The following is a 72089-nucleotide window of genomic DNA, read 5'->3' as shown; positions in this document are numbered from 1 at the left end:
CCTAGGTTCATATGGTCGGACCTAGAGTGTCGGGCTCATAGAGGTTGTAGAAGGTCAAGCACAATAGAAAAGATCATGTCCACTAGGATAGGATGTGGAGTCCTGTCTTGAATAATGATGTGAAATGCCATGATGATATGCATGTGCATTAATGATATGCTATGATATGTGGTGTATGTGATGCGGGTTCATGTGTGCCCATATGAACCATATGATGCTAATGTTTATGTGATGTGTACTGTTTTTCAAAAAACAGGATGAGGGGAACTCGTCGATCAGCAAGATTGACTGGAGTGCCACCTGAGGATGAGGGCACGAGCGCCCGTCCTCCAGCATTGCCTAGGGCAATGTCTAGTAGGTCTAGCAGAGACAGAGCAGTAAGAGACCCTAGAAGGTCTTTGGATCTGGGTAGAAGCAGATCAGTTAGAGGGACAGTTCAAGGAGAAGCGTCAGAGGACATGGGGGATGATATGGATGTAGAGCAGAGGAGGGATGGCAGTCTGGGAGTTAGCATGTCGGAAGAGGGAATGGGAGAGTCCCAAGGAGGCACTCAGGCCTCGGGATTTGTTCAGCCACCCCACTACCCACACTTCTCACCACAACCCGGGTATTCGATGGGAGGTACATCGGATTACCCTAGCTTCACCCCTTATCCCACACAGATGCCATACCCACCATACTACCCACCATATTCACAATACCCAATGTATCCACCCCCACCATACTATCCAAATCCAGCAGACCCTACCTCAGAAAATGTTGCACCACCTCCACCACCTACAGAACCAGCAGCCCCAGTTGCTCAGCCATCTAGACCTAGCTCAGCCAGTGGGAGCAAGGTTAAGATGACTGATTACATGAAACTGGGTGCTCCTCAGTATGAAAAAGGGGATGACCCATTTGTGTATCTTGAAAGGGTTAAAGTGATCACAGAGGAGATTGGGGCTGATGACAGTAGAGCCATTCAGATGGCTGGGTTCACGCTTAAGTGCAAGAAGGCACGAGAGTGGTTCAAGAATTATGTGAACCCGAGAGTGGACAACATGTCCTGGGAAGAGTTTGCAAATGAGTTTGCAGGTTGGGCTTTTCCCGATAGTTCAAGGGAGTTGAAGATGATAGAGTTCGAGCAGTTGAGGCAGACGGATGAAATGAGTGTGGAGGAGTACACCGACAGATTCTTAGAGCTGTTGTTTTTTTGCTGGGCAGAGTCTGGACACGGATTCGAAGAGGTCAAGGAGGTATGTCATGAAACTTCATTCCAGGTATTCCTCCTTGATTCAGTCCGTGGACAGGGAGAGCTTCCATGCCATAGTAGATATGGCCAGTGTAACGACCCGAAAATCAGGCCGTCACCGGCGCTAGGATCCAGATCGACTTAAGGCCGCCGGGACCCGTAGCAAGCCAAACCTACGTCCTGTGAACCTGTTTAATCTCATACATGGTCAACAACATACATAAAAATTAAAACTTTTCTTTCATTCATTCATTCAAACATTTCTTTGCCAAGCCTAGCCAGTGCATGCACAACATAACATAAACCTCTCATTGGAATCCTCATCAAATATTCCAATGGGGTAACATAACATAACATAGGCTTGGATTACATAATCATCATAAAAACATTATATCTCATACAAGACCATGTGTACTGGGAATACAACAGACTCTAGTCAAGCACATTATCAAACTTACATTACATTACATCTCATCTTACTTATACATTACCAACAAACCATGTCCACAGCTAAGCTATTACATAAACTTCTCTTACTCTGCTGACTTCTCTATCTACTCTGCACCTGCAAGACTGGGGTTAGGGGAGAGGGGGTGAGCTATAAAGCCCAATGAGCGGAAACTAAAAATATTTGCTTTAATTCCACCCTTTTTAGGTATATTATTATACATTCTATTATTATTATGATTCCTCCATTTTTAGGTATATTATTATACATTCTATTATTATTATGATTCCTCCATTTTTAGGTATATTATTATATAACTTTTTCTTATTCATGCTTTCATGGAATGCAACACATCACAGCTAATCACATAAAGGATGAATTTGTCACCAATAGCCTTCTACATTTCCATTAGTGCCAGAACGTAGAATGGGTCCTGGTCTTTCTCTTACATAGTGCCAGGGACGTAGAATGGGTCTTCCTGGACTTCCATACCGTATCATCATCATATCATGACATAACATACGAGGGCTAATGGATCACTCAACATTCATCCACATCAACATCAATTTATGCAATGCAGCATATTCGTGAGATCTAATGCAAACATCCTGAAATATTGCATGGCATAATGATGCATGGGCAATGCTTTATGATTCATTCATTTATTCATTTATTCATTTACTTTAAAACTTAAGAAGTTGTTCCACTCACCTGGTGACTGAAGCTGTAACAACGAGCTCGGAACGACTATCTCACAACCGGGGGTCTCGGTTCCTCGGGTCCGAACCTACACAGGTGGACTCAAATGAGGCACCAAACAACAAGAACATAACTCTAGACATACCCCCAAAAACCTCCTAAAACATCACCAAAACACTCCTAGGAATCATGCAAGAAAAGGCTGGACAGGGCACTTTCGGCGGCACCTTCGGCGGCCGAAAGTCCCTCCAGAGACGAAAGTCAGGCAGGTTCGGCGGCACCTTCGGCGGCCGAAACTCCCAGACAGAGACGAAACTCATGCATGTTCGGCGGCCAAAAAGTCTCGGACAGAGCCGAAACTCCAATTTTCGGGGGCAAGCTTCGGCAGCCTAAAGCTGCCTCTCAAGCCATGTTCGGCGGCCGAAAGTGCCTTCGGCTGCCGAACCTGGTTTCTGCCAAAGGGCAGAAACTTTGGCTCCCCTATGCACAAATGCCTCCCAACTCTCACATCATGCATATACTTCACCCAAATCATGCATACAAGTTCCTAGGGGCCTCAAAACATCAAATACCCCAACTACAACACTTCAAGCATACTCAAACATCATACATTGATCATAAATCACTTAAAACTTAACATTTGCTTAAAAACTCATACAACCCTATACATGTCATTCTACCCCATAAAATCACTTAAAACTTACTTAAAACACATGAAGAGCTTAAGATCGGCTCTTACCTCTTGAAGATCGAGGGTTGAGGAGATCTAAACTTGGAGATGGGAGAGGTTCCAACTTTTGGTCTCCAAGCTCCAAAACTTGTTCTAAGCTCAAAGATCTTCAAAACCAAAGTTATAAACTTGTAAAGATCATGGAAAAAGGAAGGAAAAACTCAAGATTGGGGAAAGATGGCGGAATGCTCACCTTGGCCGAAATGGGGAGAAAAAGCTCGCCCATTTTCGGCTAAGGGACCCTTTTATAGGTGGCTGGCCAGGCCACGTTCGGGGGCCGAATGTGCCTCCGCATCCATGCAAATGTTCGGCGGCCGAACTTGACTTTCGGCGGCCGAACCTGAACTTCCCTAGCTCATGCTTTCGGGGGCCTAACGTGCCTCCAAAACGCATGCATGTTCGGCGGCCGAACTTGACTTTCGGCGGCCGAACCTGGGTTTTCCTCCAATGCTATTTTCATGCAAAAACTCATTTAGTTTCATACTTTAAAACCATTAAAAACATAAAAACATTTCATAAAACATGTCTTTACCCTTCTAGAAGTTCCCGACAACCGAAATTCCACCGGACGGTAGGAATTCCGATACCGGAGTCTAGCCGGGTATTACATTCTCCCCCCCTTAAGAACATTCGTCCCCGAATGTTCCTCAACTAATACATGCATAACATAGAACATAACATACATACTAAACACATAGAACACATAGATACTAACCTCTAAAAGAGGTGGGGATACTGTTGGAGCATGGACTCCCGTGTCTCCCAGGTACATTCTTCTATATTGTGGTGGTTCCAAAGGACTTTCACCATCGGGATTTCCTTGTTTCTTAGCTTTCTGATCTGGGTGTCTATGATCCGCACTGGCTGCTCCACATAGGTGAGATCCTCTTGGATCTCCACATCAGGCTCACTAAGAACCTTACTCGGATCTGACACAAACTTCCTCAACATGGAAACATGGAAAACCGGATGGATTCTTGCCATTGGAGCAGGTAAGTCCAGCTTGTACGACACATTCCCAATCTTTTGCAAGATTTCAAAGGGTCCGATGTATCGTGGGGCTAGCTTACCTTTCTTCCCGAACCTAACCACTCCTTTCATTGGAGACACCTTAAGCAATACCAGATCCCCCTCCTGAAATTCAACTAGTCTTCTGCGGATGTCTGCATAACTCTTCTGTCTGCTTGCAGCAGTCTTGATTCTTTCTCTGATTATGGGTACCACCCTGCTGGTAATCTCTACTAGCTCAGGCCCTGCCAAGGCCTTCTCTCCAACTTCTTCCCAGCAAACAGGTGATCTGCACTTCCTTCCATACAAAGCTTCATATGGAGCCATCCCGATGCTAGCATGATAGCTGTTATTGTAGGCGAACTCTACTAAAGGTAGATGTTGCCTCCAAGAACCGCCAAAATCTAGCACACACATTCTGAGCATATCTTCTATTGTTTGGATGGTCCTCTCTGACTGTCCATCAGTCTGGGGATGGAAGGCAGTACTGAAGTCTAACCTAGTACCCATGGCATTTTGCAGACTCCGCCAAAATCTGGAAGTGAACTGAGGCCCTCTATCTGACACTATAGACACTGGAACCCCATGCAGCCTGACAATCTCATCTACATACACCTGCGCCAACTTGTCCACAGAGTAGCCACTCCTGACAGGGAGGAAGTGAGCAGATTTGGTGAGTCTGTCCACAATCACCCATATGGAGTCCAATCTGTTGGACGTCGTCGGTAACCCTACTACGAAGTCCATAGCTATGTTTTCCCATTTCCATTCTGGAATCGGTAGCGGGTTAAGCATTCCAGCTGGCTTCTGATGTTCCAGCTTCACCCTCTGACACACTTCGCAGGCTGACACGAACTGCGCCACTTCTTTCTTCATAGCTGGCCACCAATAAACCTTCTTTAGATCTTGATACATCTTGGTGGCTCCGGGGTGAATGCTGTATCTTGCATTATGAGCCTCTCTCATAATGTCTCCTTTTAGTCCTATGTCATATGGTACACATAATCGACTCCCATAGCGGAGGATCCCCTTGTTGTCAAATCTGAACTCATCATTCTGGCCTGACTGAACAGTCCTGGCAATCTTCACTAACTCGGGGTCCTCATGCTGTTTCTGAGCGACTTGCTCAAGGAACACGGGTGTCACTTTCATCTGAGCCACTAAGGCACCTGTACCCGACAACTCTAACTGTAACCCTTCTTCGATGAGCTTGTAGAACTCCTTTACTACTGGTCTTCGTTCTGCTGTGATGTGGGATAGACTGCCGAGTGATTTCCGGCTTAAGGCATCAGCTACAACATTAGCCTTACCCGGATGATACTGGATTTTGCAATCATAGTCACTGAGCAGTTCTACCCATCTTCTCTGCCTCAAATTCAAATCTCTTTGACTCAGGATGTACTGCAGGCTCTTATGATCTGTAAAGATCTCACATTTTACCCCATAGAGGTAGTGCCTCCACATCTTGAGTGCAAAGATTACTGCTGCCATCTCAAGGTCATGTGTGGGGTAATTCATCTCATGCTTCTTTAGCTGTCTAGAAGCATAAGCAATCACCCTCTCATTCTGCATAAGCACACATCCCAGTCCCACACGGGACGCATCACAAAAGACTGTAAAGTCCTCTCCACTAGATGGCAGTGCTAACACTGGTGCTGAAGTCAACCTCCTCTTAAGCTCTTCAAAACTCTCTTCGCACTGGTCGGTCCACAGAAATTTCTGATTCTTCCTGGTTAGTCTGGTCAGAGGAGCTGCTATCTTTGAGAAGTCCTGAACGAACCTCCTGTAGTAACCTGCCAAACCCAAGAAACTTCTGATCTCCGTCACTGAAGTGGGTCTAGGCCAGTTAACCACAGTCTCTGTCTTCTTGGGGTCTACCTCTATCCCATTCTCTGACACTACATGCCCCAAGAACGAAATGCTCCTTAGCCAGAACTCACATTTAGAGAACTTGGCATACAAGCCATGTTCCCTCAAAGTCTGCAAGACCAACCGCAGATGATGGGCATGCTCTTCTGCATTCCTGGAATACACTAAGATATCATCTATGAAGACAATAACGAAGTGATCCAGGTATTGGCTAAATACTCTGTTCATGAGATCCATGAATGCTGCAGGGGCGTTAGTTAACCCGAACGGCATCACAAGAAACTCATAATGCCCATATCTGGTCCTGAATGCCGTCTTCGGCACATCTTCATCTCTGATCCTCAGCTGATGATACCCAGATCTCAGATCTATTTTGGAGAAACAACCTGCTCCTGCTAGCTGGTCGAATAGATCATCGATCCTAGGCAACGGGTACTTGTTCTTGGTAGTAACCTTGTTCAACTGTCTATAGTCGATACAAAGTCTAAGGGATCCATCCTTCTTCTTCACGAACAACACTGGAGCACCCCAAGGTGAGGCACTCGGTCGGATGAAACCCTTGTCTACCAGCTCTTGCAACTGTTCTTTAAGCTCTTTCAGCTCTGCTGGCGCCATCCTGTAGGGAGGGATAGAGATCGGTCTGGTTCCTGGCATCAATTCTATTTCGAACTCTATCTCCCTAGGAGGCGGTAAACCTGGCAGCTCGTCTGGGAAAACATCTAAGAACTCTCTAACCACAGGCACCGAGGCGGGCTCTCTGACATCTCTGTCTAGCTCTCTCACATGAGCTAGATAACCCTGACAACCCCTCCTGAGCAGCCTACGAGCCTGTAGGGCTGATATCAAACCTCTAGGTGTACTCCCCCTGTCTCCTCTAAAGACGACCTCTGACCCATCCTGACATCTGAACTTAACCACCTTGTCTCTGCAATCCAAGGTAGCACCATGGGTAGATAGCCAATCCATCCCTAGAATGACGTCAAAATCTGTCAAGTCTAGAACCACTAGGTCGGCGGATAGGCATCTTCCCTCTATAAAAACTGGACTGTACTGGCAGACTGACTCTGCCACTGACGGGTCACATTTGGGTCCGCTGACCCATAGGGGACACTCTAACCCAGAGACCATCAAACCCAACCTCTCGACCGCTCTCGGAGAAACAAAAGAATGGGATGCACCCGGGTCCATTAAGGCATAAACATCTGAACAACCAATGATGATATTACCTGACACCACGGTGTTGGATGCGTTTGCCTCTTGCTGCGTCATTGTGAAGATCCGTGCTGGAGCTGACGGACCTTCCCCTCTGTAAACTGATGAAGAAGAGGCTGACCCTCTCCCTCGGCCTCTGCCACTAGCCTGTGTTGCGGCTGAAGCTGCTGGCTGTGCTATGCTACCCGAAGTTGTCTGCTGGGGCTGTGCCGTAGGAACTGCTCTCGGACACTCCCAAGACATGTGTCCCTCTTGCCCACACCTATAGCAGGCTGTCGTCCCAAACCGGCATACTCCCCTGTGTAGCTTACCACACCTTGCACACACTGCATTATCAGCACCAGAACTTGAGCCACTTCCTAATCCCAGACCTGATTTGATCTTGCTCCAGAACTTATTTTTCTTTGGTTTCTTAGTGGTATTGCCCCACTTCTTACTAGCTGAACTCAAGAATGAAGGGTCTATCCTTCCCCCACCTGGGGTCTTAGAACCAGAAGGTTGTGCCACTGACTGCTTGACTTTTCCCTCTATTACGGCACTAGCCTCCATTCTCCTGGCCATGTCTATAATGGCATGGAAACTTTCTCTATCAGCTGACTGAATCAAAGAGGAATACCTGGAATTGAGTCTCATGACATACCTCCTCGATTTCTTCGGATCTGTATCCAGATGCTGCCCAGCAAATGGCAACAACTCTAAGAATCTATCGGTGTACTCATCGACACCCATCTCATCTGTCTGCTTCAGCTGTTCGAACTCAATCACCTTCAGCTCCCTGGAACTGTCAGGGAAAGCCCATCCTGCGAACTCATTCGCAAACTCCTCCCATGACAAACTGTCCACCTTTGGTTTCACATAGTTCTTGAACCATTCTCGTGCCTTCTTGCATTTCAGAGTGAAACCAGCCATCTGAATGGCTCTACTGTCATCAGCCCCTATCTCATCTGTAATTGTTTTGACCTTCTCCAGGTACACAAACGGATCATCACCGGTATCAAACTGAGGAGCACCCAACTTCATATAGTCGGTCATCTTAGCCTTGCTCCCTCCAGATGAGGTAGGTTGAGGTCTTTGGTTTTCTGTAACTGTGGTTTCTGCTGGTGGTGGAGGTGCGGCATCCCCTGGGATAGGGTTTGCTGTGCCTGGATGGAAGGATGGAGGTGGGTACATAGGGTACTGTGGATACTGTGGGTAAAAAGGTGGGTATGGCATGTGAGAAGGGTAAGGATTAACACTGGGGTAATCCGATGTACCTCCCATCGAATACCCGGGGTATGGTGAAAAAGGTGGGTACTGGGGTGGTGGAATAAACCCCGAGGCCTGAGTGCCTCCCTGAGACTCACCCATGCCCTCTTCTGGCATGCTCACACCAAGACTACCATCCCTCCTCTGGTCCACATCCATCTCTTCTCCCACATCTACTGACCTGTCTCCTTGAACCGTTCCTCTTACTGATCTGTTTCTACCCAGATCCAGAGATCTTCTAGGATCTCCCACTGCTCTGTCCCTGTGGGACCTACTCGACATTGCCCTTGGCAATGCTGGAGGACGGGCGCTCGTGCCCTCATCCTCCGGTGGTACTCTAGCCAATCTAGCTGATCGACGAGTTCCTCGCATTCTGATTACTGAAAAACAGCACAGCAATCAAAACATTAGCATCCAATGGTTCATGTGGAAACACATGAACCCACATCATATACATAGCATATCTCATGGCATGTCATACTTTCATTCTAGACAGGACTCTACATCCTATCCTAGTGGACATGATTTCCTATTGTGCTTGACTTTCTATCACATCTATGAGCCCGACACTCTAGGTCCGACCATATGAACCTAGGGCTCTGATACCACTCTGTAACGACCCGAAAATCAGGCCGTCACCGGCGCTAGGATCCAGATCGACTTAAGGCCGCCGGGACCCGTAGCAAGCCAAACCTACGTCCTGTGAACCTGTTTAATCTCATACATGGTCAACAACATACATAAAAATTAAAACTTTTCTTTCATTCATTCATTCAAACATTTCTTTGCCAAGCCTAGCCAGTGCATGCACAACATAACATAAACCTCTCATTGGAATCCTCATCAAATATTCCAATGGGGTAACATAACATAACATAGGCTTGGATTACATAATCATCATAAAAACATTATATCTCATACAAGACCATGTGTACTGGGAATACAACAGACTCTAGTCAAGCACATTATCAAACTTACATTACATTACATCTCATCTTACTTATACATTACCAACAAACCATGTCCACAGCTAAGCTATTACATAAACTTCTCTTACTCTGCTGACTTCTCTATCTACTCTGCACCTGCAAGACTGGGGTTAGGGGAGAGGGGGTGAGCTATAAAGCCCAATGAGCGGAAACTAAAAATATTTGCTTTAATTCCACCCTTTTTAGGTATATTATTATACATTCTATTATTATTATGATTCCTCCATTTTTAGGTATATTATTATACATTCTATTATTATTATGATTCCTCCATTTTTAGGTATATTATTATATAACTTTTTCTTATTCATGCTTTCATGGAATGCAACACATCACAGCTAATCACATAAAGGATGAATTTGTCACCAATAGCCTTCTACATTTCCATTAGTGCCAGAACGTAGAATGGGTCCTGGTCTTTCTCTTACATAGTGCCAGGGACGTAGAATGGGTCTTCCTGGACTTCCATACCGTATCATCATCATATCATGACATAACATACGAGGGCTAATGGATCACTCAACATTCATCCACATCAACATCAATTTATGCAATGCAGCATATTCGTGAGATCTAATGCAAACATCCTGAAATATTGCATGGCATAATGATGCATGGGCAATGCTTTATGATTCATTCATTTATTCATTTATTCATTTACTTTAAAACTTAAGAAGTTGTTCCACTCACCTGGTGACTGAAGCTGTAACAACGAGCTCGGAACGACTATCTCACAACCGGGGGTCTCGGTTCCTCGGGTCCGAACCTACACAGGTGGACTCAAATGAGGCACCAAACAACAAGAACATAACTCTAGACATACCCCCAAAAACCTCCTAAAACATCACCAAAACACTCCTAGGAATCATGCAAGAAAAGGCTGGACAGGGCACTTTCGGCGGCACCTTCGGCGGCCGAAAGTCCCTCCAGAGACGAAAGTCAGGCAGGTTCGGCGGCACCTTCGGCGGCCGAAACTCCCAGACAGAGACGAAACTCATGCATGTTCGGCGGCCAAAAAGTCTCGGACAGAGCCGAAACTCCAATTTTCGGGGGCAAGCTTCGGCAGCCTAAAGCTGCCTCTCAAGCCATGTTCGGCGGCCGAAAGTGCCTTCGGCTGCCGAACCTGGTTTCTGCCAAAGGGCAGAAACTTTGGCTCCCCTATGCACAAATGCCTCCCAACTCTCACATCATGCATATACTTCACCCAAATCATGCATACAAGTTCCTAGGGGCCTCAAAACATCAAATACCCCAACTACAACACTTCAAGCATACTCAAACATCATACATTGATCATAAATCACTTAAAACTTAACATTTGCTTAAAAACTCATACAACCCTATACATGTCATTCTACCCCATAAAATCACTTAAAACTTACTTAAAACACATGAAGAGCTTAAGATCGGCTCTTACCTCTTGAAGATCGAGGGTTGAGGAGATCTAAACTTGGAGATGGGAGAGGTTCCAACTTTTGGTCTCCAAGCTCCAAAACTTGTTCTAAGCTCAAAGATCTTCAAAACCAAAGTTATAAACTTGTAAAGATCATGGAAAAAGGAAGGAAAAACTCAAGATTGGGGAAAGATGGCGGAATGCTCACCTTGGCCGAAATGGGGAGAAAAAGCTCGCCCATTTTCGGCTAAGGGACCCTTTTATAGGTGGCTGGCCAGGCCACGTTCGGGGGCCGAATGTGCCTCCGCATCCATGCAAATGTTCGGCGGCCGAACTTGACTTTCGGCGGCCGAACCTGAACTTCCCTAGCTCATGCTTTCGGGGGCCTAACGTGCCTCCAAAACGCATGCATGTTCGGCGGCCGAACTTGACTTTCGGCGGCCGAACCTGGGTTTTCCTCCAATGCTATTTTCATGCAAAAACTCATTTAGTTTCATACTTTAAAACCATTAAAAACATAAAAACATTTCATAAAACATGTCTTTACCCTTCTAGAAGTTCCCGACAACCGAAATTCCACCGGACGGTAGGAATTCCGATACCGGAGTCTAGCCGGGTATTACAGCCAGGAAAATGGAGGCCAGTGCCATCATTCAGGGGACAGTTAAGCAGACAGTGGCACAACCTTCTAGTTCAAAAACTCCGGGTGGGGGAAGGTTAGATCCTTCTACCCTGAGTGCAGCAGCTTCAGGCAGTAAGAGATGGGGTAAGCCCAAGGGTAAGAAGAATAAGTTCTGGAATAAAGTCAAGTCCAGTCTGGGATTTGGGAGTGGCTCAAGCTCTGGTGCGGACAATGCAGTTTGTGCAAAGTGTGGTAGGCCACACAGGGGAGTATGTCGGTTTGGGACGAACGCCTGTTTCAGATGTGGTCAGGAGGGGCATATGGCTCGAGAATGTCCAAGAGTAGTCCCGATGGCTCAGTCCCAGCAGACAGCCTCAGGCAGTGTAGCGCAGCCAGCAGCTCCAGCCATGACTCAGGCCAGTGGCAGAGGCAGAGGGAGAGGAGCAACCTCTTCTTCAGCGGGTTTCAGAGGTGAAGGTCCATCAGCTCCAGCACGGATCTTCACAATGACACAGCAGGAGGCAGATGCATCTAACACCATAGTGGCAGGTAACTTAATCATTAGTTGTTCAGATGTGTATGCCTTGATGGACCCTGGTGCATCTCATTCTTTTATTGCTCCGAGAGCCGTGGGGAGGTTAGGTCTGATGACTTCTGGGTTAGAGTGTCCTCTCTGGGTCAGTGGACCCAAGTGTGATCCATCAGTGGCAGAGTCAGTCTGCCAGTGTAGTCCTGTGATAGTTGAGGGAAGATGCTTGTCCGCCGACCTAGTGGTTCTAGATTTGACAGATTTTGACGCCATTCTAGGGATGGACTGGTTATCTACCCATGGTGCTACCTTGGACTGCAGGGACAAGGTAGTCAGGTTCAGAGGTCAGGATGGGTCTGAGGTTGTCTTCAGAGGAGACAGGAGGGGTACACCTAGAGGTCTGATATCAGCTCTTCAGGCTCGTAGGTTGCTCAGGAGGGGATGTCAGGGGTATTTGGCTCATGTGAGAGAGCTTAGCAGTCAAGTCAGAGAGCCCGCCTCAGTGCTAGTGGTTAGAGAGTTCTTAGATGTGTTCCCAGGCGAGCTGCCAGGTTTACCACCTGCTAGGGAGATAGAGTTCGAGATAGAACCGATGCCTGGAACCCGACCGATCTCTATCCCTCCCTACAGGATGGCGCCAGCAGAATTGAAAGAGTTGAAGGAGCAGTTGCAGGAGCTGGTAGACAAGGGCTTCATCCGACCGAGTACCTCACCCTGGGGTGCTCCAGTTTTGTTCGTGAGAAAGAAGGATGGATCCCTTAGACTTTGTATCGACTACAGGCAGTTGAACGAAGTCACTACCAAGAACAAGTACCCTTTGCCAAGGATCGACGATCTATTCGACCAGCTAGCAGGAGCGGGTTGTTTCTCCAAAATAGATCTGAGATCTGGGTACCACCAGCTGAGGATCAGAGATGAGGATGTGCCAAAGACGGCTTTCAGGACCAGATATGGGCATTTTGAGTTCCTTGTAATGCCGTTCGGGCTAACCAACGCCCCTGCAGCATTCATGGATCTCATGAATAGAGTGTTTAGCCAGTACCTGGATCACTTCGTTATTGTCTTCATAGATGATATCCTAGTGTATTCCAGGAATGCAGAGGAGCATGCCCATCATCTGAGGTTGGTTCTACAGACCTTGAGGGAACATGGCTTGTATGCCAAGTTCTCCAAGTGTGAGTTCTGGCTGAGGAGCATTTCGTTCTTGGGGCATGTAGTGTCAGAGAATGGGATAGAGGTGGACCCCAAGAAGACAGAAACTGTGGCTAACTGGCCTAGACCCACTTCAGTGACGGAGATCAGGAGTTTCTTGGGTTTGGCAGGTTACTACAGGAGGTTCGTTCAGGACTTCTCGAAAATAGCAGCTCCTCTGACCAGACTAACCAGGAAGAATCAGAAGTTTCTGTGGACCGACCAGTGCGAAGAGAGTTTTGAAGAGCTTAAGAAGAGGTTGACTTCAGCGCCAGTTTTAGCTCTGCCATCTAGTGATACGGACTTTACAGTCTTTTGTGACGCATCCCGTGTGGGACTGGGTTGTGTACTAATGCAGAATGAGAAGGTGATTGCTTATGCTTCTAGGTAGCTAAAGAAGCATGAGTTGAATTACCCCACACACGACCTTGAGATGGCAGCAGTAATCTTTGCACTCAAGATGTGGAGGCACTACCTCTATGAGGTAAAATGTGAGATCTTTACAGATCATAAGAGCCTGCAGTACATCCTGAGCCAAAGAGATTTGAACTTGAGACAGAGGAGATGGGTAGAGCTGCTGAGTGACTATGATTGCAAGATTCAGTATCATCCGGGTAAGGCGAATGTCGTGGCAGACGCCCTAAGCCGGAAGTCACTAGGCAGTCTATCCCACATCACGGCAGAGAGAAGACCAGTGGTGAAGGAGTTGTACAAGCTCATTGATGAAGATCTACAGTTGGAGTTGTCTGGTACAGGAGCTTTAGTGGCCCAGATGAGAGTGACACCTGTGTTTCTGGAGCAGGTGGCTCAGAAACAGCATGAGGACCCAGAGTTAGTGAAGATTGCCAGGACTATTCAGTCAGGCAAAGACAGTGAGTTCAGATTTGACAATAAGGGGATCCTCCGCTATGGGAGTCGTTTTTGTGTACCAGATGACATAGGGCTAAAAGGAGACATTATGAGAGAGGCTCATAATGCAAGATACAGCATTCACCCCGGGGCCACCAAGATGTATCAGAATCTGAAAAAGGTTTATTGGTGGCCAACTATGAAGAGAGAAGTGGCACAGTTTGTGTCAGCCTGCGAAGTGTGTCAGAGGGTAAAGCTGGAACATCAGAAGCCGGCTGGAATGCTTAACCCGCTACCTATTCCAGAGTGGAAATGGGAGAATATAGCTATGGACTTCGTAGTGGGGTTACCGGCGACGTCCAACAGATTAGACTCCATATGGGTGATTGTGGACAGACTCACCAAATCTGCTCACTTCATCCCTGTCAGGAGTGGCTATTCTGTGGACAAATTAGCGCAGGTGTATGTTGAAGAGATAGTCAGACTACATGGGGTTCCTGTTTCTATAGTGTCAGATAGAGGACCCCAGTTCACCTCTAGGTTTTGGCGGAGTCTGCAGGATGCCATGGGTACCAGGTTGGATTTTAGCACTGCCTTCCATCCACAGACAGACGGACAGTCAGAGAGGACCATCCAGACCATAGAAGATATGCTAAGAATGTGTGTGCTGGACTTTGGCGGTTCTTGGAGGCAGCATCTACCTTTGGTGGAGTTTGCCTACAATAACAGCCATCATGCTAGCATCGGGATGGCTCCATATGAAGCTTTATATGGGAGGAAGTGCAGGTCACCTGTTTGCTGGGAGGAAGTTGGAGAAAAGGCCTTGGCAGGGCCTGAGCTAGTAGAGATCACCAGCAGGGTGGTACCCTTAATCAGAGAAAGAATCAAGACTGCTGCAAGCAAACAGAAGAGTTATGCAGACATCCGCAGAAGGCAAGTAGAGTTCCAGGAGGGGGATCTGGTATTGCTCAAGGTGTCTCCAATGAAAGGAGTGGTTCGGTTCGGAAAGAAGGGTAAGCTGGCTCCGCGGTACATCGGACCCTTTGAAGTCCTGCAAAGGATTGGGAATGTATCGTACAAGCTGGATTTACCTGCTTCAATGGAGAGAATCCATCCGGTTTTCCATGTTTCTATGTTGAGAAAGTTCGTGTCAGATCCGGGCAAGGTTCTTAGTGAGCCTGATGTGGAGATCCAAGAGGATCTCACCTATGTTGAGCAGCCGGTACGAATTCTGGACACTCAAATCAGGAAGCTGAGAAACAAGGAGATCCCGATGGTGAAAGTCCTTTGGAACCACCACAATATGGAAGAATGCACCTGGGAGACACGACAGTCCATGCTCCAGCAGTACCCTTATCTTTTCTAAGGTTGGTTTCTTATATGTTTCATGTGTTTTATGTGTATAATATGTTGTATGCCTTGCATGTGCTAGTTGAGGAACATTTGGGGACGAATGTTCTTAAGGGGGGGAGAATGTAATACCCGGCTAGACTCCGGTATCGGAATTCCTACCATCTGGTGGAATCTCGGATGTCGGAAGCCTCTAGTAGGGTAAAACCATATTTTTATGAAATGTTTTAATGTGATTTATGTTTTAAGCATGAAAGAAAATGAATTTTTGCATGAAAATAGCATTGGAGGAAAACTCAGGTTCGGCCGCCGAACATGCATGCGTTGCGGGTGTGCTTTAGGCCCCCGAAAGCATAAGTGAGGGAAGTCCAGGTTCGGCCGCCGAACCTCAAGTTCGGCCGCCGAACATGGCATGCATGCGGAGGCACATTCGGCCCCCGAACGTGGTCTGGCCAGCCACTATAAAAGGGTCCCTTAGCCGAAAACGGGCGAGCTTTTTCCCCATTTTCGGCCAAGGTGAGTCTCCGCCGCCCCTCACCCATCTTGGCGTCTTTCCTCTAAATCTTTCAAGATTTTCATTTGTTTTAACTTTGTTTTGAAGATTAAAGCTTTTGAGCAAAGTTTTGGAGCTTGGAGGTTCAAGAACCCAATCTCTCCTAACTTCGAGTTTAGGTCGTCTCTCTCTCGATCTTCAAGAGGTAAGAGCCGATCTTAAGCTCATTGCATGTTTTAAGTAAGTTTTAAGTAGATCTATGGGATAGAATGCATGTTTAGGTTATGGTTATGTTTATGGGTATAAATGTATGTTCTTGAACAATGTGGATGCTTGATGTGTTGTAGATGGGGTTTATGATGGTTTGAGACCCCTAGGAACATGTATGCTTGTGTTTGTGTGTTGTAGAATAGGTTTGATGCATGTTGGAAAGGTTTGGAGGCGAAATGTGCAAGGGGAGCCGAGTTTCTGCCCTTTGGCAGAAACCAGGTTCGGCAGCCGAAGGATTTTCGGCCGCCGAACATGGCTGGGGAGGCAGCCTTTCGGCTGCCGAAGCTTGCCCCCGAAAGGGAGACTTTCGTCTCTGTCTGGCAGTTTCAGCCGCCGAAAGTGCCGCCGAACATGCATGAGTTTCGTCTCTGTCTGGGAGTTTCGGCCGCCGAAGGTGCCGCCGAACCTACCTGACTTTCAGCTCTGGAGGGACTTTCGGCCGCCGAACCTGCCGCCAAAAGTGCCCTGTCCAGGCCTCCTTTGCATGATTTTGTATGGTTGTTTCATGATGTTTTAGGGGGTTTTTGGGGAGTAGTTTATAGTTATGTTCAGGTGTGTTTGGTCCCTCATTTGAGTCCACCTGTGTAGGTTTGGACCCGAGGAACCGAGGACCCCAGCAGTGAGTTCAGCTGCTTCGGTGTTGTCAGAGTCAGCCAGAGGTGAGTGGAACTAAACTTAATCTTTTAAATTAAATGTTTTATCATGTTTCATGCATCATGATTATGCAATAGGATGATTGCATTAGTTTCACGAATATGCCGCATTGCATCGATTGTTGTTGATGTGGGTGAATGTTGGATGACCCAATTAGTCCATGACAGGAAGACTAGGACCCCATTCTACGGCCTGGCACAGAGTAAGGAAAGACCAGGACCCCATTCTATGGCCTGGCACGGTAATGGGACTCGAAGACCAGGAGCCCAGAGGAGGCCCTAGGATAATGGTAAGTAATGTATGTATGACAGGAAGACCAGGACCCCATGCTACGGCCTGACACAGAGTTAGCTTGGACTAATTGGTGACAAGTTCACCCAACCCTTATGTGAATTGTCTGTGTTATGATGCATTTCATTGGAGCATAGTATTAATATGTTTTATAGTTCTACTCACTGGGCTTTTAGCTCACCCCTCTCCCTTTTAACCCCAGGCTTGCAGGTACAGGATAGAAGAGGAGGTCGGTTAGAGTAAAGCTTGTTGTGTAATAAATAGAATGTGGACATGACAAATCGTAGTATGATGTAATGTAAAAGTACAGTATAGTTATGTAAGGATGTTTATGGATGTTAGAGGTGTGCTTGACCATAGATGGTTGTTATCCCTTTTATTACATGATCTTAGAGATTTTATGATGTTTATGTAAACCAACTCAACATATGTTATGTCACCCATTTGGGGGCACTGATGAGATCCCACAGAGGGATCAATGTTTATGATTTATGTTATATACAGTGCATGCACAGGTTGAGTATGGTTGATGTATATGGAAAGAAAAGTTTTAATTTTTATGTATGTTGTTGATCATGTATGGGATTATGCAGGTTTACAGGTTAGATGTCAGGCTTGCTACGGGTCTCGGCGGCCTTAAGCTGATCTGGATCCTAGCGCCGGTAGCGGTCCGATTTTCGGGTCGTTACAATTGTGTTTGGCCCTAATGTATGGTTAATCCCTTTTGGTACATGATCTTTATGTAAATGTTTTAATGATATGTTATGTGATCCAAGCTTGATGTATGAGATGTTGTCCCAACTGGAGCATTTGATGAGGGCTCCAGCATGGGGTTTTTATGTTTACAGTTATGAGGCATGCACAGGTCAAGCTTGGTATATGAAAAAGTTTAAGTTTTTATGAAAATGTATGATCATGTAGGGGATTTTATCAGGTACACAGGATGCATAATAGGCTTGCTATGGGTTCCGGCGACCTTAAGTCGATCTGAATCCTAATGTCAGTAGCGGTCCGGTTTCTGAGTCGTTACAACCTGGTTCTACAAGTATGGTTCCAAACAAAGGTTAAGGTTTAGTAAATCTACATCACACATGCATCATGTACACTTATGCATACTTGTAATATTGCATTAACCTTTACAGACTTGATTGCATAAGAGTTAGAAAGATATGTCGAAAGGAAGGAATATTTAAGAGATGGAGGACTTGTGGAAAGCTTTTCAAGAGCTGCATTCTAGGAGAATGAGGGTTAGAGATCATGCATGAAAGTTGTTGATGGAGAATATAGAAATTGATGCTTAGTTCCTTATACTCAAAAGAATATTAGAAAAGGCAATGAACTCAGTTGCATATCCTAACAAGGAAACTTTACAAGCCCACAAGCCAACTAAGAACAGTGAGTTCACTAAGCTAACCATTCTAATGGAAGAGGAGTTCCTATATTTGAAGGAGAAAGGTCTGTTGCAACCTTAACCCCTGGGCTACTTACAAACCCTTTGCCAGCCAATTTCAACTTCAACTTGTTCTGCCAGTTTCATCAAAGAGTTAGGCATGATACAACAACGACTATAGATTGAAGCAAGGAATTCAAGATCTCCTTGATGGTGGGAACCTCATCCTACTCAAAGATGGAAAAGATAAGTTTAAGCACATCTTCCTTCTCTTATGAGAGATATTCAACTGAATAAATTGGAACTCTGTAAAAGCTTATGATGGGTGCATAAGGAAGACAATAATTTTGAACAATTTGAAGCGCATTGGAATTGTCATAGTATTTAAATGTTCAATCCACAAAGCTCTAAATTATGAGAGATCAAGTTATTATCGATTAATTCAAGACTTACGAGATGAGAATTATATTTGAAAAGTATGGAAGAATAAGAAAACAAGTCATACTCTCTTCAATACATGTGGACGTGCAACACAAGTTCAGGTCGCATAATACATATATGGTTAAAATGCACTTAGGTCCATTTTATTATTTTGATATTTTATTGGACTTGTTTTAAATTAATTAGACCTATTTTAGAAGCCAAATTTATCTAACTCATTTATGGAGAGTAGTTCTCCTAATCTATCCTAGGAAAAGGACATTTATTGTAATACATGTTTAGGAAAATTTGATCATTCGACCAATAACTCTTCTTATATTAGAATTAATCCTCTTACTACTAGGAATACCATTTAGAAGGCTATAAAAACACCTCTAAGTGATAGCCATGTCCCACTCTTGATTATGAACAATTACTTTTTTTAGTTAATAAAGTTCTAGTGAGAATTTTATTTAACTTTGTGTTTCATCAGGAATTGACACTTATCGAGGTTAATAACTTTATGGTGATTCCATTCTTATTTTTCTTATTTGATTATCTATGTTCTTTTTATTCATTATTCAATGATGTAATAAAACACTTTAGGAATTAATCTTAAAGTGTGACTTGATATTATTGTGTATTGGAGTTTTAGATTATATTGTTAATATATTATTTTACATCAATTGGTATCTGAGGATAGACTATAAATAAATTCTAATTTATCTATCTTTATTATTATCTTTTTTAATTTTCATTTCATAATCATAATTGTTGTTATATTAGTTTCGTTGAGTTAATTTCTTTTCTTATTTCAGTACCTTATTTATCATATGATTTGCTATGTTTGCTTCTCAATTTTGTGTTATCACAAGTGCTAGTATTTTAAATTTTTTTTTTTTAAATCAAGTCTAAAACTTCATAGAAAAAAGCCAAAAAGTTTGCTTCTTAAAACTTCGTGTTTGAGGTTAAAAGTAAGAAAATAGTTCATTTTACAATTTGTTTAAGATATTATATTTTTAAGAAAATTGTTTGTTTGAGTTGTCGATAGTATCACACGCAAAAACCTATTAGTTTTGAGTGGTTTTTGTTGATTAGAGCTTTCAAATATTGGATAATAGATTATATTCAATTTTAGCTTCCATCAGTGAAGTGTGAAATTCATTTTATTTTCAAATTAGCATTTTTCTTTGGGAGATTTATAATTTAGTCCTTGGGTATTGCCATTATTAACAAGTCAGTCCCCGTATTTTTAAAAACCTATTAAAACATCCTTATATTTTCTTTCCGTCAACGAAATAGTCCTTCCGTCATCTTTTCCGTTAAAATTAGATAAAGTAGGAGAGAGAAAATTTTTAAAATCCAATTTTATCCTCAAATAAAATCCTTTATTTAGTCCTTGGATATTGTTATTATTAATAAGTTAGTTCTTATATTTTCAAAAATCTATTAAAATATTTTTATCTTTTTCCATATCTATTAAAACGTCTTTATCATTATTTTTCATCAATAAAATAGTTTTTATCTTTTCTCATATCTATTAAAACGTCCTTATCGTTTCTTTCCATCAACGAAATAGTCATTTCTCATCGTTTCTTTCCGTCAACAAAATCGTTCCTCCCTATATTTTTAGAAATCTATTAAAATATCCTTATCGTTTATGTTTGTCAACAAAATAGTCCCTATCTTTTTTCACATCTATTAAAATGTCCTTATCGTTTCTTTTTGTCAACAAAATAGTCCCTATCTTTTCTTTTCTCCTCCTCCTCCTCCTCCTCCTCCTCCTCAAAAGAAGAAAAAGAAGAAGAAGAAGAAGGAGAAGAAGAAGAAGGAGAAGAAGAAGAAGAAGAAGAGAAAGAAGAAAAAGAAGAAAAAGAAGGAGAAGAAGGAGAAGAAGGAGAAGAAGGAGAAGAAGAAGAAGAGAAAGAAGAAAAAGAAGAAAAAAAAGAAGAAAAAGAAGAAGGAGAAGAAGAAGAAGAGAAAGAAGAAAAAGAAGAAAAAGAAGCAAAAGAAGAAGAAGGAGGAGAAGAAGGAGGAGAAGAAAGAGAAGAAGAAGAAGCAGAAGCAGAAGAAGAAGCAGAAAAAGGAGGAAGAATTGATGAAGAAGAAAAGGAAGGAGGAGGAGGAAGAAAATAATGGGGGGCAATTTAGTCTTTTACTATATTTTTAACGGCAAAAATAGACGGAAGGACTATTTTGTTGACGGAGAGAAAAGATAAGGACGTTTTAATAGGTTTCTAAAAATACAGGGACTGATTTGTTAATAATGGCAATACTCAGGGGCTAAATTGTAAATCTCCCTTTTTTTTTTAATCTTTGTCATTTTTGCTTCATTTTATTTGTTGGCATTTTATACACATAGGGAACATAGTTACTGCAGTTACTCATTAAGTTACATCTTTAGCATACTTTTGCCTTCGTGTGTTAATACTATATTCTAGATTTTGCTATTATGGTTCTTTTTTTTTTTTACTTTTTAGGCCATTATTGTTTAAATTCTGTTGTTGCAATTTTATTAGTCTTATTTCATGTGTTGATTTTGAAGTGCAACACTCATAAGTTGAACAATTGAGAGGTAAAAGACTTCAGCAGTGAGTTTATAATAGGGTGAAAGCCTACTTGTGAGCAAAACACGAGCGTAAATACCTTTTCGAGAGAAACACGTGAAGGAGAATATGGTGGTCAACTTTTATTTTCTTGTATTTGTGTTTTTAAATTCTTTTCAGGATACAAATCAAAGAATTAAGCGAAGGTGGCAGGAGACTAAATGAATCCTTTAAAAATTATATGGAAAAATTTGATAACTTTATGAAGATCTTGGAAAGAACCCTCCAAAAAGAGATCGTGAGAATCACCAATGATGATATTGATCAATTTGAAAATAGTCAAGAAGTGATTGTGAATTTGAAAATTCTCGTATAGAAGAAAGCCAGCAAGATGAGATAGAATGCATTTTAGTATATAAGTTTCAAGAACTCCAAGTTGTCAATGTAATGATTGAAATGGACAATCAATGTAAAGATGAGTATGTGTAACATGTTATTTTAATAATTCTTGTTTTAAAATTAATTTAGTGGTATTTAAATTACTTTAGATCTTTACTTCAGATTTTCTTACTAAACTCTAAAATTAATTTAAAATAATAAAATTATAATCTAATATATATCCTTAATTAAAAAAAATATAATCTTATTATATTTTTATATATCTTTTAAGATTTCTTTAACTAACTAAAATTAATTTAAAACATACAATTATCATCTATTTTAAAAATTAAATTTTAAATAATAAAATTATCAACTATTTAAATAATTAAATTAATAAATTTATAAATAATTTAAAGATTTAAGAGTATTATGGATTTTATTATTCCCCTCTTTTCACTTTTTTATATATAGTATAAATAAATTGATAAAAGTGAATCTAAAAGTTTTTAATTTATAAGTAATGCTTTTATAAAAATAAGTACTAGTTATTAACTATTATTACCATAAAATAATAAAATCATAATAGAAATTATTTACTATTATTAAAATTTATAATAAAAATTGTTTTTATTATGAGCATTAATAATTTTTATAATAGAAACGGTTTTTAAATGTGATTATTATAATAAAATTTTATTTAGTACAATAATAGAATAGTAATTAAGTGCAAGTAAGACTAAGTATTCTAAATATATATAAACTCTGAATAATATAAATATAAAAACTAAAGAAATTAATTTTAAATAGCCAATTAATTTATTTTTTTACTAAAAGCCACATAAACACTTACGTAACCTAACTCTAATTCAATCGAACTAAAATATTAAAAGAATCAAATTGAACCAAACTGCTACGATTAGTATAAAAATATTTAGAGAATTTTTGATTTCCGGTTAGAATTCTAGAAAATATCGGTTTTTATTCGATTTTTTCACTAAAAAATCAAATAGAACCGAAATGTCACGGTGTATCATTTTCCCCTAAACTTAACACTTCTTTGTTCTGAACTCGTCCACCATCCCCTTCTTCTTTTTTGATAATTTACTCATCTCTTCCTCCTCTCTCATGATTTACTATCCTAAACTCCTAAACCCTCTTCTTTCTTCCTCGCAGGTTTGGCCACAACTCTCTTCTCTCCTTCCTCTTTCTGCATATGCTCGATGCATTTCATTATGCAACTTTTTGCAACCGAATCTTTTTTTCTTTTGTCCTCCGACCTTTTGCATGTCATGGAGAATCAAGATAGTTATGGAGACACAAGTCTTATAGTAACTCTTCTCTTACCCTAGTTCTTTCTAGATGTGATTGATGAGGCTCAATATCTTCATCTAGCTACTTGTATTTTGATGAGTAATTGCTTTTGCATCTATTTTATTGTAATGAATTTGATGGGTATTTTTTTTATTGTATTTGCATTGATTTTTTTCTTTTGTAGTTTTTGTTGTATTTCAATTAAATTTGATAGTTAGGTTTGATTTTTTATTTACATCCTTTAGGTATATCAAACCGATTTCTTGTTTAATTGAATTCAATGTTTGAATCTAAAAACCTTGTTTGCTGGTATTTTACTTGCATATTGATTTTTATTTTTTCCATTTTCCTCTTAGAAATTTATTTGCTTTAAGATTTTAAAATTAATTCATACATAATTTGAGGCGGAGAGAATTTAGTATTAAAAAATTTGGAGATCTCCATCTCAAAATCCATATTTTTTAATAAAATTAAATCGAATTGAATTACATCGATTCGATTTGATTGTTTTTAACATTTTAATTCGATTTAATTAGAATTAAATTATATAAGTACTTATATAATTTTTAAGTAAAAATAAAAAAAATTAAATTAAATACTACATGAAATATTATGTGACTGGTTTTATATTTGATCAAAATTAAATTAAATAATTATTATAATTACAATAAAATTGAAAGTTATAAATTTGTGGTTCAAAATTAAAAATTTTGACCATAATCATAAAAAATTGTGAAGTTATATTTTTTTCTGTCCAATAAATTTTATTTAATTTATAATTTAATTAATTTATATATTCATTATTAACTTTTATACATAATACAATACTATAAAATAGTTGTGTTATTAAAAATTTGAGAGGGTAATTCTAATTATTAATACAAAATTGCAGAATATTACATTTAATTTTATATGATTTTTGAAGTTTTTTAATATCGTTGTTAATTTAGTATTTAAATTCATTATACTGTTTAAGTTATTAACATTATATTTCTAATGTTAAAATATAATTACAATATAATTATATCACTAAAAATTTAATAAAATTATAGATGATAAAATATTTAATAAAAATTAAACTAATAAAATTTTAATTAATTAAAATTATTAAATATTTGATTTTATATTTTATTATTTATAATGATACTAATAATTCATTTCAAATTCATTTATTATTAAATAATAAAAATAATAATAATTAATAATAATAAAAATAAATTTTACTTTAATATTTAAATTTTAATATAATTAACGAATTAATCTCTATATTATTAAAATCAAATACTTAAAATTTTTTATAATCCGTCAAACTAAATTAGAAGTCACTCGGTCAATTTTTATGGTTAAAAGTGTGGATATATTTTTATTACATTTTTAAATGGTTAAATTACACTTAAATTTTTAAATTTTAACATAATTAATAAATTAATTCTTATATTTTTAAAAGTATACACTTAAATCTTTCTATAATCGGTTCATTATCATTTATTATAATTTAAATATTTTGATATTTTATTTTTATTTAAAAAGACACTTAAGTTTTCATTAATTTTTATCTATAATATCTCATTTAACTAGTTTTAATACTTTTTATTTTTCAATTTTTATTCATTAAAATAAATAAAAATTTATAATTTTAAATTTTTAAAAATATTTTTAATTTTAACTATTTTTAAATAGTATAAAGTAATTTTTTAAATACATTGTAAATTTTTATAAAAAATATTTTAACAAAAAATTATATTTTCAAAAGAAATTTAACAATAAATTGTTTTTGAATTAATGTCTATTATAAATAAAAAAAATAGTAATTTTGGATGGATTAAATATAAAAATTTAAGATTTTAATTTTAAAAATATAAGAGTGATTTATTAATTATGTTAAAATATAAAAATTAAAGTGTAGTTTATATAATATAAAATTATTTATTTAGTTAAAATTTAAGTGTATATGGAATTATTTTAAATATTTAAAATATATATTTTTTAAATTATAAATAAAAATATTTTTAATTAGGTGAATACCGTTTAAATTTAAAAATATAAAAATTAATATGTTAATTATATTAAAATTTAAGGATTAAAACATAATTTATTTTAATAATAATAATAATATAAAACTGGAATCGCAGAAAATTGAGTTCGTGAAAATCGAAGAATAGGAGATTTAATTTCCGTTTCAGATCTTAAGCGGATCTGTAGCAGAACCCAACACTCCAGTACAAAACAAGCGCCGATTTATTACCGTCAACCTAAAGGGGCGCGTGCGAATGTCTCTCACTATATTTCTGTCAAGGACTCTGGAAATTGTGTAAGAGAGACCGGCGGAAAGTCAGTGACCGACGACGGGGGCTTAAAGTTTTTTTTCTGTCTCTGTCTCAATGAATCAAAGGAAGCTTCTTCTCAATGAGAGAGTGGAGGTGGTTTCTTCCATTCAACTTTGATCTTTTGCTTTATTAGATTCGTCTGTCATTTCTTCAAATTTAAATTTCAATAGCTTCTTCTTAAGTTTAGCGTTTATTTACAGTAGAAAAAGCATAAACGTGGGAAAATTTAGAAACAACTGTAATAATAATAATATTATTATTTTTGTGTTTAAATTCTCATTTCCGTCTGTTTGGTTGAAAACATATCTTCTGCTGGTTTTAACTTGATTCTAGGTGGGATAGTGCATTTTTCTTTTTGGATCTTATGGTTGTGGAAATTTGTTTTAGATATGTGATTATATATTTCACGTTCATGTTCCATAAATTTGTCAATGGATTGGTTTCAGGTTAGGCAATTTGAGGAAGGACTGCGAGGCTCTTGGCATCCTGGGGTGGTGGTTGGTGTCTCCGAATTAAGCCGTTCTGTTGAATATGATGAACTCTTGAGTGAAACAGGTGACTCGAAGCTCATCGAGTCCATCCCTGTCACGGAGGCAATTGAAGGTCTTCATTCTCGTCGTCATGTTTCATCAACATATCGTGGGCATATTCGACCTTCACCCCCAGCATCTGATAAAAAGTTATCTTTTGGGGTCTGTGTAGATGTCCTGTTCGAGGATGCATGGTGGGAAGGTGTAGTCTTTGATTGTCATGATGATGCAAATGAGCGGTTAGTGTTTTTTCCTGATGAGGGTGATGAGCGAAAATTTAGTGCAAATCACATGCGTTTGTCTCGAGATTGGGATGAATTCTTGGGTATTTGGCATGACCGTGGTATTTGGATTTTGGTGCAGTTGGCCATGGAGCTTGAGGGAGATATTCCTTTATCTAATTGTGTTAAGAAGGTTTGGTCATACTTGCGTTTAAACTATGGGTTCAACAAAATGATCTCAGAGTGGACTTGCGGCGCTCGAAATGTTTGGAATAAGTACTTCATGGATGCTGTTCATGAAACTGCAATTGAATCAAGTCGGCAGGTTCTTCATGATCTGAATCTGGCTCATGTAATGGAGAAAAAACGAAATACAGGAAAAGTCTCTGAACATGTTAAGATAAAGTCAGGATTATATGTTGCTTCTCTCAGGGAAAGAAATTATGGTGCTTTAAACATTTCTGGTTCAAGTCAAGAAACAGAAGAGAAATGCTTTCCTCATGAATGGGCCCGTAAAAGGAGGACTTTGAAGTCAAGATCGAGGGCTATGAAATGGTCAGCAATAAGTATTACTAAAAAAGATAGTTTTCAGTCTGATAATTTCTGCAGTAGAACACGGGTAGTAGATATTTTATCCTCCACTATGAATGATACTGTGAGAGGTACATCTGATAAAATATCTGATAGTGCTTTTGTTCGGGATGAAGGGGCAAATACTGATTCCCTGCCTACAAAAAATAAGCAGTCTGGTAAAGTGAACTTAGATGCAGAGAAGAAAAAATCTCTTAAGGTTAAGCAATGTGTGGTGGAAAAAGAAAAGATTATCCATGTTAAGGTGAATGGGTCATTTAGGAGAAGGGAAAATTTGACAAAGTCGAGACAAGTTACAAGAAATCTAGCTATTAATCTTACCAATTGCAGTCGAAAGCTGCGGAAGAGGAAGCCTTCTGTTACTGTCAGGAAGAAGAGAAAATGTTCATCATTAAAGGCAATGGAATTTCAGCGTGCCAATTCAAAATTAAAGACTCTATCTAAGGTGAAAGAGAAGGTATTAGATTCTAGACCAGCTAAGAATGATTTATCCATGGATCAATGCCATGCTCTGCCTATCAAGAATCATAGGAAGAATGTTACTCCTAAAAGAAAAAGGTCTCATCCTAGGAAGAGTAAAAGGAGGCGGCTATTTTGTGACATTGGTGACACCATATGTAGCTTTTGTCACTGTGGGGGAGATCTTATTCGCTGCAACAAGTGCCCATCTTCATATCATTTCAGTTGCCTTGACCTCAAGGTGCCAGTTTTTTTCCTGATGATACTTACTTTTTTCTTCCATGAATTTTTTATACGCCTCTAAGCTATGCTGTAGACACACCGTAGGCAGAATCAAGTAGCATAAATAGGTCTAGACAAATTCCTTTTCCTCTGTGTTCCACTTGCTGATAATTCGGTAATACAAACTTAGATTTAATTATCTTACTATTTGCTTGTTTTGGTATTTAGTCTTCTTTTGTAACATTAACTAGTTCAAACTTTGCTTTCTTCGAGTCTTATTTGCTGTTTGGCCAATTTCAGGATGTTCCTCATGGAAAATGGCTTTGTCCGTCTTGCTGCTGTGGGCTATGTGGCAAAGGTGACAATTCACTGTTCACTAATTCTTGTCTGCAGTGTGCCCGCACATGTGAGCTTGCTTACCAACCCCTGGAGTTGCTATTTCCTGTTTATATTTCTTCCCTCTTTTTGCTTTGAATTTGGACGATTGAAACTTGGGTTTGTTTCTTGTAGATCATGTTTGCTGCCTGAGTAAAGCTGGATGTCTTCTTCCTGTGGACTATCCATCGCAGGATTTTTGCAGCAAGTCTTGCTATGAGGTATGCCACATTCATTTTGTTTAGTTCCGTGAAGAAAAAAATAATATTATCAATCAGAAGTTAAAAGTTCAAATGCATTTAAAAGAACTTCGTAAAAGTCAACAGGGGTTGAGCTAAAAGGTTTTTTGAGGGGGCTGATGCTTACCAAACATAATTTTATTTTCTGAAATCAAATTATATATTAATTATTGATTGATTCTTCATTCATTAAATTGCTAGGAGTATATTCTTTTAGAAGAGAGAAAGAAAATCAAAATTAAACATGTTAAAACTTATTAAATGAAATTATAAATCTATCAGTAATGAAATGAACTTATGTATCTCATGTACTGATAATTTATATTGTACAATCAGTTAAAAATGTAATTTCATTTAATAAATTAGATCGTACGATAGTAAAAGATAATATTTATCGATAATCATACTTATGAGAATAAATTAAAAACATATTATTTAAACTTATCTTAAACAATAAAACAATCTAAACTCATCTTAAACAACTAATGTTAAAACAATCTTGAAGACCATCTGTTATCTCTTAAAGTCCTATATGATGAAAGTTAGAAATTTTGGAATTCTTTAAGAGGAAACAAAATTTAAAACTATATTTTTGAGTTTCTTATTGTTGTCCTGCATATACTGTGCGTGCCGAGTGCATTAATTAAATATATTTTACCTAAACTATTTGTGTGTAGGATATGTAGAGGTTGATATCACAAGGAATGAAGTAAATACAAAGCAAGAAATTAGATATTGTTAAATTTGGTCCAGATCTAATTCACCCTAAAAGTTAGCTCAAGGTTTAGTTCAAGAGGGGGGAGGGCCTAAGATTCTCACAAGGGGTACTTTACTCCTATCCCAAACCGATATGAGATTCAACACACCCTTTACGTGCAGTATTGTAGTGGAGCGTGACATATTTATGGGAGGTCCAACATCTGTGGAGAGGTTCTGATATCATGTTAAATCTCAACCAGGCCTAACTCATCCAAAATTTAGCTAAGGTGAGGATTGCCTTTGTGCCTCTATCACCTCTCTTCCAAAACGACGTGGTATTCAACAGATATTATCAAATGTAATGTGACAACTTAAATCACACAATCCATACAATCACTAGAGTGATTAAACTATATGAAATTAACCAACACAAAAAGACACAAACTAATCTAACTAAATATGCAATAATAAGTAGGAGAAGGTTTGTTGTAGAATCACTAAAATTTCCTAAATTCAAGAGCTAAGAATGCAAGAGTGCTTGTGTAGTACTAATGAATTATTATTCTTAAAAACAACTACATTTCAAAGAGTTCAGTAGAAAGGGCATATCTACCATGTAAGCTGAAATCAATCATTGACTAAAGATGCAAATTCATTTTATTGAGTAAATTGGTTTAAGAAGTTAAGAACTTACAAACAATTCATTTTGTATTAGATTAATCAGGAAGTGCTCTACAATTAATCTTTTACATCACACTTAATCTAAGATTAGCACGACTTATCATCGAGTTCAATGGCAGCAATAGCAACTAAAGATATATCCTGATTCAAGGTACCAAACGCATTCAACATGGTTCGTTCAACCTAGACTCTCATCTTTATAGTGACCTAACTCATTGTGTGCTACTTATATTCAGATTATTAAAGCAATTGCAACTTAGCAATATGTTATCATGCATAATCAATTAGTTGGCCACCTAACTAATCATACATTCAACATTTCCAAGATGAACAAAAGATTAAGTGATACTCAATAGAGACAAATTTGGATTTATTAAGAACAAATGAAAGTCTGATGGTTACATGTTCCATGGCTTCAACCATTTGCCTAATGAATTAGAAAACTACTCACTCATGACTAAAAACACTAAGCATAAACAAATTAAGAAACGAAGAGTAAGAAGCATGCTGCCCCTAAATTCATCAATCTTGGTAGAGATGAACCAATAATGCCACGCGACTCCTAAGGACAGGAAGAGCTCTAACACACCAAAGGAAGAAGAATAAATCACCATCACTGCTTCACAAAGCAAGCTGCTCCATTTGATGAGAAAGGGAAATTTGGTCACTAAGTAAAAGAGAAAAGAATAGTCTTTCATTTGATTTAGGAGCCTTTTTATAGAGGGAATTAGCTTAGGTTAAAGTACCTACAGATTTATTTTATAGTCTAATCCTTAGCAAATCTAGGTAAGATAGGACTCTTTTGGCTAAAACTCTTCTAAAAGTACAGCCACATATACACCATGTTTGGGGAACTCTAGACATGTTTTTTAACTCATTTTAAATACTTAGTAATCCATTCACCCCCACCAAATAAGGCCCACATGCTTGCCACCTTAATTCATAACATAGAAGCCCAAAAAGTCGTATATTACCGAGAGATGCAGTCACCATTTAAATCATATCCATCTTTGCTAATTCTTCACACATCAGCTTAAAACATGTGAAATAAGGCTCTTGCAAGCCCATTAGGTTAGATTCAACCTCTAGATAATAGATCACAAATAAGCCCAAAGTCAAACAAGACTATCCATAAAAGCCTCAATTTCGTCCAAAACACCAATGTGTTTTGGTGCCAAATCTGCTCTTGTTGCACCATTAGCCTCTAAATGGCTTGAATAAGACTCCTTTGCACCTGTTTTGTCATTGGCCAACTCCTCTTCAAATTCGACTCGCACATGGTCCATATGTGCTCAAATCACTTACTTTTTCCCCTTCTTCATATTCATTTATCCCTTCCTTCAACACTTTAAATTTCACAAGGACATCAATTATGCACTTTATAGCTCATCCTCATACCCTCAACACAATCCAAACTTATCGAGCATAGCCTTTATATGTTTCAAATGTTTTAATAATCCTATGGTTAGGGTAGAAGAACTTGTTTTACAAGTCAATGCTTGTAATATGTGATGCGAGCACAAGAAGGATAAGATTTTTTAACAAGTTGTGCATCAAATTTTTATTATTCTTCGAGAAATCAAGTTATCTTAGGTAAATTCAAGACATTTAGGATGAGAATTATGTTTGGGAAGTATGGAATGATGATCAAGGCCAATGCGCAATAAAATGCAAAGGAAACATGCACGAAAGCTTGTTCACAATACATTTGCGATGCCATTTGCAACACCTTTTGCGACGAAAAATGAGTGATGCGTAAGAAAATCCCATATGCTTGACTGTTTCTCTGGCGTGTTTCGAGCATCAAAACAGGCGTCGTTAAAGGCGTCACAATTAAGTAGCAACGTTTTCTCCTATTTCAATTAAGATTCGTTTTAAGTTTCTTTTTCAACTAGGATTTCTTTTTCTACTCCAACTAGAATTAGGAGATTTTTAGCTATAAATAGCTTTTATTCTGTATATAAGTTGAATAAGTTAAAACATTATTCATAATGAGAATTTGATTCTTAGAACTTTGGTTCTTCTGCTTTAATTGCAAAGATGGATTTCTTTGTTTACCTCCATGTTTAACAACTTATTAAAATTCAATCTTGTGGCTTTTTAATATGGATTTTATTGCTCTATGATCAGTTAACTTATTAAGAATTTTTTGTTGCATTTTTTAGGTGGAATTATTGATTAATTATCTATATTTTTAGTCACAATTATCTTTGTCTCGTTGTCAAGTTGTGTGACAGCATGACAGGATTTTTTATTACAACTTGATACTGAATGAGCATCCACACAACAAAAAAATAGATTGATATGGATGCTTCAATCATAGGCTCGAATTCTCACAGAAGGAATTGATTTATCTTCTAGCATATTCGAGCTTTCCATTAAAATCACTATATTAAGGGAGCCTAAGTTATAAATCAACATATTTTATCCATGCTCTTACCAAACTTGGTCAATTTGTGCACATAACATGCATAATCTCGTCAATCTATGGAAAGAACCTAAAAGCCAACTAAATTCGAAAAACTTAACTGAAAAGAACTAAAAACATAAAGAATGCAAATAAACACAACAATGACACATAAAACCTTCCCATACACTTAAATCTTACATTGCATAAATAAACACAAAAATAAGATATAAAACTCTCCCCTACGCTTAAATCTTGCATTGTTCCCAATGTAATTTACTCAAAGAAGAGAAAGACAAACAAAACAGAAAAAGTAAAAGAGAATAGTTGTCCAAATATGAATTTGTAGAATCCTTGGGTTGCCTCCTAAGCAGTGCATTTGATTTAAGTTGTTTGGTTGACTCAGCCTTTCAACCCAAATATCCATCACCGATTATCATAGCCACATGCAACCTTAGGATTTGTGATATCTTCTTTATGTCATGGCAAAGTGCCTCTCGCGATGCATCATCATCACTTGTCTCAAACAACTTCAAGAACTCTTGGGAGTTTCAAGTAGGAGTTGAGGCAAAGAAATGTCTAGCAGTAGTAGCAGTTAGTTAAAATTCGACCAATAAACCTTAAGAAAGTGGCATAACAGGACAAAAGACAGGCAATTCTTATATATACTGTTATGAAATGTCAACTAGGGATACCTTCCCTTTTTAGGATTCATAATTGTAGGAATCATTTTATATAAATATTGTACAATTCTGAGTGATATACACAGAAAATTCTATTAACATGGTATAAGAGCAAGTTTCAACTCCTAAATTTTTTTGTAGTTGGAGTTTTGTGTCATTCAAAAGGGTTGCCATTCTAGGTCACCAATGTAGGGGGACTAGCTTGTGTCACCGCCCATCCCATCTGACAGAGTGGCCACCAATCTGCTGTCCTGTGAGATTTGGAGGCTGTCAGTAAGTAATGAAATATACTCATTTGGCCATCAATGTATGAAGCTATTTTGGGTCGAAATGGAAGAAGAACTGGTAGAGTCACTAGAACATTGCCTTTAGATCGATTTGACATGGTTCTTGGAGTACAGTGGCTCAAGGTATTAGCTCCAATCCTATGGGATTTTAAATCCCTTACCATGTGCTTTGGCGTGGAGGGAAGGCAAATTACACTACATGGTTGGCAACATGAACCAGTGCTGCAGACCCACTCTATACAAGAAACAAGGAACAAAAATTAGAGTTACTGTTAATGGAATTCTCAAAAATGTTTAAAGAGCTGAAAAAGTTGCCTCCAATATGAGCATGTGATTATTGGATTTGCCTTTTGCCAGGATCCTTTCCTGTTGTGGTTTGATTGTACCGCTATCCACATTTGCAAAAAGACGAAATTGAAAAATAGTGTGAATCAATGCTCCATTGAGGAACAAACCGGCCTAGTCACTCTCCTTTTTCATCACTTGTGTTACTTGTTAAAAACAAGATAGGTCATGGAGATTTTGTGTTGATTATAGGGAATTGAATGCAAAGACTGTTAAAGACAATTTCTCAATTCTAATGGTGGATGAATTGCTCAACGAGTTATATGGGGCTTAATACTTCACAAAGCTAAATATGCAATAATAAGTAAAAGGGCGAGTGGGGAGGGTAGGGGTTGTTGTAGAATCACTAAAATTTCCCTAATTCAAGAACTGAGAATGCTAGAGTTTATGTCTAATGCTAATGAATTATTAATCTTTAAACAACCAGATTTCAAACAATTTTGTAGAGGGGGAGTATCTACCTTGTAGCATGAAATCAATCCTTGACTGAAGATGAAAGTTCATGTGAGAGAGTAAATTGGTTTAAGAAGCTAACAACTTCCAAATATATCCTTTCATATTAGATTAACCAGGAAGTGCTCTAAAATTAATCCCTTACCATCACATTTAATCTAAGACTAGCGCAGCTTATAATCAAGTTTAATGGCAGCAATACAAATAGAAGATATCCTAATTCGAGAAACAAATGCATTGATAGTTCATTCAATCTAGAAACTCATCTTTATAATGGCATAACTTGTTGTGTGCTACTTATAGTCAGATTTTTCAAATGATTATGTACTCGGATTATCTTAACTTAGCATTATGTTATCATGCATAATCAATTAGTTGTCCTTGTAACTAATCATACATTCAACATTTACAAGATGAACAAAAGATAAGGTGAAAGTGAATAGAAACAAATCTGGATTTATTAAGAACAAATCAAAATCTCATCATAACCAAAGCCCCAACAAGCAAAAGGAAGAAGAATAAATTACCACCAATACTCCACAAAGCAAGCTTGCACCTTTTGACACTAAGGGGAAATATGGTCACTTACTAAAAGAACAGAGAATGGTCCATGGCATTTGATTTGGGAGCCTATTTTATAGAGGGAATTAGGTTAAATTAACTCCAATCCGATTTAGAAGTCCAATCCTTGATAAAAATAAATTTCGGCAGCAAACCTAGATAAGGTTGGAATCTTATGGCTAAAACTTGTCCAAAACTATAGCCACATATACACCTTGTTTTAGGGGGTTTTTTAATGCTAGTAATCCATTCAAGACTACCAAATAAAACCGACATGCTTGCCACTTTAACTCATAACGTAGAAGCCCAAAAACCACATATCCCCAAGACATGCGGCCATCATTATATCAGGTCTGTATTTGCTAATTCTCCATGCATCACCTTAAAACATGGTCAAATATGGCTTTTTAATCCCAGAATGTCAGATTCGACCTCTGGATTGTAGATCACTAATAAGCTCAAACAAGACTATCCACTTTGGGGTCCAAATCTGCGCATCTTGTACCATTAGCTTCAAAATATCTTGAATAAGTCTCCTTTGACCTGTTTTGTCATTGGCTAAGTCCTTTTCAAATTTGAGTCACACATGCTCCATATGTGTTCAAATCACCTATTTTTGCATCATCTTCTCTTATATGCTCTTACAAAAACTTAGTAACATAGAAACACACATTTTAATCAACTAATTAAACAAGAAACTAACTCAAAAGACTAAATATGCATTGACAGACTTATGCCATTTGGAGCAACTATCATATATAATTTGAGAAAAGAAGATAACAAAAGTTTAAATGTTATGTTATTTCAATTAGTTAATTTTGAATATAATATTATATATTATTCTTTTTAAAGAAGAGCTAACATCATGTACATCTTATTTTGTAATATTAAAGTCTTAATTATTTATTTGTTTTTTATTTTTTTCATTAAAAATGATGATAAATAAGTCGATCTAATAATTATTTTTGGGTGGACAAATAACTAAAAGATAAATTCATTTATCCTAGTTGCATGCATATGCATATATGTGTATATACATGCATGCATGCACATACATATACAAAAAATGATGATGAATAAGTCGATCTAATAATTATTTCTGGGTGGACAAATAACTAAAAGATAAATTCATTTATCCCAGCTGCATGCATATACATATCTGTACACATGCACACACACAAATTATATATATATGTAGGTGTGTGTCTGTGCGTGTACAAGTCACTGAAAGATAAATTCATTTATCCCAGCTGCATACATATACATATATGTATCACCTTGTAGGTCATAACTCTGTTATCAAAAGAAGCATATAGGCATGCGCTATTCTGGACAATCAAACGAGGTCATAACTCTGTTACATCTTTTACTGTTCTAGTTATGTGCCCAACTTCATCATCTTTTGGGAATTTCAAACCCCACTTCTGTGGATGGCTTGACCTGGACATTGACAAGATCATCAAAAAATGTTTACAATTTTCCTGGTATACCAAGGAGTAACACTTGCATCAAGTTATCTCATGTTCTCAGGGTTATGCATGAATGTTTCAGACCAGTTAAGGATCCTCATACCAAGAGAGATCTAGTTAGAGATCTTGTTTACAGTTCAGGGTAAGATTTCTTATTGCAGTGAGTTATATTTAAATTTTTGCGGCATTAGCTACTGATGTGATAATCAAAGGCATAAGTCTGATGTTCTTGCTCCTTGGAGTCAATGGATCATGAACTAATTGCTGCTTAATTTATGTGATAATCAGAGGCATAAGTCTGCTTGATGTTCTTGTTCCTTGGAGTCGATGAATAAATTAGGTAATTGTTGCTTAACAATTCCATGAAGCATGAATAGTTATGCATCATACAGATGCCTAGATTCTGGAGCTCTATGCTTAACAAAAAGTTTAACATCATGATAAGCTTGAAATAAAATTGACTAAAAGTATCAAGAAGCTTTCCATTTTGGCTTGAATCTTTTCCCCATGTAGCATGTGGCTCGCTTAATATGTTGGTGTCAAGAGATGGATTCCAAATTTCCAACCATGTCATGTGTTATGGGATCATAAATTAGGATGGAGAGGAGGGGGAGAGCACCTGCTTTTTATAATGTTCTAAGTTGGGGCATATAAGTTAGATTCTTTAACTCTCAGGACAATGTCATTTTAGGTCCCAAAATTTAGTTCTTGGCTCTTGCAACCCCAGTATTTATGGACGATTGCATATTAATACCTCCACTAGTCTCTTTTTAACTTGCCTATTTAAATTCTTACCCTTTTGTCAACAATCTGGCAAATGGGGTGCCTAAAGAAAGTTCTCATTGACAACAACAACAACTTAGCCTTAATCCCAACTTAGTAAGGGTCAGGTATGTGGTTCTTTTGTCACTATCAGCTCTGTTAAACACATTAAAGAAAGTTATCAAAGGGTTGAATATATTTTTGATTCAATTGTTACTTAGAAAACTATTGTTATCTGAATCAATTACTTAGAAAACTATTTTGATCTGAATCAAAGCTAAAGACGAAGCATTAAATCTAAAAAATATATGAGAAGTACACATTGTTCAACTGTTTTGAGCCATCTATAATTCATCTGTGAGTGGGGACAAATCTATATACTATAGTGGGGAAAATATGTATTATTTAGTAGGAGCAAATGATATTTTGGGTGAATGGGGGAATCTGCCCTGCAAAACCCCTTAGATTTGGCATAATATAAAATTTTATCCCTGGGATTTAGAATTGGCCTGTACTTTTTTCCTTGATGTTTTAAAAATTTAATTGCACTTCAGTCCCTGAACTGTTATGTTGTAGAACACTCAAGTCTTGCAAAGCTTACATTTTTTACTATTGGTAGTTTGATTATTAAATTGCTAGTTGCAAAGACGAAACTGTACATTATGGCAAAACTTGAGGGGATTGTAGTAGTTTATACAACTGACCCGAAAGATTGGAGGCTCGGGTGTAATATTTTCATAGTATATTTTATACTTTTTTGATAACAAAATCACTTAGTTTGAGTTCATAAATTAGAGGAATCAATTTTTGAACACAGCTTTGGACAATGCAAACATAAATCAGTATATGTTAGCCAACATATCAGTTTGGTAAACAATTGTTTTGGTGTGAATTATCCAAATTTTGTTTTGATTATTGAGTTTTCCTGTTTATCAATGTTCAGGTCCAAACTTAGAAGGTTGAATTTTCGTGGGTTTTATGCTGCTGTTTTGCACAGAGGTGATGAAATTATATCTGTTGCCACAGTGAGGTACTTGTAGAAAAGCATTGGTGTTTATCCTCTGTTGTTAAGAACTCTCAATCTTAACCCCCAAACTTCCTACAATCACAAACACAATTTTCAACTCAAACCAACACTTCATAAGTATCAAGTGTCGGCATTGAGAAAGGAATAATGGATTGTTTGACCATGTTATTTAGTAATATTTTTTTGGGGTAATGGTATAAAAAAATCTGAACCTTTGCGCGTTTTTGCGTTTTAATTCAAAAGTTTATTTCTTGGCATAGTAAGTTAGGATTTAAAAACATTTGGCAATTCTATCCAAATTTGAAATGTAAGTGGGGGAGCATTTCATTTGGCTTCCAGAATCCATGGACTAAAGGCTGCGGAGATGCCTCTTGTTGCTACGCCTTTCCAATATCGTCGTCGGGGAATGTGTCGACTTCTTGTGCATGAGCTGCTGAAGGTATTTTCCCTAGACACTGCATTCTATTTCTTTCAATTGCCAGTTGTTTGAAATTTTGGTTTATATAATGGATATGATTGAAAATGAGCTGCATCTGCTCCTTCAGTTACTTACCAAATTAGGTGTTGAGAGATTGATCTTGCCGGCAATAGCTCAGTTGAGAAATACATGGGAGACTTCTTTTGGATTTTTAGAAATGCATCATTCAGAAAGGCTACAACTTTCGGGCTATCCCTTTATTGGATTTCAGGGGACCATCATGCTACATAAAGTTCTTAGCAGCTCTGGGCTAGTAAAGGAAACAAACGGTAGAGAGATTTTCCCTGAGAAATAGAAATATCTTCTAAGCAAGTTGCTGCTGCTTTTATTATTCTCTGTTCCCTTCACTGTTTACATTTTACTATAGGTTCTGCTGGAATATCTCAAGCTTGCAAAGAAAGTTCATCTAGTATATCTCTGGTATGGTCTATCTTCTAAGATTTCGTCTTGAACAGAAATTCATTTTAAGCCTGGTGTTATGTTTTCATTGCTATATCTTGTATGAATCAGGTGGTCTTATAATTGTGTCAATATATGATGCCCTACCCTGCTATTTGTTTTCATAATTCTGCTTTGATCATCTTTCCGTATGATCTCAATCTCGCTTTTCGAAAATTTTGATGCATTTGCGAGTAGAATATGCAGCTATATTGTTGAGTTCTTTGTGTTCAAATTGTGAAAATTTTTGGGTTTGGACGGCCATAATTTGGACGGTCATGAACATATTGGTTTTGACAATGCATTGTGTATGAAGTCTTAGTATTAAAGTTGGTGCATGGATATTAAGGCATCTACTACATCCCATCTTATTTGAAATTTTTAAATTTTCTTGTTTCACTTGAATAGGAGCATAATTATGGGGTTAACAGTGAGAGCAGATTCTGTGGCTTATTTTATCGGCACAAGAAGAAAGCAAAAATTTTTGGGAAAGAAAATAAGGTCAATGGCTGCAATGGGAACATGCAAATGTATGCTTAAGTTTACAAGCGGAGGCGTATACTGGGTTGCAGAGAGTGAACAAACATCGGGTAATTATAAGATTTAGAAATCACAATTTAACACATTGTTTGTAGGTGAGTGGTTTCTTTCCAGCTTTTGCTATAGAGATTTATTGACAAATAACAAATGTAATCCATAAGTTGCTTTTTTATAATGGTGCTGAATCTTTGTCAGTTTCTATTTTGTAGATATAGTTGAACGAGAATTTATCACAATAAACTCTGGAATATCAACTTTTGAACTGAAGATTAGTTTCTATGGTTATGTGATGGTATACTTCTCATAATATATATCTAATTGTCTATGTTGAGGGAATGACATTGTTACATGTGAAATGTATGCATATAGGACATATTTGGCTTCTGTTTTTAAAAAAATTGTTGTGTTTCATTGACTAGGAAATTGAATGCTAAAGCTGAAAGTTTGATATTTGATGGCTGCAGTTTCTAGGAACTCTCAGTAAGCATCCTGAGAATTGATAATGAGAAAGAATTGCTTGTGAAGTTTTCTGAGTTTTCTTGTCAAAATTCTGTTTGAAAGAAAAAGAAAAAAATATTATTATAGTTTAGGATGAATGATGTCTGTAATCTCAAGCTTTTCAAATGTTCCTGGTGCTTCTAATAACATGTTATTGCATCACTGCACCTGTCTTTTTTTATTCTAATATATCCTTTATTAGCTGCAGTTCGAAGTAATGGTGAATTGTGTGTTTCATGTCTATGACACTTATATCGGTTGTTTGCATGATATATTACTGGTCCAAATTCGATGTAGCTTGTCATGTGCGTTGCTCAGAACAAAAGCCTGTGAGGCTTTTCCCATTCTTGTTCTGAATAACCAAGTTTTTTCTCTGGCTGCAGTCAAGCATACTACAAAGCTAACAAATAAAAAATTAAAGGAAACATGTCAGTTTGTTTCTTTTGTTGTGAGCTTTTATTGGTTGGATCTTTTCCCATTGATATGAATTAATAGTGCAGTACTTGTTATGTATCGTGGGCAAATTTCATAATTGACAAGTTACAAATTTTAAATTGTGGCTGTAATTTAAAAATTGGCACCTCTCATTTGAAAGCCAAATCTATCTTGGCATGTTTCTAATTTAAAAAATTTTTTTTTTATTTAATTCCGTTAAGTTATTTATGGTTTTATAGGCCTGTGTAAACTTGTTTCTTAACATATGTAGATTGGAGTTCATTTTATATTTTTTGAGGATTATTGGAAAATTATATGTATGCATGAACAATTTATCATTTTCTGCTCCGGGAGTCGAAAGAGTCTGTAGCTGCTATTTAATGCAATCATGAAACAACAATGATTTTGCTGTAATTTGGAGTATTTGGCTAGGGAGTGGGAGAAGAATTTGATAATCAGGAATTAGAGTTTATTAATGCAGCTACTGTGGGATAAAGTAGTTTTTAGGCCTCCTTATGGGTTTCTGCTTCAAGGAGTTCTGGAGTGTTTGTAGATGATATTCAGCTTGATTGAAGGGACTTGGTTGGTTTTGCTTTTCATCGTAAACTATTTTGGTTTCCTGAAAAGTCTCAATCTCCGTTTCTATTACTCTTCTTTCTCAATCTAGAAGATGATCAAATTAGATATTATGGTGACAAATATGTAGAAATATCATAGGTATATAGGTTTAGATTTAATAATCCAAAGATCACAAAAAAGGGCCTATAAGCTTTTTGCAGAAAACTATATTTCGCCCATAGATATTTGTTGTAACCTATTTAGCTTAGTTTTATTTTTCTATTGATCGAGTCCAAATGATCATGGCAATACTCCCTCCTAATAATTTTTGTCCACTTTGCTTTTTCACATGCATGAAAAACGATAATTTTTTTTTTATTAACTTTCTATTTATGCCCATTTTAAATACATTAAATTTTATTAAATATTAAGAGAAATTTTGAGTATTCATTTACAAATAACACTTAATAAGAGGTTATTTTGGAAATAAGATAAAATTAAATAGGGTTATAATAGTTAATTGATATGTTACTGGAACCTTAAAAGGGAAAGCGAATAATAATTTTGGAATAACTAAAAAATAAAAAATAGACAAAAATTATGGGACTGAGGGAGTAATATTTTATTATGATTTGGCTTTGTTATTTACACAATTGCTAGCACATTTACATAATGCATATCAATTATGGCATTGCAATATTTAACAACAAATCAGGGAAAAAATAATGGGCATAACAATTATACAATTTTGGCACCTTATTTCTAAACAAAGCCCATGCTCCATCTCCATTGAATCAGCAACCAGCATCATGATCTCTAGCTGCTATTGTTGGGCCAATGCATCAAGTCATCAACCTTCTTTAGTTGCTCTAGATCACCACCATGACACAAAATTCTAAGAGTAGGGCAAGTCTTTGACGTGTAATTACAATTGCATCATCATCTACAACTTTCCCACTGCAAGAAATTATAATGACAAACATCAATGCCTTCAACAGCTAAATCTCACCGAAATGAGTCTCACCTCTTGACACCAGTAAGCTTCATCAAATTATGCGGCATCCTTTATTAACTTTTGCATAAAAATGGATGGTTAATGTTTCTTTGAATTTCTCTTATCCTTTAAAATCTTAACCTAGTTGTTCACCTGATGAGAAAGATAAAATTGCAAGCTCTATTTTGATGAATTGCTCCAGGATGTTTATGTCAAGGAAAATCAACCTCCATATATTCTTAATTAATATTACATTTCTTGTATCTAGTTCTATTAGTTCTCCAATTATTCATGCGCCTGCAGCCTCCTATTATTCTTGTCTACTCAAGGCAACTAGATACTCCTGACACATATCCTTTACTAGCCCCTTCACCATTTGATCCAATCTCTAGCAATCATGATCCTAGTCTTGATCTCCCTGTTACTCTTTGTAAAGGCAAACGTCAATTCACTTATCCTATTTTCAATTTTGATTCTTATGCGCATTTGTCTTCTTCGTCTAATTCTTTTATTGCCTCTTTATATTCTGTTTTCATTCCTAAAACTGTTTTTGAAACTTTGTCATATCTTGACTGGCATGCTGCTATTGTAGAAGACAAGGTGGCTTTAGATGATAATGGTACTTGGGATTTGGTAAAACTGCCTAAGGAAAGAAATGATTGATAAAACTGCCTAAAGGAAAGAAAGCTATTGATTATAAATGGGTATTTACAATGAAGATGATTTTGGATGGTTTTGTGGCTTGTCTTAAAGCCTGTCTTGTTGCTGAAGGCATGCTCAAACCTACGAAGTTGATTATTATGATATTTTCTCTGGTCGCAAAACTTCTGTTTGCTTGTTCATTTCTCCAGCTGCTACTTATAATTGGCCTTTACACCAACTAGATATCAAGAATGCTTTTACCTATAGCAATCTTTAGAAGAAGTTTATATAGAACAACCAATTGGGTTACTGCTTAGATGAAGTATGGGAAAGTTTGTCGACTTCATAAATCTTTATTTGGTTTAAAATAAAGTCCTTGACTCCTTGTGTATGGTTCGGAAAGTTTAATAGGGTAGTTCAAGTATTTGGGATGCAGAAAAGCAAGTGACAATTCAATATTTTACCGACAGTCTGAGACCGGTGTAATCCTGTTAGGTGTACATATTGATAATATTGCTATTACTGGGAGTGACACTGCAAGCATTTCATCTTTAAAATCTTTTCCCCACACTCTCTTTCAGACAAAATATTTAGATGATAACGGTACTCGGCATCTGGTAAAATTGCCTAAAGGAAAGAAAACTATTGGTTGTAAATAGTTATTTACAGTAAAGATCAGTCTCGATGGTTCTGTGGCTTGTCTTAAAGCCTGTCTTGTTGCTGGAGGCATTCTCAACCTACGGAATTGTTTATTTTGATGCTTTTTCTCTGGTAAACTTGCCTTTATTTGCTTGTTCATTTCTCTAGCTGTTACTTATAATTGGCTTTTACACCAGTTAGATATCTAGAATGCTTTTATCCATAGTGATCTTTAGAAAAAGTTTATATTGAGCAACTGGCTGGGTTTGTTGCTCAGGGAAAGTATGGAAAAATTTGTCGATTTTGTAATTCTTTGTTTGGTTTAAAAAGAGTCCTTGTGCATGATTCGAAAAGTTTAGTAAGGTGGTTCAAGTATTTGGGATGCAGAAAAGCAAGTGACCATTTAGTATTTTATACAGTCTGAGGTTGTTGTAATCCTATTAGGTGTACATATTGATGATATTGCTATCTATGGGAGTGACATTGCAAGTATTTCATCTTTAAAATCTTTGCTCCACACTCTGTTTCAAGCAAAAGATTTGGAGACTGAAGTATTTTTTAGGGACCGAGGTGGGAAGATGTAAAAAGGGTATTTTTCTATATTAAAGAAATATATTCTTAATTCGTTGACAGAGATATGGAAACTTGGAGTGAAGCCATGTGGTGCACCTATGGCCCCTAGTTTACAACAGACAAAATTGGTGAATTGTTTGAAGATCCTAAGAAGTACAGGAGATTGGTGGGAAAATTCCATGTCTTCTCCAATAATTGATCATTGGCAGCCTTAAAACAAGTGCTATTTAAAAGGAGCCCTAGGACGAGGCTTGTTGTATTCAAATTACGATCACTCTAATATTGAATGCTTTTAGTTGTAGATAGGGCAAGATTCAAGATTGATAGAACATCTACTACTGGATATTGTGTTTTTGTTGAAGGAAATCTAGTGTGTTTTTGTTGAAGGAAATCTAGTGTCTTAGAGGAGTAAGAAACAAAATGTGGTTTCTCAATCTAATGTAGAAAGAGTAAAGAGCTATGGCACAATGAGTGTGTGAAGTTATGTGGTTACATCAAATATTAAATGAAGTTGGTCTAAAGTCTTCATTGCTAGATAGGTTATGATGTGACAATTAGGCTGCTCTTCATATTGCTTCTAATCTAATAATGTTCCATAGGCGAACCAAGCATATTGAAATTGATTATTATTTTGTTTGTGACAAGATTAAGTAAAACCTTATCTCCACAGGCAATGTTAAATATGGAAACTCCAACTTGAGGAGAAGTGTTAAAGAAAGTATATTAATGTATATAATTAGCTTAATCTTAGGGATTCACATTCCTAATTAGTTCAGAATCTATTGTATATATATGTATTAGTTCTTTCATGAATAGACACAAATATTTTACTGATAACACATCAGATTGTTTATTTTCACATGCTTGTTTTCTGAAGTGACTTTATAGCTGGTGACTACTTAGTGTCGTTGAAAATGATAATAGTGGCTTATCCAATTGCTATATTAATAGTTCAAATTGTGTCCCCACGTTATTTGAGTTGGTTAAATGATGATTAATATTTCATCATTTGATAGGCAAAAGTACTTGCTTCCGTTTCTTGTTCAGGATGTTGTCAACTTTATTCCTTATGTTCGAGTCTTTTGCTTATTATGTTTCTATTTTCAACTCTTTTGGTGTACAAGGTTTGTCAGAAAGTAATATTTTTTATGCTTCCAAATGCAGAATGTAGATTCTGTGTAAAATTTGTATCCCAAATTTTCAATTATAGCAGTAATGTTTTAAGCGGAATGAATTGAGTAATCATATTCCTATATGGGCAGCTACTGTTTCTTCTACATATGTTAAGTTCAATGAAGTCGTGAAACTCCTTGAGGAAGTCCTACTCAGCTCTTCGATCAGGATTATCTGGTTTTTCTGAAAGACGATTTCTGATTTAGTTGTGCAGGTTTGACCGGAAATGCTATGCTTACTGGCAAGATTAATCCTGTTTCTTGAATTTATGGCAGAACTTTATAAGTTACCTTTTTATTTTCTAATGGACAAGTCAGTGACAAAAGGTGGAGGTATAAGAACATAACTGATGGAGTGATAAAAGAACAAGGCATGGACTCAGAACATGAGGGGACCTCAAATATGTGGATGGTGTGGTAGTCCTAAGGAGTGTACGTGACTGTAACAATTAATCCTTGGAGCGGTTATGGAGAGGTGAAGGAGGACTTTGTGGAAATGACATTCGAAGGTAACTTAAGCCACCTGAAATCAGCGAGAATGATAAAGTGTATACAAGGCCTCAAAACTTAGAGGATCCAATTGTCAAGCTACACAAATATGTCATATAGTAATAAAAAAATGCTTTAGAGTAGAAGAGTAAAGGCAAAGTGAAGGGATTGGCAGTAATCTTATGGTTTGATTCTAAATCTTTACTATTCATTTGCATTTATGATATAGATATAAGTGTAATCTTTAATATTTTATATGCAATTAAAAGTTTATGCAAGAATTGAGATTTGTAAAGAAATTCATATTGGTGCTTAAGTTATAGTTCTCCTTTATATGTTTGTTTTCCTAATTGTTATTTACCTATAGTTACTTTTTGGGAAACATTTCTTTTGGTTGTGGTGGACTTTCCAACAAAGGCAAGTACTTTTATAGTTGGAATGTTTGTGGAGATTTAGAAGATTGAATGATTTTGAAGATTTGTAAGGAGGAGAAACTTGGGAGTTATGTCATTAATTTGCAGGGTGAGAATGTGGAAAGTGTAACAGGGATGAAATTCTTAGCTGGAAATATTTTGAGAGCCCATGAGGGAGTGTAAAGAGTATTAAGCAAGTTTAGCTCTTTTACAGAGGCTCGACTGCAAGAGAAGAATGGAACTTTTGTTACAGGTGGTGTCTTCCTTTGAAAAATTAAATTGCTTAGCCAAGTTGTAGAAGTGATATTCAAGTAGCAATGATGCAAGGAACGTACAAAAACTAATAATTGATAATCTTCGTGAGGGATAACTTGATCTTTCTGAAAAAAACATTTTGATTTGTGATATTTTCAACAAGGTCTTAGAAATTGATGAGTCTGCTGGTAAAGAGATGTGGGTGCAATAGGAATAATCTACTTGGAATTTATCATTGCTTTTAAAATAAGTTAAAAGGTAAAATGCCTAAAATTGGCTCTTAAGCTATGACCTGATAGTTAAATAGGTCCAGGCATTTAGTTGCAGCCAATGAAGCCCTTGATATCGCAAAATGACTTAAATTTTTAACACAGTTTAATAGTGTTAACTCAGGCATTTGAGGGGATCTGGAATTGGCTATAAGTGGCTTATTTATGTTGCATGATGATAGTGGCCTTGAGAAGAGCATCAAGTATATTAGGATAACTGAATGCATGAGCACATATGGACATGCCAAAATATGCTGATGGATGTTGCTTCGCCTGATTGAGAATTTGGATGTTTGCCCCAATGCTGCTAATAAACTGTTAAATGGGCGTGGGTGGATTAAAGGATTCTTGGGACACAGGGCGGTAGTTGCATGAATAATGATATACTTCACGACCTTTGATTTAATAGCTTAAACATTGTGGATGCAGTACCCTTTGCAGAACGATTGTAGCTGGAGTGATTCAGAACAGATTAAGAGAGGTGAATGTATAGTGAAGGGTAAGCTAACTGAGATATCAGATGAGGATGATGGTGTTGAACTGCTCAAGTCCAATTAGAGGTTGGTGAATCTGATTCAAGCAAGACAAATTGTTTTGATGAATCAAATATGGAGGAGATAAATGATGACTTGGGAGAAGATTCAGAGAGGTGGAGGGTTGAAAAAGAAATTTTGGCACGTTCTTGGAATCCATATGTAGAAGAGTTTGATAATAACCTCCATGGACTTGCCAGGGATGGAGTAAAGCTTTTCATGACTTGCTGCATTAGCCAACTCAGTTTTTGTACGAGGGCGTACTACAGTAGCCGGTGCAGAGGTGACATGATGGACGGTAATGTCTCAAAAACTTTGGATTTATGAGTCAAGGGATAATCAATTACTGGGTTTAATACATAGATTATGAGATTTATACAACTGGGAACCAATGTATTCCAAGCAATCGATACTATGCTAGAGAAATAAGTGCAACTGATGATCATAAGTTAAACATGAAACACCTTAAGCATTATTTTTAGAATTATTCTCCAATTAACATAAATTATATTATATTAATAAAAAATAATGAACAATTATTAACTTGTAAAAAATAAAGCTTTTATTATTTTTTAATTTTATCCCCTTATCAGAGAGTAAAGTGAAACTGCAGCAGATCTAATTCTGATATAGTTAAAAAATAGTTTTGATCAATTCATTTTTTATTGAGGAACTTATTCGACCCCTAATCTGATTCTAATTTGAAAAGACAAAACAGAAATGAGAAAATCTCATGAGTGAAATTAGGATTTGCGTGAACAAGGGTCATGGACAACAGCCATGATTATGCATAATATCAAGGTCATTTGAGTACAGGTTGATAAAACTAGAAATTTGGAGATTCACGAAAGAGGCAATAACATACACAACCCTAAAGGCAAAAAGCAAACCATCCAAAAGCTGACACGTACACAAACCCATTTAACGATTTTAGTGGATAAATCCACACAGCAATTTTTCACAATCTCATAAAGTAGAAGGACAAGATCTTCACTTCTTTTGAGGGTAGGAGCTTGGTGAAGAGCTTGTGATTAGCCCAAGGATGAAATTGTTCTTGATCTCCGATCGAGGCCGAGGAAGTTTAGCGAAGGAAGAGGGGCGGCCATTAGCTTGGCCGGACTTTTGCTTGGCTGGATCACTCATTTTTTTACTCTCTAGCTCTTTATCTGTTTTTAAAATAAAGAGTGAGGTTGAGAAATGTCGGGAGTATGCTTACTTATAAAGACATGAGCCTCATCTTCTCGCTGACTATATACATGACGCACGTGCGTCCAACTTGATGACCTGCTCTATGATGTATGTAAGTGTTAGTGTTAATAAAATAAAGGTCGATTGATAAAAATGTTAAATATTCATGTGTATTTATATTTTAATTTTAATTTTTTAATTTTAATTTTTGTCAATTTGTAATATTTTAAATTTAATAATTTAGGTGATAATTTGATAATTTAACTGTAATAATATTTATATTATTACTATTATTATTTTATAAATTAATGATAAATGATTGAAAAATTTTAATATTTATATTAATTTATATTTTAATTTAAATATTTAAATTTTAGTTTAATTGAATTAATATTTACATTTAAATTAATTTTAAAAATTAAAATATAAGAGTTCAAATAGAATGTCAAATATAATTTTTTATTATTTTTTAAATATAAATTAACTCTATATATAAAAAATAATATATTTAATTTTAAAAATAATAATAATTTAACAATTAAATATAATATCGACTGTTTTAAACAGTAAATTAATTTTATTTTACATTAATAGTTATAAAAATTTTATAATAAATATATTATTTTTAGTTATTTTATATATACTGTTTATTTTAAATTACCTAATGTATTTACTATAAAATATTTATAATTATTACTTTGAAAATGTAAATTATCTATTTAATAATTAAATTATTTATCTTTAATTTTAATTTTAAAAATTGACTAAAATTATACACAAACATAAATGTTGAGCCAAATTTAAATATTTAAAGTAAAATACAAAATGATACGAACGTTAGGTTTTTTTTTATCAATTGATCAATTAAAAAATAATTATAATAATACCGATGATATGCCAGCTAAATAATTAAATTGCTATATAAAGTATTAAATTTAATAATTTATAGATTGATTAAAATTATATTAAAATGAAACGATTGCGTCAATTGAACTAAAATTAAAAAAATTGAATTAAAATGTAAATATCTATAAATATTAGACTTTAATCAATTGGCCTAAAATAAAGGGCACTAAACCTTAACAAAACTTACAAGTTAACTCATATTTTATAAAAATTAATTTATCACTTATTTTTATATAAAAATTTTATAAATTTATTTTTATACAAACAGAAAAGTAAATAATAAAAATAATTTTTTTGTTTTAATTTTTTACCTCATCAAATTGAAAGTCTCTTCGTAAAAAACACTATATTTTTTTTAATTTAATAAAGTAAAATTACAAATATTAAATTATTTATATTTAAAAAATAAAAAATATAAGTACTAATTTTGCTATAAATTAAGGATTAAAAAAATATTATACATTTAAGTTATTTTAGTTATTTCTAAAATAATTAATAAATAAATTAGGTAGAGAAGCCTTTAGTTTGATAGAATAAAAAATACAATTTAAAAATAGAGGATGGATGTATTAGCTTTAATATAACTTAAGGACGTAAAAATAATTTAATCACAAAAGTTTTCTTTATTCACTATTATTTTGTTTAGGGTATAAAACCATACTCCTCATTATACAAAAAATAAAATTAAAAAAAAAAAAATAGAAAAGATTGTATTCTATTATCAACTTTCCCACCTCACCTTTGGTTTCTAACTCTTATGTATTGGGTGAGAAAAAAAATATATGATATTTTTGCATAAAATCAACAATTCAAACAGATAAATTCGTTTATGTTGTATGATTTTTATTGCTCAAAATTTTTTAATTTAGTTTAATTTGAAATTAATCCTTGCAAGTATATAATGATTATTATAGTAATTATTTATATTTATATAAGGTAAAATGCATACTTATATATTTTTATTTTAGTATTTTTTGCAAATAAAATATCTCAATTTTAATCCTGACTTAATAAATACTTAAATTTTAAAAAATTCAGTGTATTGAATTTTTTCATGCGCAGATAATAAATAAAAGAAGTGACAAACAAGAGGTCTGATTATACGTCAGGATAGAGAATATCATTATAACTAGTTAATCTCAAGTTTTTATATAGATGTTATTTATGTTTAGCATGTACATAAATAGTTTACCGGGAGTCTGTAAAGTAATTTGAAAAATAGTAAAAATGTAAATAAACATATTTATTACTTTTTGTTAATACGTTTTGTTTATGGGTTTAATAGTGTAAATGAGTAAATATTGAGAATTTATGATTGTTTTTCATAGGGATAATTGCTGATAAATAGGGGAAACTCTTGCATTTTTTCCATATAGCATATACTTAAACAAATTAAATACCTAGTATAGCATGTGGTATCCTTTACACAACTATCCTTATAGACGGATAAGGGGTGTTACATGGGAAACATATTAAAATATAGAAAATTACATGCACTTGTCGTTGTGCACTACAATACGAGATTAGCAGTAAGAAATGTGATAAGGAAAAGCCAACAAAAGTTAGATAAGAGTTATGATTCAATTAATTTAGATTATATTTTTAAAGAATATGATCTATTAAACTCTTGATTGGAGAAAAGGGAATCCCCTTTGCTTGACGGCCAATCAAATTCATGCCTGAAAGATGAAAAGGAGTGTAAAGATTAAAATATTTTATCACAGTCTGAATTGACCACTCAAACTCAAGAATAATAAGGTAATGCTAGTGATGATTCTTTTATTTGATCAAGTTCTAGTCATGATGATGACGATGGTGGTGATCAAGGTGGATAAGGAATCACAGTTGAAGGAGGTGATAGTTGTAGTTCACAAGATCTATCTAGTCTAACATAAAGTGAAATTAGAATTACTTTTAAACCATCTCAATACGTACATATTAAAGATCAATGTGTTCTCACAGTTTTGGTACCTATTAAAGATCAATGCGCTCTCACAGTTCTGGTATTGGTCGTGTTGAAACATCCTAAATAAGGAGTAAAAATGTTGCATACGAGGAGGAAGATTCAATTGATATCTAATTATGGATATGGTTATGATACCTATAATCCAAATTTTATATATGGTGACAATAGCTCATCAACTGAAGATATTTTTTCATCAAATTATGGGTTCAATAGCTAATTTAGAGAGTTGTCATATCCAACATATTATCCTCCTATATATTCATATTACCCCTCATTAGGAGTAGAGTTAGCTTCATCGTATCCTCAACAACTGGTGATTCTAATGATGTAGATGACTCCTTATTCAGTTTTGATCGACAACAATACTATCAATATTAGCAACATCACCTTAACAATAAATGTTTAGAAAGTCAAAGTTAAGACCAACAAAAACCTGCAAGACGTTGTTTTTTGTAGTAGTGAGATTAGTAATTTTTTTATATGATATTTAATTTAAGTAAATTGACTTGAAAAATTTACAGTGTCAGACTATTATCTTTATGTTACGACCGTTATAAACCTATTTCCATTACTCGCAACTGCGACTACAAACACGAATGTAGCCGTGACCGCGATTTAAAACTTTGGAATTAATTGATAAAATGATATATATATATATATATATATATATATATATATATATATATATATATATATATAAGTATATGAATTACAAACAAATATTAGAAATGAAATTTGTTTATAACAACCACAAATGGACTCATAAATGGAAAATCCATATGTAATACAAACATATTGTAAAAAATTCACAAACAGACAAATCTATAAACATTACAAACAAATATATTACAAACGGAATACAAACTAAATTTCCATTTGTAATATAAAATCCATTTATAAATGTGAGTTCTAGTTGAGGAGTATCTCTTTCCTAGGGCATGTAGTGCTAGAAAATAGAATCAAAGTAGACCTTAAGAAAGTAAAAGCAGTAGCTAACTAATCCAGACCCACTATGGTAACAAAAATTAAAAACTTTTTGGGTTTGACAGGTTACTACAGGAGGTTCATTTAGGATTTCTCCAAAATAGCTGCTCCTATGACCAGGTTGACCCAAAAGAATCAGAAGTTTGTTTGGTTAGTTCAGTGTAAAGAAAGTTTGCAAGACTTAAAGAGAAGGTTGATGTCAGCACCAGTGTTAGCTCTGCCTACAAGTAATGAGGATTTCATAGTATTCTGTGATACATCCTGAGTGAGACTAGGTTGTGTGTTGATGTAAAATAATAGGATAATAGCTTATACTTATAGACAGTTAAAAAAGCACGAGTTAAATTATCTAACGCATGATCTACAGATGGAAGCTATGATCTCTGCACTCAAGATGTGGAGGCACTACCTGTATGGGGTGAAGTGTAAGATCTTTACAGATAATAAGAGTTTACAATACATCTTAAGTCAGAGAGAATTGAACTTGAGGTAGAGGAGACGGGTAGAATTACTTAGTGATTATGATTGCAAAATCCAATATCATCCAAGTAAAGCAAATGTAGTGGTAGATGTTCTTAGCTGGAAATCCCTTGGTATTTTATCCCAGCTGGAGTTATTTAGTATAGGTTTTTTGATGGCACAAATGAAAGTGATGCCTGTGTTTCTAGAACAAGTGATATAGAAATAGCATGAGGACCCAGAGTTGGTGAAAATAGCAAGAGCAGTTCATCAAGATAAAAATGGTGATTTCAAGTTTGATAATAGAGGGATTATCCATTATGGAAACATATTATATGTACCAGATGACATAGACTTTAAGTAAGATATTATGAGAGAGACTCTTAATGCTAGGTACAGTGTCCAACCGAGAGTCACCAAAAGTATATTGGTGGCCCTCTATGAAGAAAAAGTTGGCTCAGTTTGTGTCCACTTGTGAAGTGTGTTAAAGGGTAAAGTTAGAACATCAGAAGCTAGCTGAAATGCTCAACCTACTATCGTTTCCAAAATGAAAATAGAAAAATGTGGCAATAAATTTTATAGTAGGATTACCAGTGACATACAACAGACGCGACTCTATATGGATAATAGTGGACAGATTGACCAAATCTGCTCATTTTATTCCTATGAGGAGTGATTACTTTGTGGACAGATTAACACAGATCTATATGGAAGAAATCATCAAGCTGCATGGGGTTCTAGTTTTTATAGTGTCAAATAGGGGACTCTAGTTTACCTCCAGGCTTTGGCAGAGTCTGCAGAATGCTATGGGCATAAGGTAAGATTTTAGCACTGCTTTCCATCCACAGACCGATAGACAGTCAGAAAGGACTATCCAAACCATAGAGGATATGTTAAGGATGTGTGCGCTAGACTTTGGAGGTTCTTGGAGGCAACACCTACCATTGGTGGAGTTTGCCTATAATAATAGTTACTATGCTAGCATTGGGATGACTACTTATGAAGTTTTACATGGGAGGAAGTGCAGGTCGCCTGTTTGCTGGGAAGAAGTAGGAGAAAAGGCTTTTACTTGGCCATAATTGGTAGAGATCACCAACAGGGTGGTGTCCATCATTAGAGAAAGAATCAGATCAGCTGTGAGTAGGCAAAAGAGCTATGCAAACATCCATAGAAAGCAAGTTGTCTTTCAAGAGGGAGATATACTATTGCTTAAGGTGCCTCCTATGAAAGGGGTTATTCGATTTGGAAGGAAAGGTAAACTAGCTCCAAATTACATCGGACCCTTTGAAATCTTGCAAAAGATTAGGAATGTATCTTACAAGTTAGATTTACCTACTTCCATGGAGAGAATCCATCTAGTTTTTCATGTTTCTATATTACGAAGATTCGTGTCAAATCCGAGCAAGGTTCTTAATGAGTCTGATGTAGAGATCCTAGAAGATCTCACCTATATTGAGCAGCCAATATGGATTGTAGACATATAGATCAAAAAGCTAAGAAACAAGAAAATCACAATGGTAAAATTTTTATGGAATCACCACAATATGAAAGAATGTACCTGAGAGAACAGAGAGTCGATACTTAAGTAGTACCTTCATCTCTTTTGAAGTAAGTTGTTAGATAGTTTTATGTATTTTCTTGATGTGTATGCTATGTTTGCTTGTATGGTTGAATATTCGAGGATGAATGTTCTTAAGGGGGAAGAATATAATACCCGGTTAAACTCCAGTGTCAGAATTTTAACTTTCCAACGGAATCTCTGTTGAAATCTGGAATCTCAGAATTGGAAACTTTAGAAGGGTAAAATGTTTTTTTTTGGCAAAAAGAATTAGAAACAATTTTAAAATGTGTTTAAAAAAGAGAGAGAGAGAGTTTTAGAAAAGTTTTAAGGTTCGGCCGCCGAAGGTGGCTTTTCCAGCCACCTATAAAAGGGGCTCTACTCGAAAAGGAGATAACTTTTTCTCCATTTCGATAAGAGGTTTATCTCTTGCCCCTCTTCTTCACAAATTCTCCTTTTAAACAGTTTTCTTATAAGTTTTACCTTTTATTTTGAAAAATCAAGTTTGATTTTCTAGTTCTAACTTTCGGAATCTTCGAAGCTCATCCCTCCTTCCCCAAAGCTCATCCCTCCTTCCCCGAAATCTCTTCTTTGTTGCTGTATTGGTATTTTCTCTAAGAGATAAGTTATAATCCTTGCCTCTCTTCCGATGTTGGAGTTTTTAAAAGAGGCATAAGTGTTTCTATGATTTGATGATGCATGCAAGATCATTTTTATGTTTTAGAGTTTAAGTTTCTAGTTTTGGTAATGGATGATTTTTCTTGTATTGTTAATGCATGATGAAGTTTAGGTAAGCTTTAAGTGTTCCTTACGTGTGTTGAGTAGTGAATGGTTGTTTTAAGCTTTTGCATGTATGTTTGAAAGTATTTTGGTGGCTGTGGGCTGAGACAGAATTGGGTTCTTCATTGCAGAAGAACTTAGGTTTGACCACTGAATCTGCCTGTGAAGGCTGCCTTTTGGGCCGCCTAACCTGTTGTTGGGAAATTCCGAGATTATTGCAACCCAAATTGAGCAGCGGAAAAAAAAAATAAAATCTCTGATTTCCTTTCCCAGAATTCGAGTGCTTCATTTAATTCAAAGGAAGGATATGAGACTAACCTGTTAATCTCGTCGAGAAGATACAATGCCGGACTGATGGTGCTGCCTTTTCAAACGAACACCCTCAATGGTATCTACACGAACGTCTTCTATCCTTCTAGAGTGTTAGCTCTCTCAAGGATGGATAGATTATGTGCTCCACAATTTGCAACTGTTAGACTGAATTTTTTTTTCAAAAATCAACATCACCTCCACAATTCGTAGAAGGAGTATTTATATGTTTCAGTCTTTTGTGTTCAGAACCCACTATCACAATCTCGCAGATACTCAAATATCTTATGTGATAGAGTCCTTTATCTATAACAGTTACAGATAGACTACATATCTTTTAAATATTATTATCTTATAATAATAAATAATTAATAATAATAACACTTTATTATTAATTATATTAATGGGTTTTGGGCTTTTAGCCCATTAATATATCATAGCACATCAACAACGTTCTTTTGTGTGTGACCCAATAGGCTCAGTCCCACAAGGCCCATAAGTTATAAGTGGTCTCTAGCAAGATATTATGACTACCCAACTAATATGAGGATCAATAGTCCGATAAAGCCTAATAAATAGAACATGTATTAATCCATTTGTCACACGATATCTAGTTTGAACATAAGTCATGGTCAATGTCAAACTTATAATGTTCAAACTTATGATTTCTCGATTTCTAAGTAGACTGATAAATTCAAATGATATTGATCACACTATCAATTCATTTGAGCACGGCCATGCATTTCTCAGTCTCACTTATCGAGGGGCCCAGAAGATATCTCTCTCAGAGAGAGGAACAAATCCTATCTTGATTGTTCATTATCCTCTACATAATTTCTATTATACTCAATCATAACCTTTATGATTGTCCGATTAAAGACAATATTTGGTTATGTCTAAACATAACAGTCCTTATGTTGGAAACTATGACAATTTCAAGTCAAATGATTAAGACATAACTATTTTGATATTCACTTATGACAATGACCCATGTAGTGATCTCAATGCGGGTCCATCCAATACTTTGTTCCCTAACAAGTATCTATGATTATTGAATTATATCAACGTATACATAATCATCTCATGATTATCAATCAATAATCATACTAGTTATATTTTATTATTATCAACATAATAATAAGTAACCAGGGATGAATCATTATTATGTAACATGCAAATAAATAATAATGATAATAAAAACCTTTTTTATTAATAATCAAAAGGACATACAAATAGGTCATATATAATGGCCTAGGGCAAATACACTAACATCTGTCTCCAAAGGTTTGACCTTAGAATTTATAAGGAGACTTTAGGCGGCCGAAAGTCTCCTGTCCAGCCATTTTTAGGTTGTTTTCCTGCACATTTTATTATATGTTTATAGGGGTTTCTTAGGGTAGTTTTAAGTATTGTAAAAGTTATATTTGATACCTCATTTAAGTCCATATGTATAGGATCGAACTTGAGAGACCATAGATGCTTGCAGTAAGATAACTGCTTCAGAACTAGGCTTGCGTCAACCAGAGGTGAGTAGAACTAAACTGAACTATTACTTTAAAGAAATCAAATATTTTAACCATGCTCATGCATCACGAATGTCATGTATATATATGATTAGGTTGTTTTGCATTAGAATTCATGAATATGATGCATTGCACAATTTATTATTGTTGTGGATGGATGTTGGATGACTCACTAGCCTTCGAGCATGTTATAATATGTTATGACAGATACGAAAGTCTAGGTCGAGGCCCATTCTATACCCCTGACATTATGTAAGAGAAAGTCCAGGTTGAGGCCCATTCTACGCTCCTGGCACTATGGATATGTTATGTTATATTTAAGAGAAAGTCCTGAAGAGCACCCATTATGGACTGTGCACTATTAGAATTTATAGGGAGTTACTAGTGACAAGTCCATCTTGATGTGAATTGTTTGGGTTGACACATTCATACGATCATATGTTTTATTAATATGCTTTTATTTATGTTTATGCTCACTAGACTCTTTTAACTTATCCCTTTTCCCTATTCCCAGGTTTGCAAGACTAGAGTTAGCTCGGGAGATCAATAGAGTTGTTATATAGTTCTGTTGTAATAGTATAGCTGTGAACATATAATTCTTATTGTGGATTAGAATTGTGCTTTACCCGAGTTTTCTTTTATAATCCCTCGTTTATAATTTTTTATGTAAAAGTTTTAATGTATAAGTTATGTTTGAACCAAATTTGAGGCATGTAATATTAACCATACTGGGAGCATTTAAGGAAGGCTCTAGTATGAGTTTTATGTTTTTAGTTATGATGCATGCACATATCGAGTTTTGATTAATGAAATGGAAATGTTTTATATGCTTACATAATTATGTATGGAATATATATCAGGTGTAACAGGATGTATAATAAGTTTGCTATGGATTCCGGCGATTTTAAATCGATCTGAACTCTAGCGCTAGTAATGGTTTGATTTTCGGATCATTACAATCACACTTTGCCTTTAGAGGGCAAAAGGATATGGACTAACACTTTATATCTTTTCCCAGTGACCTATCATAAGCTTTCACATCATATTCCTTAAGCTTTCTAATTGCAAAACTGAATGATTTCACATTTATAATACTTACAACATCCCACATTTTCTCCTTGTATTCCAATCCCTTAAATAATTTTTTGTAATTATCATACAAGTGCTTCACACAATATCTATACTCCACATTTGGTATTAGTTGTGTAAACACCTCAATTAGACCTTGCAAAAGGTTCTTCAACCTTAGATAATTGAGTATATATGTGAAACAAAGAAGTTTCAATACATACAAGATACAATACCTTCTGCTAGTCTGAAATAAAAATCCATCCTATTTCATTAGAATATCCAAAATCTTCAAACAAATTGGTCATACTTCTAGGATTCCTTACGCTTTACATCAACAATAGAAAATGCTATTGGGAAAAGATTCCCATTTCCATCCCTTCAACAGCATACGATAATTGATCACTCATAGATGGCTTTAAATGGCAACCATCTAATTTGATTATAGGTCTCAATCTACTAAAATAGCCTTTTTTCTATGAAAAAAAAATAGATTTCTTAAGCTACCTTTTGATGTGTCATTATCATTGTCATCTTCTTTTCCAAAGGTTTGAGATAAATATATTTGCTTCTCTGTAACCTCACACTCAATTGTAATATATGATCCAGGATCTGTAACCCTTATAGTGGTTGTATAATCATATAGTCTCTTATGTTGAAACTTCACTTCCCCTTCAAGCTTCTTCTTTGCTCTCCTTTTAGCTCTATAATATGCATGTATTGATACCTCTGCCCCAAAATCTCCTTTTACTCTCTTTTTGAATCTCTTTTTGAATGCATTCACATCCCAATCTAGATTATCCCTTAAATTCTTTAAATACTTCTCTGTCAGGTATTAAAAAGTTACTAACCTGTTATGGAAATCTTTAGGACATTTGTGCTTTGGATTAAAACTCTTAATTTGAAAAGCTGAACTCTTCCCCATCAAAGATGCATAAATTCTAAAACCACACATATTCTTACAAGTAAAATAATCCTCTCATTGTTGTAACGACCCGGAAACCGAACCGCTACCGGCGCTAGGATCCAGATCGGCTTAAGGCCGCCGGGACCCGTAGCAAGCCAAACATACATCCTGTAAACCTGTTTAATCCCATACATGATAACACATACATAAAAATTTTGAACTTTCCTTTTCATTCATTCATTCATCAAACTCAACCTGTGCATGCACAACTCATAAACATAATCATCAACCCCACACTGGAGTCCTCATCAAATACTCCAATGGGGTAACATAACATATAGTGAGTTTGGCTTACTTAAAACATCATTCAAGCATTACATTTGAAAGGTCATGTAAACAAAGGGATTAACATACAATCTAGGGTCAAGCACAACTATAATCCTCAATATCATCATTACACTTCATAACTAACTATTACTATTAATTTCATTTCAATATCTATCATGTCCACCACTAGCTATTACATGACCATGACTTTACTCTTCTTGACCTCCTGATCTACCCTGTACCTGCATATCTGGGGTTAAGGGAGAGGGGTGAGCTATAAAGCCCAGTGAGCAGAATAGTAAAAACATATATTAAAATTCATGCTTTCATGAAATGCGTCACATCACAGACAATTCACATCAAGGGTGAACCTGTCACCAAATAGTCCCAGCATCATAACCGTGCCAGGCCGTAGAATGGGGTCCTGGTCTTCCTGTCATATCATAACATTACTTACCATTGCCCCAGGGCCTCATCTAGCACCTGGTCTTCGTATTCCATACCGTGCCAGGCCGTAGAATGGGGTCCCAAGTTCGGCCGCCGAATATGCATGCACTTCGGGAGAGCTTTAGGCCCCCGAAAGCATAAGTGAGGGAAGCCCAGGTTCGGCTGCCGAACCTCATGTTCGGCCGCCGAAAGTGGCATGCATGCGGAGGCACTTTAGGCCCTCGAAAGTGGCCTGGCCAGCCACCTATAAAGGGGTACCCTTGTCCGAACGAGAGAGCTTTTCTCCCCGTTTTCGGCCAAGGTGAGCTCTCTGCCATCCCTCCCCATTTTCCGAGTTTCTTCCTTCAGATCTTTCAAGATTTTCATGAGTTTTCATGTTGTTTTGAAGTTTTGAGCAAGTTGTGGAAGCTTGGAAGACATTGAAGCTCTTTCCTTGGATTTCCAAGTTTAGGTCATCTTCCTCTCGATCTCCAAGAGGTAAGAGCCGATCTTAAGCTCATTGCATGTTTTAAGTAAGTTTTAAGTAGATCTATGGGGTAGAAATTCATGTTTAGGTTATTGTTATATTTATGGGTTTATGTATGTTTATGAACAATGTGAGTTGTTTGATGTGTTGTAGTTGGGGTTTTTAATGGTTTAAAGCCCCTAGGAGCTTGTATGCTTGAGTATGCATGTTGTAGAATAGGATGTGTTGTAGTTGGCCTGAGCTAGTTGAGATCACCAGCAGGGTAGTGCCCGTAATCAGAGAGAGGATCAAAACGGCTGCCAGCCGACAAAAGAGTTATGCAGATGTTCGCAGAAGGCAAGTCGAGTTTCAGGAGGGGGATTTGGTATTGCTTAAGGTGTCTCCTATGAAGGGGGTGATTCGGTTTGGAAAGAAAGGTAAGCTAGCTCCACGATACATCGGACCCTTCGAGATCTTGCAAAAGGTTGGGAGTGTGTCGTACAAGCTGGACTTGCCTGCATCAATGGAGAGAATCCATCCGGTTTTCCATGTTTCGATGTTACGAAAGTTCGTGTCAGATCCGAGCAAGGTTCTTAGTGAGCCTGATGTAGAGATCCAAGAGGATCTCAGTTATGTTGAGCAGCCAATATGGATTCTGAACACCCAGATCAGAAAGCTAAGGAACAAGGAAATCCCGATGGTGAAAGTCCTTTGGAATCACCACAACATAGAAGAATGTACCTGGGAGACACGGGAGTCCATGCTCAGCAATATCCCCATCTTTTCTAAGGTAATTCTTATGTGCTTTATGTGTATGCCATGCTATGTGTTGTTTGGTGAACATTCGGGGATGAATGTTCTTAAGGGGGGAAGAATGTAATACTCGGCTAGACTCCTGTATCGGAATCCCTACCGTCCGGTGGGATCTCGGATGTCGGAAACCTCTAGAAGGGTAATATCATGTTTTTACAAAATGTTTTAATGTATTTTATGTTTTTAAGTAAAAAGGAAGTTAAGTTTTAAATGAATATAGCCTTGGAGGAAGACCCAGGTTCGGCCGCCGAATCCCAAGTTCGGCCGCCGAACATGCATGCACTTCGGGAGAGCTTTAGGCCCCCGAAAGCATAAGTGAGGGAAGCCCAGGTTCGGCCGCCGAACCTCATGTTCGGCTGCCGAAAGTGGCATGCATGCGGAGGCACTTTAGGCCCCCGAAAGTGGCCTGGCCAGCCACCTATAAATAGGCCTGTGCAATCGGTCGGTTCGGTTCTGAACCGAACCGAACAGAAAAAACTGAAAACTGAAGTATTAAAATTTTAAAAACCGAAAAAACCGATTATGATGATATAACCGAACCGAATCGAACCGATAAAAATCGGTTCGGTTCGATTCGATTCAAACCGAAATCTGCCATAGTTCTTGGTATCTGTGTTGGGGCTGCCATAGTTCTTGTTCTATTCCTTATTTCTCTCTGGTTCACTTCTAAACGCAACAAGAAGTGCTGGTGGGAAGGATCACAGAATATCGTATCCGGAGCGTGCTGGTGGGTCAGGCCATGGAAGCGGAGAGACCCGGTCCGGTGCTCGTTCCGGTGATCAGGCCGGTGCATCTATCGCGGTACCAGAAGTTTCACATTTGGGAAGGGGCCATTGGTACACTCTCAGAGGGGAGAGGCGAACGCCTGGGCCGAAAGGGTTGGGTATTAGAGGGCGAGGGCGAGGGCGAGGGCGAGGGCGAGGGCGAGGGCGAGGGCGAGGGCGAGGGCGAGGGCGAGGGCGAGGGCGAGGGCGAGGGCGAGGGCGGGCGAGGGCGAGGGCGAGGGCGAGGGCGAGGGCGAGGGCGAGGGCGAGGGCGAGGGCGAGGGCGAGGGCGAGGGCAAGGGCGAGGGCGAGCGAGGGCGAGGGCGAGGGATTAGCCACAAAATCGGTTATTTCGGTTTGATCGGTTATTTAACACGTTTAAACCGAACCGAATCGAAAATCGAATAATTTTAAATATACTAACCGAACCAAACCGATCATCCCGATTAACCGAACCGAAAAACCGAAATTAATCGGTTCGGTTCTATTTTTCGGTTTAAACCGAAATATGCACAGGCCTACCTATAAAGGGGTACCCTTGTCCGAACGGGAGAGCTTTTCTCCCCGTTTTAGGCCAAGGTGAGCTCTCCGTCATCCCTCCCCATTTTTCGAGTTTCTTCCTTCAGATCTTTCAAGATTTTTATGAGTTTTCATGTTGTTTTGAAGTTTTGAGCATTTGAGCAAGTTGTGGAAGCTTGAAAGACATTGAAGCTCTTTCCTTGGATTTCCAAGTTTAGGTCATCTTCCTCTCGATCTCCAAGAGGTAAGAGCCGATCTTAAGCTCATTGCATGTTTTAAGTAAGTTTTAAGTAGATCTATGGGGTAGAAATGCATGTTTAGGTTATTGTTATATGTAACGACCCGAAAATCGGACCGCTACCGGTGCTAGGATCCGGGTCGACTTAAGGCCGCCGGGACCCGTAGCAAGCCAAACATACATCCTGGAAACCTGTTTAATCCCATACATGATCAAGAAAATACATAAAAATTTAAAACCTTTCTTTCAAACATCCAACTCAACCTGAACATATACAGTACATAGTCATAATCATAATTATGATCCCTCTGTGGGACCTCAACAATGCCTCAATGGGCAAATACATCATGAGATGAGTTGGCTTCCATAACATTATAAAACATTTTGATCATGTAATAAAAGGGATACTATACTCATAGGGTCAAGCACATCTATAACCTCAATAATACTCATTACATAACATACTGAAATCTCTTACATTACATTATAGTACAATTGTCATGTCCACAAACTAACTATTACATACACACTTCATATCTCTGGCTAACCTCCTGGTCTACCCTGTACCTGCACATCTGGGGTTAGGGGAGAGGGGTGAGCTACAAAGCCCAGTGAGCAGAAAAGAGAAAACATGTATTAAAATTTCATGCCATTATGTAATGCAACACATCACAACAAATCACATCTCGGATGGTATTGTCACCAATAATCCTCTACATAGTCCAACTGTGCCGGGACGTAGAATGGGTACAACCGGTCTTTCCCTTAACATAACATATCATACAGTCCAACTGTGCCAGGGACGTAGAATGGGTACAACCTGGACTTCGTCTTACATCGTGCCAGGGACGTAGAATGGGTACAACCTGGACTTCCATACCATATCATGCCATAACATCATCATATCATATGAGGACTAAAGGATCATCCAATGACCAATCCACATCAACATCATAAATGCAATGCAACATATTCGTGAATACTAATGCAAGCAACCTACTATATCTCATGGCATTCATGATGCATGGATCATGCTCAAAATTCATATTTCGTTTATTTTAAAACTTAAAGTTTGTTCCACTCACTTCTGGCTAGCTCTGACAAACTCTGTAGCAGCTGGCTCACTGCTGGGGTCCTCGGTTCCTCGGGTCCGAACCTACACAGGTGGACTCCAATGAGGGACCAAACATACATAAACATAACTCTAGTATACTCCCCAAAAACCCCCCTAAAACAACATGAAATCATTACATGAAAACATGCAAGAAATGGCTGGACAGGGCACTTTCGGCGGCAGGTTCGGCGGCCGAAGCTCCCAGACAGAGGCGAAACTCATGCATGTTCGGCGGCACCTTCGGCGGCCGAAAGTCCCAGACAGAGACGAAACTCATGCATGTTCGGCGGCACCTTCGGCGGCCGAAAGTCCCAGACAGAGACGAAAGTCTCCTTTCGGGGGCAACTTCGGCAGCCGAAAGGCCTGCCTCCCCAGCCACGTTCGGCGGCCGAAAGCTCCTTCGGCTGCCGAACCTGGTTTCTGCCAAAGGGCAGAAACTTTGGCTCCTCTATGCACATTTGCCTCCCAACTCTCAAATCATGCATAAACTTGTTCTAAAACATGCATAAACACCATATGTCACACCTAGGGGTCTCAAACTATCATATACCCCAACTACAACACTTCAAACACACAAAATCAACATACATTGCTCAAATCATCATCAAAACCCATAAACTCAACTTAAAGCCTAACATGCACTTCTACCCCATAAAACAACTTAAAACTTACTTAAAACATATAAGGAGCTTAAGATCGGCTCTTACCTCTTGAAGATCGAGAGGGAGACGACCTAAACTTTGAGATCCACGAAAATGAGCTCCTGAGTTCCCAAAGCTCCAAAACTTGTTTCAAAAGTTCAAAACCTTCAATGCAAGCTTAAAACTCAAGAAAAATGGTGGGGATTTGAAGGAAGAACACTAGATTTGGGGAGAGGGAGGTCGGAAGCTAGCTGTGGCCGAAAATGGGAGAAAGCTCGCCCATTTCGGCTAAGTGCCCCTTTTATAGTGGCTGGCCAGACCACGTTCGGGGGCCAAACTTGCCTTCGCATGCATGCCATGTTCGGCGGCCGAACTTGAGATTCGGCGGCCGAACCTGGACTGCCCTCGCTCATGCTTTCGGGGGCCTAACGTGCCTCCAAAACGCATGTATGTTCGGCGGCCGAACTTGACTTTCGGCGGCCGAACCTGGGTTTTCCTCCAAGGACTTTTCATGCAAAAACTCATTTAAAAACATACTTAAATTTATTAAAAACATGGAAACATATCATAAAAACATACTTTTACCCTTCTAGAGGTTTCCGACATCCGGGATTCCACCGGACGGTAGGAATTCCGATACCGGAGTCTAGCCGGGTATTACATTCTCCCCCCCTTAAGAACATTCGTCCCCGAATGTTCCTCAACTAGCACACATAGCATGGCATAAAACATAACATACATACATAACACATAGCACACTAGGATACAAACCTCTAAAAGAGATGGGGATATTGCTGGAGCATGGACTCCCGTGTCTCCCAAGTGCATTCTTCCAAGTTGTGGTGGTTCCACAGGACTTTCACCATCGGGATTTCCTTGTTTCTTAACTTTCTGATCTGGGTGTCTATGATCCGTACTGGCTGTTCAACATAAGTGAGATCCTCTTGGACCTCCACATCAGGCTCACTAAGAACCTTGCTCGGATCTGACACAAACTTCCTCAACATTGAAACATGGAAAACCGGATGGATTCTCTCCATTGAAGCAGGTAAATCCAGCTTGTACGATACATTCCCAATCCTTTGCAGGACTTCAAAGGGTCCGATGTATCGTGGGGCCAGTTTACCTTTCTTCCCGAAGCGAACCACTCCCTTCATTGGAGACACCTTGAGCAATACCAGATCCCCCTCCTGAAACTCTAACTGTCTCCTGCGGACGTCTGCATAGCTTTTCTGTCTGCTTGCAGCAGTCTTGATTCTCTCTCTGATTATGGGTACCACCCTGCTGGTGATCTCTACTAGCTCAGGCCCTGCCAAGGCCTTTTCTCCAACTTCCTCCCAGCAAACAGGTGATCTGCACTTCCTTCCGTACAAAGCTTCATATGGAGCCATCCCGATGCTAGCATGATGGCTGTTGTTGTAGGCAAACTCCACCAAAGGTAGATGCTGCCTCCAAGAACCGCCAAAGTCCAGCACACACATTCTGAGCATATCTTCAATAGTCTGGATGGTCCTTTCTGACTGTCCGTCAGTCTGGGGGTGGAAGGTAGTACTGAAATCCAACCTGGTACCCATGGCATTCTGCAGACTCCGCCAAAACCTGGAGGTGAACTGGGGCCCTCTATCTGACACTATCGAAACAGGAACCCCATGCAACCTGACGATCTCGTCCACATACACCTGCGCCAACTTGTCCACAGAGTAGCCACTCCTGACAGGAATGAAATGAGCAGATTTGGTGAGTCTGTCCACAATCACCCATATGGAGTCCACTCTGTTGGACGCTGCCGGTAACCCCACTACGAAGTCCATAGCTATATTTTCCCATTTCCATTCTGGAATAGGTAGCGGGTTAAGCATTCCAGCCGGCTTCTGATGTTCCAGCTTCACCCTCTGACACACTTCGCAGGCTGACACGAACTGTGCCACTTCTTTCTTCATAGCTGGCCATCAATAAACCTTCTTTAGATCTTGATACATCTTGGTGGCTCCGGGGTGAACGCTGTATCTTGCATTATGAGCCTCTCTCATAATGTCTCCTTTTAGCCCTATGTCATCTGGTACACATAGTCTGCTCCCATAGCGGAGGATCCCCTTGCTGTCGAATCTGAACTCACTATTATTGTCTGACTGAATAGTCCTGGCAATCTTCACTAACTCCGAGTCCTCATGCTGTTTCTGAGCCACCTGCTCCAGAAACACGGGTGCCACTCTCATCTGGGCCACCAAGGCACCTGTACCAGACAACTCCATCTGTAGACCTTCCTCAATAAGCTTGTAAAACTCCTTCACCACTGGCCTCCTCTCTGCCGATATGTGGGATAAACTGCCTAGTGACTTCCGGCTTAAGGCGTCTGCCACAACATTCGCCTTACCCGGATGGTACTGAATCTTGCAATCATAGTCACTCAGCAGCTCCACCCATCTCCTTTGTCTCAGATTCAGATCTCTTTGACTCAGGATGTACTGCAGGCTCTTATGATCTGTGAAGATCTCACATTTTACCCCATAGAGGTAGTGCCTCCACATCTTGAGTGCAAAGATTACTGCTGCCATCTCTAGGTCATGTGTGGGGTAATTCAACTCATGCTTCTTCAGCTGCCTAGAAGCATAAGCAATCACCCTCTCATTCTGCATCAGTACACAACCCAGTCCCACACGGGACGCATCACAAAAGACTGTAAAGTCCTCATCACCAGATGGCAGAGCTAAAACTGGTGCTGAAGTCAACCTCTTCTTAAGCTCTTCAAAACTCTCTTCGCACTGGTCGGTCCACAGAAATTTCTGATTCTTCCTGGTTAGTCTGGTCAGAGGAGCTGCTATCTTTGAGAAGTCCTGAACGAACCTCCTGTAGTAACCTGCCAAACCCAAGAAACTTCTAATCTCTGACACTGAAGTGGGTCTAGGCCAGTTAGCCACAGTTTCTGTCTTCTTGGGGTCTACCTCTATACCATTCTCTGACACTACATGCCCCAAGAACGAAATGCTCCTCAGCCAGAACTCACATTTAGAGAACTTGGCATACAAGCCATGTTCCCTCAAAGTCTGCAAGACCAACCGCAGATGATGGGCATGCTCCTCTGCATTCCTGGAATACACCAAGATATCATCTATGAAGACAATAACGAAGTGATCCAGGTATTGACTAAACACTCTGTTCATGAGATCCATGAATGCTGCAGGGGCGTTGGTCAACCCGAACGGCATTACAAGGAACTCAAAATGCCCATATCTGGTCCTGAAAGCTGTCTTCGGTACATCTTCATCTCTTATCCTTAGCTGATGGTACCCCGATCTCAGATCTATTTTGGAGAAACAGCTCGCTCCTGCTAGCTGGTCGAATAGATCATCGATCCTTGGCAAAGGGTACCTATTCTTGGTAGTGACTTTGTTCAACTGCCTGTAGTCGATACAAAGTCTAAGGGATCCATCCTTCTTTCTCACAAACAAGACCGGAGCACCCCAAGGTGAGGTACTCTGTCGGATGAAACCCTTTTCTACCAGCTCTTGCAACTGTTCCTTCAACTCCTTTAACTCGGCTGGGGCCATCCTGTAGGGAGGGATAGAGATCAGTCTAGTTCCAGGCACCAACTCTATCTCGAACTCTATCTCCCTAGCAGGTGGTAAACCTGGCAGCTCGTCTGGGAAGACGTCTAGAAACTCTCTAACCACTGGCACTGAGGCGGGCTCTCTAACTGGACTGCTAAGCTCTCTCACATGAGCCAAATACCCCTGACATCCCTTCCTAAGCAACCTACGAGCCTGAAGAGCTGATATCAGACCTCTAGGTGTGCCCCTCTTGTCTCCTCTGAAGACGACCTCTGACCCGTTCTGATCTCTGAACCTGACTACCTTGTCCCTGCAGTCCAAGGTAGCACCATGGGTAGACAGCCAATCCATCCCTAGAATGACGTCAAAGTCTGTCAAATCTAGAACCACAAGGTCGGCGGAGAGGCATCTTCCCTCAATAAAAACTGGACTGTACTGGCAGACTGACACTGCCACCGACGGGTCACACTTGGGTCCACTGACCCATAGGGGACACTCTAACCCAGAGACTATCAGACCCAACCTCTCAATGGCTCTCGGAGCAATAAATGAATGAGATGCACCTGGGTCCATTAATGCATACACATCGGAACACCCAATGACGAGATTACCTGACACCACGGTGTTGGATGTGTTAGCCTCCTGCTGAGTCATGGTGAAGATCCTGGCTGGAGCTGATGGACCTTCACCTCGGGAACCCGAAGAAGAGGCTGCCCCTCTCCCTCTACCTCTGCCACTGCCCTGAGTTGTGGCTGGAACTGTTGGCTGTGCCACACTACCAGAAGCTGTCTGCTGGGGCTGGCCCATGAAAGGCGCTCTAGGACAATCCCGAGCCATGTGTCCCTCCTGTCCACATCTGAAACATGTGTTAGTCCCAGCTCGACACACTCCCCTGTGTGGTCTTCCACATCTCTGGCATTCTGTACCATCTGAGCCTGAGCTCGAGCCACCGCCAAAACCCAGACCGGATTTCAGCTTGTTCCAAAACTTATTCTTCTTCGACTTCCTGGTGGTGTTATCCCACCTCTTCTTACCTGAGCTCTGAGAAGAGAACCCTGGTCCTCCTCTGCCTGGGGTCTTAACCCCTGAAGACTGGGTCACTGACTGCTTCACTGACCCTTCAACTATAGCACTCGCTTCCATCCTTCGAGCCATATCCACCACAGTGTGGAAACTTTCTCTCTCAGCTGACTGAACTAACGAGGAGTACCTGGAATGCAGCTTCATAACATATTTCTTGGCTTTCTTCGTATCTGTATCTAGAGCTTGCCCTGAAAAAGGCAATAGCTCCAAGAATTTATCCGTGAACTCCTCTACACCCATGTGCTCTGACTGCCTCAGTTGCTCAAACTCAATCATCTTCAGTTCTCTGGAACTGTCTGGAAAAGCCCATCCAGCGAACTCATTCGCAAATTCTTCCCATGTCATACCGTCTAGTCTCGGGTCCACATAACACTTGAACCATTCCCGTGCCTTCTTGCACTTTAAAGTGAACCCTGCCATTTGAATGGCCCTGCTGTCACTTGCCCCTAGCTCATCAGTTATAGTCTTCACTACTCTCAGATACTCAAAGGGGTCATCCCCTGACTTGTATTTGGGAGCATCTAGCTTGAGGTAATCTGTCATCTTTACCTTGCTCCCATCAGTTGAGCTAGGTCTAGGAGGTTGAGTAACTGGGGCTGCTGGTTCTGTAGGTGGTGGAGGTGGAGGTGCAGCATTCCCCGAGGTGGGGTTTGCCGGGTTTGGATAGGGTGGATAAGCTGGGTACTGTGTGTAAGGTGGATAGAAAGGTGGATAGGGCATGTAGGTAGGGTAGGGGTTAAAGCTGGAGTAATCCGATGTACCTCCCATCGGATACCCTGAACCCTGTGGAAAGGGTGGGTAATGGGGTGGAAAACCATACCCCGAGGCCTGAACGCCTCCCTGAGACTCCCCTGTCCCTTCTTCCTGCATGCTCACATCCAGGTTCCCATCCCTCCTCTGATCCTCTTCCATAACCTCCCTCACATCCGAAGAACTTCCTCCTCTATCAGTCCCCCTTCTGCTAGCATCAAAAGACCTTCTAGGGTCCCTTGACACTCTTTCTCTGTTGGCTCTACAAGACATTGCCCTAGGCAATGTAGGAGGACGGGCGCTCGTGCCCTCATCCTCAGGTGGCACTCCAGTCAATCGTGCAGATCGACGAGTTCCTCTCATCCTATTTTCTGAAAAACAGTACACATCAAGCAAGCATTAGCATCATATGGTTCATGTGGGCACACATGAACCCTCATCACATAAACATATCATAGCATCAATGCACATGTATATAATCATGGCATTTCACATCATCATGTAAGACAGGACTCCACATCCTATCCTAGTGGACATGACCTTTCCTATTGTGCTTGACCTTCTATAACCTCTATGAGCCCGACACTCTAGGTCCGACCATATGAACCTAGGGCTCTGATACCATTCTGTAACGACCCGAAAATCGGACCGCTACCGGCGCTAGGATCCGGGTCGACTTAAGGCCGCCGGGACCCGTAGCAAGCCAAACATACATCCTGGAAACCTGTTTAATCCCATACATGATCAAGAAAATACATAAAAATTTAAAACCTTTCTTTCAAACATCCAACTCAACCTGAACATATACAGTACATAGTCATAATCATAATTATGATCCCTCTGTGGGACCTCAACAATGCCTCAATGGGCAAATACATCATGAGATGAGTTGGCTTCCATAACATTATAAAACATTTTGATCATGTAATAAAAGGGATACTATACTCATAGGGTCAAGCACATCTATAACCTCAATAATACTCATTACATAACATACTGAAATCTCTTACATTACATTATAGTACAATTGTCATGTCCACAAACTAACTATTACATACACACTTCATATCTCTGGCTAACCTCCTGGTCTACCCTGTACCTGCACATCTGGGGTTAGGGGAGAGGGGTGAGCTACAAAGCCCAGTGAGCAGAAAAGAGAAAACATGTATTAAAATTTCATGCCATTATGTAATGCAACACATCACAACAAATCACATCTCGGATGGTATTGTCACCAATAATCATCTACATAGTCCAACTGTGCCGGGACGTAGAATGGGTACAACCGGTCTTTCCCTTAACATAACATATCATACAGTCCAACTGTGCCAGGGACGTAGAATGGGTACAACCTAGACTTCGTCTTACATCGTGCCAGGGACGTAGAATGGGTACAACCTGGACTTCCATACCATATCATGCCATAACATCATCATATCATATGAGGACTAAAGGATCATCCAATGACCAATCCACATCAACATCATAAATGCAATGCAACATATTCGTGAATACTAATGCAAGCAACCTACTATATCTCATGGCATTCATGATGCATGGATCATGCTCAAAATTCATATTTCGTTTATTTTAAAACTTAAAGTTTGTTCCACTCACTTCTGGCTAGCTCTGACAAACTCTGTAGCAGCTGGCTCACTGCTGGGGTCCTCGGTTCCTCGGGTCCGAACCTACACAGGTGGACTCCAATGAGGGACCAAACATACATAAACATAACTCTAGTATACTCCCCAAAAACCCCCCTAAAACAACATGAAATCATTACATGAAAACATGCAAGAAATGGCTGGACAGGGCACTTTCGGCGGCAGGTTCGGCGGCCGAAGCTCCCAGACAGAGGCGAAACTCATGCATGTTCGGCGGCACCTTCGGCGGCTGAAAGTCCCAGACAGAGACGAAAGTCTCCTTTCGGGGGCAACTTCGGCAGCCGAAAGGCCTGCCTCCCCAGCCACGTTCGGCTGCCGAAAGCTCCTTCGGCTGCCGAACCTGGTTTCTGCCAAAGGGTAGAAACTTTGGCTCCTCTATGCACATTTGCCTCCCAACTCTCAAATCATGCATAAACTTGTTCTAAAACATGCATAAACACCATATATCACACCTAGGGGTCTCAAACTATCATATACCCCAACTACAACACTTCAAACACACAAAATCAACATATATTGCTCAAATCATCATCAAAACCCATAAACTCAACTTAAAGCCTAACATGCATTTCTACCCCATAAAACAACTTAAAACTTACTTAAAACATATAAGGAGCTTAAGATCGGCTCTTACCTCTTGAAGATCGAGAGGGAGACGACCTAAACTTGGAGATCCACGAAAATGAGCTCCTGAGTTCCCAAAGCTCCAAAACTTGTTTCAAAAGTTCAAAACCTTCAATGCAAGCTTAAAACTCAAGAAAAATGGTGGGGATTTGAAGGAAGAACACTAGATTTGGGGAGAGGGAGGTCGGAAGCTAGCTGTGGCCGAAAATGGGAGAAAGCTCGCCCATTTCGGCTAAGTGCCCCTTTTATAGTGGCTGGCCAGACCACGTTCGGGGGCCGAACTTGCCTCCGCATGCATGCCATGTTCGGCGGCCGAACTTGAGATTCGGCGGCCGAACCTGGACTGCCCTCACTCATGCTTTCGGGGGCCTAACGTGCCTCCAAAACGCATGTATGTTCGGCGGCCGAACTTGACTTTCGGCGGCCGAACCTGGGTTTTCCTCCAAGGACTTTTCATGCAAAAACTCATTTAAAAACATACTTAAATTTATTAAAAACATGGAAACATATCATAAAAACATACTTTTACCCTTCTAGAGGTTTCCGACATCCGGGATTCCACCGGACGGTAGGAATTCCGATACCGGAGTCTAGCCGGGTATTACATTATATTTATGGGTTTATGTATGTTTATGAACAATGTGAGTTGTTTGAAGTGTTGTAGTTGGGGTTTTTGATGGTTTAAAACCCCTAGGAGCTTGTATGCTTGAGTATGCATGTTGTAGAATAGGATTTGGCAAGTTTGGAAGGTTTGGGAGGCATTTGAGGTTGAGGAGCCGAGTTTCTGCCCTCTTTGGCAGAAACCAGGTTCGGCAGTCGAAGGACTTTCGGCCGCCGAACCTGCCTGGGAAGCAAGCCTTTCGGCTGCCGAAGCCTGCCCCTGAAAGTCGAGTTTCGTCTCTGTCTGGGAGTTTCGGCCGCCGAAGGTGCCGCCGAACCTGCCTGACTTTCTGCTCTGGAGGGACTTTCGGCCGCTGAACCTGCCGCCGAAAGTGCCCTGTTCAGCCTTCCTTTGCATGTTTTCCATGGATGTTTTGAGGTATTTTTAGGGGGTTTTTGGGGAGTATTTTAGAGTC

At 38.3% G+C, this 72089-nt stretch overlaps 1 protein-coding gene across 8 annotated transcripts; it reads left to right on the top strand.

Annotated features, from left to right (window-relative positions):
* Positions 1 to 25275: 25275 nt before the first annotated feature.
* On the top strand, positions 25276 to 47264 carry LOC110628984. Of its 8 annotated transcripts, none has more exons than XR_002490143.2 (11): positions 25276 to 25544; positions 25898 to 27493; positions 27775 to 27880; positions 27985 to 28070; positions 35583 to 35815; positions 37379 to 37465; positions 37802 to 37901; positions 38008 to 38209; positions 38308 to 38360; positions 38787 to 38968; positions 46285 to 47264. XR_002490143.2 is itself a non-coding variant. In XM_021775810.2 (10 exons), exons 1-10 carry the CDS (start codon positions 25506 to 25508, stop codon positions 38916 to 38918), a joined length of 2634 nt encoding a protein of 877 aa, XP_021631502.1. In that variant the 5' UTR covers positions 25276 to 25505; the 3' UTR covers positions 38919 to 39185. The 8 variants fall into 8 exon arrangements, 2 of the variants coding, with proteins under 2 accessions (XP_021631502.1, XP_021631503.1); XR_002490144.2 differs by lacking the exon at positions 46285 to 47264 and adding an exon at positions 44645 to 45213; XR_002490142.2 differs by lacking the exon at positions 46285 to 47264 and adding an exon at positions 44637 to 45213.
* Positions 47265 to 72089: the final 24825 nt, after the last annotated feature.

This window comes from Manihot esculenta, chromosome 13, assembly GCF_001659605.2.
Source record: "Manihot esculenta cultivar AM560-2 chromosome 13, M.esculenta_v8, whole genome shotgun sequence".
NCBI classification, from domain to species: domain Eukaryota; kingdom Viridiplantae; phylum Streptophyta; class Magnoliopsida; order Malpighiales; family Euphorbiaceae; genus Manihot; species Manihot esculenta.
The sequence above is the reverse complement of the archived record's forward strand: the minus strand, read 5'-3'. Positions and strand labels throughout refer to the sequence as shown.

What these genes read in the sequence shown, in the direction of transcription:
- LOC110628984 (XM_021775810.2), top strand. Translation starts at nt 25,506, where the DNA reads ATGAATCAAAGGAAGCTTCTTCTCAATGAGAGAGTGGAG. An exon ending in GCTAGTAAAGGAAACAAACG is followed by an intron (nt 38,210 to 38,307) that starts GTAGAGAGATTT and finishes ATTTTACTATAG; the next exon opens with GTTCTGCTGGAATATCTCAA. An exon ending in GTTCATCTAGTATATCTCTG is followed by an intron (nt 38,361 to 38,786) that starts GTATGGTCTATC and finishes TCACTTGAATAG; the next exon opens with GAGCATAATTATGGGGTTAA.